General features: G+C 41.5%; 2 pseudogenes and 2 gene segments (V, D, J or C); all 4 read left to right on the top strand.

Annotated features, from left to right (window-relative positions):
• Nucleotides 1–25,279: 25,279 nt before the first annotated feature.
• On the top strand, nucleotides 25,280–25,828 carry LOC104668380 (annotated as a pseudogene). Its single transcript, XR_004057229.1, has 2 exons — nucleotides 25,280–25,325; nucleotides 25,410–25,828. The product of XR_004057229.1 is annotated as an immunoglobulin heavy variable 3-43D-like (transcript).
• A 9,853-nt stretch (nucleotides 25,829–35,681) lies between these two features.
• On the top strand, nucleotides 35,682–40,402 carry LOC104668356. The segment is given in 3 exon segments: nucleotides 35,682–35,976; nucleotides 39,638–39,836; nucleotides 39,922–40,402. Coding segments are annotated over 2 exon segments (390 nt in total).
• An 8,775-nt stretch (nucleotides 40,403–49,177) lies between these two features.
• Nucleotides 49,178–49,691, top strand: LOC104668347. The segment is given in 2 exon segments: nucleotides 49,178–49,274; nucleotides 49,360–49,691. Coding segments are annotated over 2 exon segments (363 nt in total).
• An 18,647-nt stretch (nucleotides 49,692–68,338) lies between these two features.
• On the top strand, nucleotides 68,339–68,791 carry LOC104674689 (annotated as a pseudogene).
• The last annotated feature ends 3,298 nt before the right edge of the window (nucleotides 68,792–72,089 follow it).

Below are 72,089 nucleotides of genomic sequence, written 5' to 3'. Positions count from 1 at the left end.
CTTTTTTAGCCGCAGCTAGAGCTGGAGCAGCTGGGACACAGGGCACCAAGTCCCACGGCTCCACAGAGCAGCTGGGCCCTGCACCCAGCCCATGAAACCATGTTTCCCTGATAGGCCTCCAGGCCTGTGATTGGAAGGGCTGCTGCAAAGATCTCTGACATGCCCTGGAAACATTTTCCCCATTGTCTTGGTTATTAATATTCATCTCCTCATTACTTAGGCAAATTTCTGCAGCCAACTTGAATTTCTCCCTAGAAAATGCATTTTTCTTTTCTATCACATGGCCAGGCTGCAAATTTTCCAAACTTTCATGCTCTGTTTCCCTTTTAAACATAAGTTCCTATTTCAGATCATCTCTCTCAAGTGCAAAGTTCCACAGATTTCTATGGCAGGGACAAAATTCCAGCAAGCTTGGTTTTATACAGTTTAGAGAGGCATGAGACATCAATCAAATACATTTAAGAGATACATTGGTTTGGTCCAGAAAGGTGGAGCAACTCAAAGCTGGGGCTTCCAGGCTATCGGTGAATTTAATTTTCTGGTTGACAATTGGCTGAGTTTGTCTAAAGCCCTGGAATAGACAGAAAGGTAATGTTCAGGTTAAGATAAAGATTGTAGAGTCCAAAGTTCTTTTGAAGTCTTATAGTGGCTGCCCTTAGAGACAATAGGTGACAAATGTTTCCTATTCAGATCTTAGTTCATCTCTTTAGGATTGGGAGGTTCTAGAAGAAAAAGATTTAGCTATGTTGATAGAGATTCTTTACAAATTTTCCCCCACAAAGAACGGCTTTGCAGGGCCATTTCTTTCTTTCATTTTTTTTTTTTTTTTTAGATGGAGTTTTGCTCTTGTTGCCCAGTCTGGAGCACAATGGCATGATCTTGGCTCACCACAACCTCTACCTCCTGGATTCAAGCAATTCTCCTGCCTCAGCCTCCTGAGTAACTAGGATTACAGGCATGCACCACCATACCCGGCTAATTTTGTACTTTTAGTAGACACAGGGTTTCTCCATGTTGGTCAGGTTGGTTTCAAACTCCCGACCTCAGGTGATCCACCCACCTCAGCCTCCCAAAGTGCTGGGATTATAGGCATGAGCCACCACACCTGGCCTGCAGGGCCATCTCAGAGTAGGGCAAAGAAACATGTTTTGGGGTAAAATATTTTGATTTTCTTATTTGTGTCATAATGTTATGCCAGAGTCAGTTTGGAAAGTAAATCATATACAGGTTTAAGTAAAACCCATCTGATGAGAATTTATGATTTGTAGAGCATGACTCCCCAGACTCCTTAGGGAGGAATTTGGGCAAGATAAAAAAAAAAAAATCAGAGTTTAGTCCTCACCACCTAAGACCATGTCAGCTTGGACTACACTGTTCATGTCACTATCAGCATTTTGGTCAAAACCACTCAACAAGTCTCTAGGAAGTTCCAAACTTTCCCACATCTTCCTGTCTTCTTTCAAGTTCTCCAAACTGTTCCAACTTCTGCCAGGAGGAACCCAGCTCCACAGATGCTTCCAGATTTTGAGTCATCTTTATATTAGTTCTCCACTCCTGGTACCAATTTACTATATTAGTTTGTTTTCACACTGCTATAAAGAGCTGCCCGAAAGTGGGTAATTTGTAAAGAAAAGAGGTTTAATTGACTCACAGTTCTGTGTGGTTAGGGTCAGGGACTCAAGAAACTTGCAATCATGGTGGAAGTGGAAGCAGGCATGTGACACATGGCAGCAGATGAGAGACAGAGAGAGAGAGAATGAAGGAGGAACCACCACACATTGATAAAACCATCAGATCTCATGAGCACTCACTCACTGTCATGAGAACATGAGGATAGCATGGGGGAAACCACCCCCATGACCTGGTCACCTCCCATCAGGTCCATCCCTTGACACATGAGGATTACTATTTGAGATGAGATTTGGTTGATGACACAGAGCCAAACCATATTAGCATGTGACAAAGGTCTAATATCAAGAATCTACAAGGAACTTAAACAAATCAGCAATCAAAAACCAAACAACCTTATTAAAAAATGGGCAAAGGACATGAACAGACACTTCTCAAGTGAAGACATACATGTGACCAACAAGCATATGAAGAAATTATGCTTAACATCGCTAACCATTAGAGAAGTGTAAATCAAAACCACAGGGAGATACCATCTCACACCAGTCAGAATGGCTATCCTTAAAAAGTCAAAAACAACAGATATTGGTGAGGCTGCAGAAAAAGCAGAAGACTTATGTACTGTTAGTAGTGTGAAAGGAAAATAAATCTTGGAATGCCAAGATCATGAAGCTAGAGGGAAAAGTCAGGCTGGGAACGGCTTAGGACAAACCTGCCTCCCATTCTATCAAAGGCATCCCTGAGGCTCACATGAGACAAATCAATGTCTGATTGCTTCCTCTTTTCTAATGTTTAAGTAAATATGAAGATTCGCCGAGCCAGACTAAATTGTATATTCAGTGGAAGGCTTATCAAGGACTCAAAAGAATGAACAATTTTGTCCCTTATCTACTTTTAACCTAGTGGAAGCCCCCACTTCGAGTTGTCCTGCCTTACCAGACTGAACCAATGTACATCTTTCACAAATCGATGTCTCACGTCTCCCTAAAATGTATAAAAGCAAACTGTATCCATAACTGCCTTGGACACATGTCATCAGGACTTCCTGGGGCTGTGTCACAGGTGCATCCTTAACTTTCCAGATTGACTGAGACCTGTCTTAGATATTTGGGGCTCACAATAGAAATGTAATGTAGTTTAGCCACTATGGAAAGCAATTTGGAGATTTCTCAAAGAACTTGAAATAGAACTACCACTTGATACAGGAATCCCAGTACTGGATATCTCCCCAAAGGAATATAAATTGTTCTACCAAAAGACACATGCCCTCATATGTTCACTACAGCACTATTCACAATAGCAAAGGCATGGATCCAACCTTGATACTCATTAACAAAGGAGTGGATAAAGAAAACGTGGTACATATACACCATGGAACATTACACAATCATGAAAAAGAATGAAATCATGTCCTTCGTAGCAACATGGATGCAGCTGGAGTCCATTATCCTAAGTGAATTAATGCAAAAACAGAAAATGAAATACCACATGTTCTCATTTATAAGTGGGAACTTGACCTCAAGTACCTATGGACACAGTGCAGGAAACAACAGACATCAGGGCCTACTAGAAGATGAAGGGTGTGAGGAAGGTGAAGACTGAAAAACTAGCTATTGGATACTATGCTTATTACCTCAGTATGAAATAATTTGTAATTGTGACATGTAATTTACACGTGTGACAAACCTAAACATGTTCAATCTGAACCTAAAAAAAAGTTGGAAATGGAAAACAAAAAAAGAATTCAAACAGGGAGAATTAGAGTCTTTCTTATTTAAATACCACATTTTTAAAAAAGGGATAGAGTCTCACTTTGTCACCCAGTCTAGAGTGCAGTGCTACAATCATAGCTCCCTGCAGCCTCAAATTCCTGGGCTCAAGTGATTCTCCTGCCTCAGACTCCCAAGAAGCTGAGACTACAGGCTTTGTGCTACCATGTCCAGCTAATTGTTGTGATTTGTTGTAGAGACAGGGTCTAACTGTGTTGCTCAGGCTGGTTTCAAACTCCTGGGCTCAAGCAATCCTCCTGCCTGTAGGTGTGAGCCACCTCACCTGGCCTCAAAATACCAGATTTGTTATGGGTAATCCTTGCTCAGACATGGGAAGAATTAAGTCAGCACTTACCTCCATGTAAACATAGATAACTTTAAACCTCTACCAAACATTAAGCAATATTTCCTTAGACCTGGAGTCTTACTAGGAATTAAACCAGTCTTTCAGGACTATTTAGACAAAGAACTCCTAACACCTTCCACTAATCCTTGCAATACACCAATCCTCCCAGTATAAAAAGCTAAACAGAAAAGGCTGGAGAATTGTTCAAGACCTAAGAGCACAAGTACAATAATAATTCTTAGACATCCTGCTGTTCCTAACCCCCATACCTTGCTGTCTGATATTCCCATCACTGTCATTGACTTACACAGTGCTTTCTCCAGCATACCTGTAGAAGAAACAGTCAATATTGTTTAGCCTTCATTTGTCAAATTGCCAATATACATGGACAGTCTGGCCCCTGGGCTACTCAGAGAGCTCTGCTCAATTTTCTTATATATTATGGGCAGATTTAGGCAACAGTGAATTTCCCAGTGGATCTATCACAATTCCATATATGGACTATGTGCTCCACACATGGACTACGTATTCAACCTTCCTGCCAAAATGCAGACAGGATGCTGTCCACCTGTTATAACAGCTTGCTTTGAAGGGACACAGAGTGTCCAGAGATAAACTGGAGTTTTGCCTCCTTCAAGTTAAGTACTTAGGACATATGATTTCCCTGAGAGGGCTACTAATAAATCCTGAGAGAATCTCTACCATCATGACATTTACCCTGCCCAAATAAAAAGACAAGAGTGTTCTCAGGGTTAACAGGCTACTGTAGAAGTTGGAATCCAAATTACTTATTAGTGGCTCAGCCTTTAAATAAAAAACTAACCAGCAGGTCAAATCTGCCGGGAAGAAAGGAAAAAGCAACGCATAGAAGATTTAGAACAGACTCCCACCTGAGAGACTGCCTTAGCCATCCCAACCACAGCCTTTTCTATATCCTTTTCAAACAAAAAATAAATAGAAATGCTCTAGGAATATTGACTCAAAAACACAGTGATGACCACAGGCCAATTGTTTATTTCAGTCAACAATTAGTCCGGTGGCAAGAGGGCACCTCCTTGCATAGCAGCTGCAGCCATCTTATGTAAGAATGTTGAAGAATTTGTCCTACGGTCTCTGTTCACCATCCATGTCTCCCACTCTGTGGACTCTCTCCTAAGCTCTCACCACACTCAACACTGTTCTGCCAGCCACCTCGCTTCTTATGAAGTGCTCCTGCTTTCTGTCCCTAACATGACTTGGAAGCACTGTAACACTCTGACCCTGCCCCCTGCTTCCTCTTCCAGATAAGCAGTGAGAGAAGGAACATGACTGCACTCAGCTAAGGGATATCTTACTCTCCCCTAGGGAGGATTTACAGGAACCCTGCATGGAAAATGTTGAGTTAATTTGACTCACAGGGGGTTCTCATTTGGGGGATAGTGCAGGTGCAATACCAGGCAGAATATGCCACCACTTCCAAGGTAGACACCATCAAAACGCCCAACTGCTAAGAAGTGCAATCAGCCCAGATGGCTGAGTTAGTAGTGTTAACTGAGCTTGACAATTGGCTGAAGAAAAGGTGGCAGATATACACACCGAGAGCCAATGCGCCTTTGGAGTAGACCATCGTTTTCATGCTGTGGAAACAGAAGGACTTTCTCACCTCATCTGGGCAACTTATAGGCAGCAAGCGCCAAGTTTCTTGGAGCTCTTAGAAGCAATTCACATGCCAAAGTAGCTGACAATCATCAAGATCCCTGGACATCCAAAAGATAACACAGAAGAAGCAGAAGGAAATAACTGAGCAGATGCTACAGCAAACAATGCCACCCTAGGAAAGATGGCCTGTGCACTCGAGCATGCTCCCTCCTTCATGTCATTGCCCTCACCAACATTCTTTTACAATACCAGGTATCAACCCCTCAAGAGAAACAAATCTGATAGCAAAAGGGATCTCCCTTTTGACCCAAGTAGAGAATTGTGGGTAGACTGTAATAACAACAAAACCATAGTTCCCAGAGGTGCACAGTTACCCCTCCTTCAATTTATTCATGAAATGACTCCTTGGGCAGTTGAAAAAATTGTAGCATGGGGAAGTCAATATTTCTGGACACCGTCTCCCACTAGAGCCCAAATGGTGTGCTCTTGGTGTAGTATATGCCCAAAGCATAGCCCTGGCAAGCCTTTACATGGCTCCCAAGATCCCTGTGCTTTGCCAACAGGACCCTCTTAAGCATGGAAACTGAATTTTATCAAGATGCTGCCTTCTGACAATAATAAATATGTATTGATCTTGATTTCTGTGTTTTCTCATTGAGAGGAAGCATTGATCTGTTATAGGGATGTCTTAATGCTTGGCAAAGTTTTGTTAGAATCACTCCAGTTTGGGGAATCCTCTGTCTGAGCTACACAGTGACTGTGGGACTCATTTGACTGGACACCTTGTTGAACCCATTTGCAAAGTCTGGCTGATAATACAACATTAACATTGTCTCGATCACCCCTAAACCTCCTAAACCACGGCAGAAGGCAAAAGGCACATCTTAAATAGCAGCAGACAAAAGAGAAAATGAGAGTCAAGTGAAAGGGAAAACCCCTTATAACATCATCATATATTTTGAGATGTGTTTTCACTGCCACGAGAACCGTATGGGGGAAACCATTCCCATGATTCAATTATCTCCCACCAGGTCCCTCCCACAACAAGTAGGAATTATGGGAGCTAAATTCAATATGAGATTCGGGTGGGAACACGGCCAATCTATCTAGTTCCACCCCTGGCCCCTCCCAAATCTCATGTCCTCAGATTTCAAAACCAATCACGTTGGTAGTAGGGACAAATGGTACAATAAAAATTCAAATAGCTAAGTTAACAGAGACTTTGAACCTCCCTTAGCCAAAAGCCCTCCCATTGGTCCTACTTAATCCTAGGCCCACTACTTTTGGAAAACATTGTTTTCCAATGAAATAATAACAGGAAGACCTATGAGGCTAGACAAGGGCTCACACGAGCTAGTCTTACTCAAGAGGTAAATACTGCATTATTGCCAAAGATGTCTTAAAACTTTAATAAATAGTTAAAAAAAAAAAAAAAACTGGTAACAGAATCTTTCCCCAGTGAGTTTGTGGGGGCCGAAGACTCCCAGGATCACAGATCACAGCCAGAGGACTTTGTGTAATGGAAAAGACACCAACTGAAAGACCCTCTACAGCCCCGCTGGAAAGGACCGCAACAGGTCCTTGTAACCAACTCTCATGCTGCAAAATTAAATGGAGTCACTCCTTGTTTTCACATCTCACACCTAAAACAGGTGCACAACCACATTCCTGACCACACCTAGAGTTTCAATCCAGTCTCTGACACCCACTTGCAATTTCAGAAAACAGCCAAGAATCAGCTGGTCAACAATGCAACAACCAAAGCAGACATTCTTCCAGAGACATCTGACCAGGCCAGTCCTCATGACCCCTGAATAACTCTCAGTCTTACTTTTCTTGTGATCAACTACATGGCTGAAATCCCTCAATGTTTTAACCAAGACTCTCAAGAGGCTGTTTGGAATCTGTGGAAGGAACCTCTCTTGTGTGTCTTTCTGTATTAGTCCATTTTCATACTGCTGATAAAGACATACCTGGGACTGGGTGATTTATAAAGAAAAAGAGGTTTAACCGACTCACAGTTCCACATGGCTGGGGAGGACTCACAATCATGGTGGAAGGTGAAAGGCACATCTTAAACAGCAGCAGACAAGAGAGAAAGTGAGAGCCAAGTGAAAGGGAAAACACCTTATAAAATCATCAGATCTCGTAAGATGTATTCACCGACATGAGAACAATACGGGGTAAACTGCCACCATGATTCAATTATCTCCCACCAGGTACCTCCCACAAGTGAGAATTATGGGAACTACAGTTCAAGATAAGATTTGGGTGAGGACACAGCCAAGCCATATCATTCCACCCCTGGCCCCTCCCAAATCTCATGCCCTCAGATTTCAAAACCAATCTTACCTTCCCAACAGTCCCCCAAAACCTTAAGTTATATCAGCATTAACTCATAAGTCCACAGTCCAACGTCTCATCTAAGACAAGGCAAATCCCTTCTGCCTATGAGCCTGTAAAATAAAAAAGCAAGTTAATTACTTCCTAGATACAGTGGGGATACAGGAATTGGATAAATACACCTATTTCAAATAGGAGAAATTGGCCAAAACCAAGGGGCTAAAGGCCCCATGCAAGTCTGAAATCTAGCAAGGCAGGCAAATCTTAAAACTCCAACATGATAGCCTTTGACTCCATGTCTCACATCCACATCACGCTGATGCAAAAGGAGGGTTCCCAGGGTCTTGGGCAGCTCTGCCCCTGTGCCTTTGCAGGGTACAGCCCCCTCTCCTGGCTACTTTCATGGGCTTATGTTGAGTGTCTGCGGCTTTTCCAAGTGCATGGTTCAAGCTGTTGGTGGATCTACCATTCTGGGTCTGGAGGATGGTGGCCATCTTCTCACAGCTACACTAGGCAGTGCCCCAGTGGGAACTCTGTGCGGGAGCTCCAACCTCACATTTCCCTTCTGCACTGCCCTAGAAGAGGTTCTCCAAAGGGCCTCAGTCCCTGTAGCAAGCTCCTGTCTGGACATCCAGGTACTTCCATACATCCTCTGAAATCTATGTGGAGGTTCCCAAAGCTCAATTCTTGACTTCTGTGCACCTGCAGGCTCAACACCACAAGGGTACTGACAAGCCTTGGGGCTTGCACCCTCTGAAGCCACGGCTCAACCTGTACGTTGGCTGCACAGAACAGCCAGGCCCTGGGCCTGCCCCAGAAACCATTTCTTCCTCCCAGGCCTCCAGGTCTGTGAAGGGAGGGGCTGCTGCAAAGGTCTCTGACATGGCCCGGAGACATTTTCCCCATTGTCCTGGCAATTAACATCTGGCTCCTTGTTTCTTATGCAAATTTCTGCAGCCAGCTTGAGTTTCTCCTCAGAAAATGAGATTATCTTCTATATGGCATCTTCAGGCTGCAGATTTTCTGAACCTTTACGCTCTTTCTCCCTTTTAGAACTGAATGCTTTTAACAACACCCAAGTTACCTCTCGAATGCTTTGCTGCTTAGAAATTTCTTCCACCAGATACTCAAAATCATTTCCCTCAAGTTCAAAGTTCCACAAATCTCTAGGGTAGGGGCAAAATGCTGCCAGTCTCTTTGCTAAATCATAGCAAGAGTCACCTTTACTCCAGTTCCCAAGAAGTTCCTCATCTCCATCTGAGAGCACCTCAGCCTGGATTTCATTGCCCATATCACTATCAGCATTTTGGACAAAGCCATTCAACAAGTCTTCAGGAAACTCTAAACTTTCCCACATTTTCCTGTTCTTCTGAGTCCACCAAACTGTTCCAATCTCTGCCTGTTTCCCAGTTCCAAAGTCGCTTCCACATTTTCAGGTATCTTTACAGCAATGCCCCACTCTGCCAGTACCAATTTACTGTATTAGTCCATTTTCCTGCTGCTGATAAAGACATAGCTAAGACTGGGTGATTTATAAAGGAAAGGAGGTTTAATGGACTCACAGTTCCAGGTGGCTGGGGATGCCTCACAATCATGGTGGAAGACAAAAGTCACTTCTTAAATGGCAGCAGAAAAGAGAGAAAATGAGAGCCAAGCGAAAGGGAAAAGCCTTTATAAAATCATCAGATCTCATGAAACTTACTCACTACCACAAGAACAGTATGGGAAAAACTGCCCATATAATTCAATTATCTCCCACTGGGTCCCTCCCACAACATGTGGGAATTGTGAGAGCTACAATTCAAGATGAGATTTGGGTGAAAACAGCCAAGCATATCACTCAGTCTCCTCTACCTGCCTGCCCCACACTCCCTTCCTCTTCAAACCTGAAAACTTCGCATGGTTCCCCCAAAACCTCACTGACTTGACTGCAGATAGAGCCCACACAATTTACTGGGCATAGATCAGGATAATTGAAGGCTACTAAATGGGACAGTTCCACCCTAAACATTCCCCAGTGTGCCCCTTTTCAGGGTTTCTCTATGATAAGGCTCTCACTAATTATGACACCCTGCAAGAATATTGGCCTAACAATGCCTTGGGACAATTACTGAGGAGGGTTAGTCAGAGGACATTGTCTAACAATAGATGGAAGAAATCTAGGTGTCTCCTGTGTAAACTGCTGCAGCAAACTCTACCCAAATGACTACAGTTTTGTGCTTGGGATGGATGCCTTTATCCTGCACCAACAACACTGACACTGCCCTCAGGGAATCACTGCTTATGGGAGTCAGCTGATGGACAGAGGACCCTGACAGCACAAATTCCAACCTAAGGCCAGGACACCTCTGGGAAGCCTTATGGAGTACCCACAGAAGGGCATACATAGACATAACCTCTGCTTACCTGACAATCACTTGGGATACTCAACAGTTCTAGGTTAACTCCACTTATTCAAATTATACTGATGCCATTAGCCTATGATGGCAACTGCAATTCTGGTGGATGGAACAAAATAGGCCACCCAAAAGGCTAAAACGCAAACTCATTGGAGGGATTAAAACTGGGCTGCATGTGTTGGGGAAAGCTGAGTTCACAGATATTGAAGAAAGGCATTCCTTAGAGAAAAATCCCCTGCCCAAAATAGTTCACACAGAAGGAATGCTACTCCAGGAAGAGTGAGAGGGATGAGAAGCTGCCCTAAAATATGATGCAGCTCTCGTCTAACGGATATAAGCCAGACAAACCATGAAAACAACTCCCAAACTCAATGGTGGGAACAGGCATGTGCTCTCACCTAAGAAGGGCTCATGTCCATGTTATTAATATTACAAATAGAATCCGAGGTGGCTGTGAAGCAATGACCTGCCATCCTCAGTGCCAAGGCACAGTCCAAACATCTGTGGAAGGTGTAGGGTCCTCCAAATTTATGGAAAATTTTCAATGGCAAATGGGACCTCAGACTCTATATTCTTAAAGCACAGGCACAAACGTTGAATGAGGCTCAAATGAATTCTGCTGTTCAACTAGTAGGCATTGGGAGTTTGGGAAATGATATGAGGATACTCCCCCGGGGAAGCCAGGGGGCTATTTTAGCTAGGAATAGATACATGGCATCCCATTCCTCTCTCAGATTGAAAAAATAGAAAAGGAGAATGGTTATGCTCACAAACCACTTGGAACCCTGATTTCTCTCTAATTTGTTCCCTAATGTTCACCACTATGGGACATAACATTCGGTATATGGGAAAGAGGCATTTTATTGGAGGGAACAACAAAATGACACAATGAAATTACATGACTTCTCCTGTAGTAAAACCTTTTTCTGTCCTAAATATCAGTGTATGGTGCAATACAAAAGCAGTGGGAAAAATAGATTTGTCAACTGTAAGCAAGTCCTGTGACAATTTAGACATGGAGGACCAGATTTGCTCAAACTAGATTCACACTCTCCTTGGGATGCTTTACCTATGGAGACCAACTGGCCAGAATGAAACTTAAATTTATTGGATTCTGATTTGGTGTTGGTCCTACAACCCTCAGGTAAGATTTACCATAGGCTCAAATGCCCATTGATAAGAAAGATAAACAGCCTGTAGATCTGATTAAAGAATCTGATGCTGACGATGATGCAGGCAGGGACTTTTTGGTTAGGAGGTTGTTTACTGCCCCTGATTCTACCTTTAAACTTCTTAGACACCTAACGTTCACTGTTTTTATGGCGAGTCTTGCTATTTTATCATTCAATGTCTCTTGTAAATGTTATGCCAGGTTCAGAAAAAGAAAAAAGACACAATCAAAGATCCACATCATAGTGGCCTCAGAGTAGATCTGATCCAGAATGTTTTGTTCAGACTGAATCCTAGGCCTGACTCTCTCGCCTCTTAAACAATCAGCTATTAAATCAGGCCAGGTCATGTCCTTTCCTCATGACCTGACATCACTGATATAAAAACTACCATTACCAATGACCAATAAACAACCCTAGGAATGGGCTTTTCTAGCACCACAGGACCTCCTGCTTGGTGTTGGCCTGCACGTGCATTCCATGGAATGATCTTTGGTCAAGACTGGAGACTGAGGACTAAACTCTTACCTTTGTTTCATCTTGCCCAAATTCCTATTTGAGAGGTCTGAGAAGCCATGACCTACAAGCCATAACATCTCATTAGATGGGTTTTTATTAACCTGATATAATGTGGCTTACTTTCCAACCTGACTCTGGTATAGCATCGCATGACAGATGGCAGACCCTGATGTAAATCAAAATATTTTTACCCCAATATATATTTCTTTGACGTATTTTGAGATGGCTGCCACAGGACCCACAGATTAAAATGGCCCTGCAAAGCTGTCTTTTGTGCAGGAAATTTACATCTCGAGAGAATGCCCAATAATGCAGGCAGGGCTTCCTTTTCTGGGCTAATCCAGGAAGTAGGATAGCTTAACCGGGAGCCTGACATCTTTTAGAGCCTGAAAAGATAATTTGTCATCTATTTTCTCTGAGGGCTACTACCTAGGAGACTTCATCTACATAACAGGAACCCATGCCTCCACAACCCCCTTATCTTAACTCAGACATTTCTTTCTACTAACATCAAGTCTTTACACAATAGCTTAATTCTCTCAACCAAAGGTCAACTAAAGAATCTCTGAAACCCACTTATGACTTGTAAGCCTCCACTTTGAGATGGCCCAGCTTTCCAGGATGAAAAAATGTGCACCTTCCACATATTGATTTATGATTTTACCTGCAATTTCTGTCTTCCTGAAATGTATAAAACCCAACTGAAACCCAACCGTCTCAGGTGCACTTCCTCAGGACCTCTTGAGACTGTGTAACCTTACGCCCTGGTCAATCATATTGGCTCAAAATAAGCCTCTTTAACAACATATTTGGCAGAAATCAGTTTTTCCCCAATCTACCACCTACAAATGAGATTTAAAGCATCTCATGAATTTACACACAGCGCCATACTCACACATACAGGTACACGAAGACCAGGTTAGGAGATTTAAGGAGAAAGTGAGAGGTCCACTCAGATGTCTTCTTCAACAATATACCCAAAATACGTCTCTCATATTAATACCCCTTATTGGAAAAGAATTACAAACATGTTACTCTCAGCTTTCTGAATGAAATAACATTCACCCCTTCAGCAAAATGGTAAGAGAAAAGGAAGAGAGAAAACAGCTAAGGAAGCACATGAGCACCAGAATTTTGTTTCAGTTTCCTCCCGTGTGTTTCATGAGTATGGCTGTTTGTGGAAAGAGATGGAGGCTGTGGCTGAGATCAGCTTGTGGTAAGGCTGTGACCATTTGACTAGATTCTTTCACTGGAAGTGGTTATTTCTTTCGATGTCATATCACGAGTTTGTGGTTTTTGAAATCTCCCTAAATTCAACTGGATCCACAATTTAGTATGTGAAATGGGTAATTAGGCTAATGGGTAATTAGGTAAGTAAGCTAATGGGTAATTAGGTAATTCGGTACTTTCAGTCCAAATTAAACTGACACTGCTTTGCTAAGAAACTGGCAAACTTGCAGGAAGTAAACAGAGAACAAAAACAAGTTCAAAGAGTTTCCAAATGATTTGCCTCATAGTCGGGTAATTAGAATGGCAGGATTCTCAGACTGGCTGCTCCCAACACAGAGTCATTTGGATAATTTATGTCTCCTGACCTCAGGAGATACACCCGCATTGACCTCCCAAAGTGCTGGGATTACAGGTGTGAGCCCAAAAAATTAGCCAGGTATGGTGGTGGGCACCTGTAATCCCAGCTACTTGGGAGGCTGAGGCAGGACAATCAGTTGAACCCAAGAGACAGAGGTTGCAGTGAGTTGAGATCGTGCCATTGCACTCCTGAGCAACAGAGCAAAACTCTCTCTCTCAAAAAAAAAAGGATAATTTATGTCTCATGTCTTCCAGTGTCCCTTCCATGCTAAACACTTGTGAACATAATCACACCTCAAACAAGCAAAATAATGTCTACACACCGCAGTGGCTAGGAATAGCATTGTACTGTGTTTGATAGCTGGTCTCAAGACTCTCCTTGACCAAACTCTAGTCAGATTCACCTGAGCCCTCTTCTCAATGAGGCCTATGACTTTGGACTTCTGTTTCTGTCCTTAGAGTGGGTGCAAGAGTTAGCAAGAAACGTACTAATTCAGTTTGGAGAGAATGACCCACATTGACATCTGATCACCCTCCATATCTTATCAAATTCCTTGTCCTCTACACTTCATATCTGATCACAATGGCCTGCCTTCAGCAAGAATCTCATTAAGTGGGTTTAGCAGAAGCCACCCACCCTTGATGGTTCTCTGAGTAATTTTCCATCCACTGACCCCCTCATTCTGCTCTTTACTCTAAATCCCCATCTAATTTGCTATTTCCTGGGTTGAGCCTGGTCACCAAGAGGACCATTATGTTTAAAAAATAATTGAGTGCACATATACGTATACACATAAACACATGCCAACATAAATGCATACAAGCACACATACATATATATAACACATAAGTGTACAACAGGTACATAAACATGCATGTACATAAACTAACATCCGAAAGCCATGACAGTGAGGGGATATTTTATTAATCAAATCTCACATTTAAGTGTCTAGTTTATATTTTCTCAGAAAATAATGGAATATACTGAGAGAGGTACATGGATGGACTACAAGTATCTTAAATGTGGACTGAATGATGTAAATCTCGAAGAAGACTCAAAGGCAGGATACCAAGATGTCTTTGGAGAAGGAGATGAGTTTTGTAAACAATGTATGTAGAAGCAGAGCCTTTTATTTTTAATGCATAAACACATCTTTAATGTTTGAATGCTTCTAAGGATGGAGAATTATTACTTTAGTGCTTTGTTAAATGATTCACATATTAATGTCCAAATACATCAAATGATTGACATTCCATTAATGCGAAATGTTTGATATTTCTCTGCATGCTCACACAATATGTACACGGTTGTAAATCAAACTTTACTGACTTAAATTCAATTTCCCCAATTAATGACTCATTGAGTGAAGATTACTTAATCTTCTGCACGTTGACTGAAGATTATTTAATCTTCTTTACATTATAAAATTACAAATACATTATGCCAGATTTTCTTAAATGCTTCAAATACTTGAAGAAACAAAACTCCCCAAATATCACAGTAATTAGCAACCTAATTATTGAACACACTAAAACTCTTTCTGAAAGTCTTAGTACCTGGATTTATTTGTTATACCTATTTTTAATTGACACATAATAATTTTACATATTTATGGTGTACAGGCTGATATTTCGAGAAACGTAAACAAAGTGTAGTGATCAAATCACAGTTATTAGCATATTCATAACCTTACACATTTATCATTTTTCTGTATTGAAATAATTCAAAATCCTCTCTTCACTCTATTGGAAATATTCAGTAAAGTATTGTTAACTATAGTGAGCCTACAGTGCCATAGAATGTTAGAACTATTCCTCCTACCTACCTGTAATATTATAACTGTTAACCAACCCCTCCTCAAAGTTGACATGGAGTCCAGTCACCATCAGCAGCACAGCCAGAAGGCCAGAGGGCTTAAAATCCCACTTAGGTCCCTCCCCCAGGTTCAGGCCTCCTCACCAGGGAGCTGGTAGAAGGTGTCCTGGCTTCCTGGATGCATCTGTCTGCAGTGGAGTTTACGTCATGCTGAGCTGGGATGTGGAAGGAAGGAAGAGCATCTTAGATCAAATACGATGACCGGCCTTACTGAGTTTTCTAGATTTTCTTGAATAAATGTTTCTTCACTTACTTTATGCTGATAGAGCCTTTCCAAACCCTGTAATTTTTCAAAATAATTTTCACTGGTGCCATGAAGGCATGGATTCATTGAGCCCCTCATGCTGTCGAAGAGAAATAGAACTGTTTTGTCTTCACTTTTTAGGGAACACACCCGTGGGTTATAAAATAATGAGCTGACTTTTCTTCCAACACTTTACAGATGCCGTGAATTCTCCTGTTGCCTGTCAGGTTTTAACCAGAAGAAAGCTGTCATCATCTTTTCTGTTCTTTTGGAAGGAATGCGCGCTCTGCTGACCTCCACGTGTCTGCGTGTGTTTCTATCTGTCTTTGCTTTTCAGCAGTTTTAACGAGATTTACCCAAATGTGTGTGTGTGTGTCTGTGTGTGTGTGTGTGTGTGTGTGTGTGTGTGTGTAGGGGTTGGGGGTGTCATTCTCCTCTTCTGTATTCTCTGAGATGCATGGATTCATGGTTTACTCTGTCTCCATTTTTGGGAACACAGAAAAAAGTCAGTGTGAGCCCAGAAACAAGCCTCACTGAAGGGGGAACAGGACCACCTGGGGGCGCTCAGGACCCACTGAGCACCAGAGCCAGCCTCAGGGCAGGTGCAGATGGCGGTTAAGGTCTGGTTTCCTGTCAGCCCTGCGGCTTCCTCTCCATAAAACAGTTTCCTCTGGGGCATTTCTCTGGATTCCTTATCCTGTTCTTCCTGTGAAGTCTCTGAAGAAGAAACATTTGTTGTAACAAGAGAAAAACTTTCTCACAGGCACCAAAGGCAGAGTCACCCACAGTCACTTACTCCTGTTTCTCAGTATCAATAAGTTATCAACGCTTCTGAATTAAATCAGCTAAATCTATAAAAGATGCTGTGTTTAACTCAACACTGCAGCCCAGCTCAACAGAACTCCAAGGGTCAGCGAGCAGCAGGCAGGATAACGTGCAAGTCGGCATGGGGGCAGAGGGAGTTCCCATCCAGTGCAAGAGAAGAAAGGCCCCATGGTGGTCACTGTCAGGACTCCAAGCCCACAGTTCCAATTACAGATGATCCCATGCAAAGGAAGAGAGACCCCACCAATGTTCAGTGTGGATGTCGAGAATGACGGCTCCACACTCACACCCCAAGCGAATACGAAAAGATTTACCTACTCTATTATTGAGGTGTCTGCTGAGGGCAGCACAGGCAGTTCCGAACTGGAATTTCCTCAGTAGGGCAGGAAAGGAGGCTGTCTCAGGGCTTTATAATAATTTGGTGGTGGGGTCGGGGAGGATGTTTGTACTCAGGAGAAGGAGCTTGTGTGATTTAAATCTCACGCTGGCATCAGATAAGGCAGCTTTCATGATTTCTTACTAGATTTCCTATGTGTGGGGGAAAAGGAGAAGAAAGAATAAACCTTAATTCATCAGCAGCGAGGCACCAAAAGTAAGACCTGACACTTTATTCTCCCTAGCAGCTTAAGAAAATGAGAGAAAAGAGAAACAAGGGTCCGTTGTGTATGAAAAGCAAACAGATCTAAATAACATAAAAATATTTATTACTATAAGCACATAATAAAAAGAAACAGAATGAGGAATCAGACAGGCAGGGGTGCTGAATCAATGTCCTGGGCGGCCTTTTCATTACCCACAGTCATCAGTTCGTTCTGAAGGTCTCAGGTCAGTTTCCTGCTTCAAAATGTCACAGACCCTTATAGGGTACATGAGAATCCTTACAGGGTATCCTCAGTTTGTCGTCCTTTACTAAAGTAGCCTAATAATTAGATAAAGTTTTGAATTTAATCTTCAGTTGTGTTAAATAAAAAAAAAAAATACAATCTTCAAATTAGGAAGGTGAGACTTTATTTTTATCAAGGGCTACAGCCATCCCATATGCTGGAAAGCATAGCTTTTGGTAAACACAAGAGACAGGCACTCCCAACAAGGGGTTGGGCATAAGCTTTTAAGCTGAACAGTTTGGTTAAACAGACATAATCCACAGGTTACAGGAGGGGCTACTGATGTTCATGGAGGTGGTGCTGACACATGCACACTGAACAAACATGCATGTAGCATATGATCCTGTTCACTTACCAGTGGTGACTGAGCATTTAAATTCATTGCAGTCAGGCCCTATGTGCAAATATCAGAAGCAGAGACACAAAGGCACTCAGTGTGCAGCCTCTGTAAACGGCCAGAGCCAGGCCACGGTCAGTGGTCTCTGATCAGGAGAAAGTTCCTGATAGCAAATGTTCTATCAAAGCTGGGATTACGGCTTGTGGAACAGGGCTCAGTTCATCAGGGGATGGGCTGTAATTGTCCTCACAGTGCTTGTCTCAGTGCCCGTGCTTACTGAGCCACTAGAGAAAAAGAATCACCTATTGGCAGTTAAAACACAGTTAATCTTTTAAGTGTAGGAGTGAGTGGCAAAACCCTTGCCTGGCAAGGCCTTAGGTCTTGTTTATAATTTGACATCTTATTGCCACAGGGAGTCTGGTCTGTCAGTCTTATGATCTCTATTTTAACACGAGTGTTGGTCATTGTTGTGTCTAAATTGCAAAGGGGAGTGCGTATAACCAGGCGTGTCTGATCTCTTGTTTTGTCATGACTGAAAACTTAGTTTTTAGGGTGTTTTTGGTCCCCTAGGCCAACCGATGGACTATTTAGTCAGTTGGGGGCTTAGAATTTTATTTTTAGTTTACAGTTCATAAATATGCACCCAATTATTGATATTCTGCAATTTCACTGCTGTGCTGTGGTTAAAAGTACCTGGTAAGATGTCTTCCAAAGGGCTTCAAGAGCAATATCCTTCCCTGATGTTTTTTCCAATAGATATAATTCCCTGTTTTAATGTCATTAGAGGCTATTGAAAAAATACAGGAAGATAGTAGCTTTAATCTGTTAATGAATGGAGTGGGTAAAATACACTCATCACTTTCAATACTTTGCCAGGCATACACGTAATAGGACAGAGGTGAGCACTGGGGGTAAATCTCGAAATGTATGGGCCTTACAGCCACCAAACCATAGGCTAACAGCTGATGCCAAACCATAGGCTAATACCTGATGCCAAACCATAGGCTAATAACTGATGCCAAACCATAGGCTAATAACTGATGCCAAATCATAGGCTAATAACTGATGCCAAACCATAGGCTAATAACTGATGTCAAATCATAGGCCAATAACTGATGCCAAACCATAGGCTAATACCTGATGCCAAACCATAGGCCAATAACTGATGCCAAACCATAGGCTAATAACTGATGCCAAACCATAGGCCAATAACTGATGCCAAACCACAGGCTAATAACTGACGCCAAATCGTAGGCCAATAACTGATGCCAAATCATAGGCCAATAACTGATGCCAAATCATAGGCCAATAACTGATGCCAAATCATAGGCCAATAACTGATGCCAAACCGTAGGCCAATAACTGATGCCAAACCACAGGCTAATAACTGATGCCAAATCGTAGGCCAATAACTGATGCCAAACCACAGGCTAATAACTGATGCCAAACCGTAGGCCAATAACTGATGCCAAACCATAGGCCAATAACTGATGCCAAATCGTAGGCCAATAACTGATGCCAAATCATAGGCCAATAACTGATGCCAAACCGTAGGCCAATAACTGATGCCAAGTCATAGGCCAATAACTGATGCCAAATCATAGGCCAATAACTGATGCCAAACCGTAGGCCAATAACTGATGCCAAGTCATAGGCCAATAACTGATGCCAAATCGTAGGCTAATAACTGATGCCAAACCGTAGGCCAATAACTGATGCCAAACCATAGGCTAATAACTGATGCCAAACCATAGGCTAATAACTGATGCCAAATCGTAGGCCAATAACTGATGCCAAACCGTAGGCCAATAACTGATGCCAAACCATAGGCTAATAACTGATGCCAAACCATAGGCTAACTGATGCCAAATCATAGGCCAATAACTGATGCCAAATCATAGGCCAATAACTGATGCCAAACCATAGGCTAATAACTGATGCCAAATCGTAGGCCAATAACTGATGCCAAACCATAGGCTAATAACTGATGCCAAACCGTAGGCCAATAACTGATGCCAAACCATAGGCTAATAACTGATGCCAAATCGTAGGCCAATAACTGATGCCAAACCGTAGGCCAATAACTGATGCCAAACCATAGGCTAATAACTGATGCCAAACCATAGGCTAATAACTGATGCCAAATCGTAGGCCAATAACTGATGCCAAACCGTAGGCCAATAACTGATGCCAAACCATAGGCTAATAACTGATGCCAAACCATAGGCTAATAACTGATGCCAAATCATAGGCCAATAACTGATGCCAAATCATAGGCCAATAACTGATGCCAAACCATAGGCTAATAACTGATGCCAAACCGTAGGCCAATAACTGATGCCAAACCGTAGGCTAATAACTGATGCCAAACCGTAGGCCAATAACTGATGCCAAACCATAGGCTAATAACTGATGCCAAACCATAGGCTAATAACTGATGCCAAACCATAGGCCAATAACTGATGCCAAATCATAGGCCAATAACTGATGCCAAGTCATAGGCCAATAACTGATGCCAAACCATAGGCTAATAACTGATGCCAAACCATAGGCTAATAACTGATGCCAAATCATAGGCCAATAACTGATGCCAAGTCATAGGCCAATAACTGATGCCAAACCATAGGCCAATAACTGATGCCAAACCATAGGCCAATAACTGATGCCAAACCACAGGCTAATAACTGATGCCAAACCACAGGCTAATAACTGATGCCAAACCATAGGCTAATAACTGATGTCTCCCTGAAGGAGTTGACTATAATGCTCTAGTGCTAGGGAGGAAACATTTGGCCAAGGAAGTTCAAGACTTTCTTAAGATTTGGACAATTTTAGTTGAAGGATGACAATTTTCTTCAGTATTTTCAGAAGATTGTGGATGGGACGGATGCTGTGTTGTACATGTAATGCTAATGCCTTCCGTGTTTAGATAATATTATAAACAATTATAAGACTGCTTGCCTGGTGTGGTGATCCACTACAGTATCTATACTTTTACTTGTTATGCCATTTCATTTTCCTTTAGGTTTTTGCTTTCTAAGTTATATTAGTTCTCTAAAATGTAGGAGTGCATCTAAAATTTATTATTTTGTTGTGCATTTTTATGTGTTCCATAAGCTGTGAGAAGTTTGTGTGAAGAGCATCCTGCATCCCAAAGTCAGGCACTCCTCTGGAACATGTGTTTACTCCTTGTCTTTGGCTTATTGACAAGCTCTGTTGTCTGCAATAACTTCTACTATCCGGGCTGACTTTACATCAGGTAGAGGAACAAATTCTGAATGAAAATTTGCACTACTCAATTGAGAGCATGGCCTCCAGTCTCATTATGGACATATGATTCATCTCAGATGATATTAGATCAGTGATTTCAATGGGAATCTAATCTAAAAGATGTAAACAAATTTTCATAATTTAGATAAAATTACTTTGAGAACACTGCTAGTATTCAGACATGTCTCCTGTCTATCACACTGAATCCACACTAACTTTTACCTAAAAGTTAGCTCTTGTTCTAATGTTCAAATATGTTATTTTTATTGTAATGTCTCTGGATGATTATGTGTGGCTATTGTAGCCAAGGAAAGCAATTTGAACTGACTAAAAATGAGAAAAATCATAACCTAATGAAATGGAAGTCAGGACATGAGTGGCTCCAGGCTTATCTATTTCAAGAGTTCATTTACCTAGGGAATTTCTTTTCTCAATTTTACAAAGACAAACACCCAAAATGTTCATTTCATCTCCCATTGACTCTTATCATCTGTTTCTATGTCAGTTTGCTTCGAATTTTAGCCTCCAGCTGCATCCAAGTTGCTGAAAAAAAACAAACAAACATGATTTCATTCTTTTTTATAGCTGCATAGTATTCCACTGTGTATAAGTACCATGCTTTTTATCCAGTCTATAACTGATGAGCATTTAGGTTGATTCCGTGTCTTTGGTACTGTGAATTGCACAGTGATGCACACATGAGTGGATGTGTCTTTTTGTTACAATGATTTGTTTTCTCTTAGGCATATACCCAGTAATGAGATTGCTGAGTGGAATGGGAGCTCTGTTTTAAGTGCTTTGGGAAATCTCCAGACTGATTTCCACAGAGCTTGGACCAAGTTACATTTTCACCAAAAAATGTGTAAGTGCTCCCTTTTCTCTTTCCTGCATCTGTTAATTTTTGATCTTTTAGTAATAGCAATTGTGACATGTGTGAGATGGTATCTCACTCGGTTTTGATTTGCACTTATCTGATTATTGATGATGCTGAGCATTTTTATATATTAGTTGGCCACTTCTATATCTGTGTTTGAAAAGTTTCTGTTCATGTCCTTTCCCCATTTTTAATGGGATTATTTAGTTTATGCTGTTGATTTAAGTTCTCTATGGATTACCACATTATACACACTAAGATAACCAGTATTCAATAAAGAAAAATGAATAGAAAAACATAATCACTTGTAGGTAAAGTCATACTGAATTTGGAATGGCCGTGGATTGCAGGTTGGTATTGAAATGGTACCAACTTTGGAAAATGGTCTTCAAGGAAAACCTCATACACAAATGTACCTAGTGTCACCAATCACAGTAGTCAAATGCAGAATACAACTCAAGTGCCCAAAAACTGCCACAGGGATGGAGACGCTGCAGTGTGTCTGAGTGTCTGTAACCCACAGGGATGAAAATGTCATGGTGTGCCTGTGTGTCTGTAACCCACAGGGATGAAGGTGCTGTGGTGTGTCTGTGTGTCTGTAACCCACAGGGATGAAGTCGCTGCCGTGTGTCTGAGTGTCTGTAATCCACAGGGATGAAGTCGCTGCAGTGTGTCTGTGTGTCTGTAACCCACAGGGATGAAGGCGCTGTGGTGTGTCTGTGTGTCTGTAACCCACAGGGATGAAGTCGCTGCCATGTGTCTGAGTGTCTGTAATCCACAGGGATGAAGTCGCTGCAGTGTGTCTGTGTGTCTGTAACCCACAGGGATGAAGGCGCTGTGGTGCGTCTGTGTGTCTCTAACCCAGCTTTAAAGAGGAGTGAAGCACTGACATAGGCTGCAACTTGGATGAGCCTTGAAAACACTGGGTGAGTGAACAGAGGTAGACACACAAGTCCACACCCTGAATTGTCCATTGACACGAAGCATGCAGAGCAGGAAAACCCCTAGAGACTGCTCTCAGGAGGTCAGCAGAGGGGAAACGGAGAGTGACTGCTCTGTGGAGGTGAGGTGTCCTCTGAGGTGATGAAAATGTTCCCAAACCAAATAGTGGAAATGGTTGCACCACATTGCAAATGTGTATTATCAATGACCCATACACTTAATGGTGGCTAAATTGGTAAATTTTATGTCATGTGTATGTCAACACAATGAAAATGAGTACCACATTTTGTTCAGTGAATCAACAACAATCACATTTCGGTTTAGATGTTGAATTTTCCCATCACAACCAGTGCTTCCTGCTGGAGCTGGATCCATCGGCCTCCAGGTCAGGGACATGAGTGGGTCAGGTGCACAGGCCATGAAGGGAGCACAAATTCCAACCCGCTCCTCAAGAGTCCAGTCACCACCTCCAGACCTATGTCCAAAAACAGTTCTTCCTATGGCTGAGCTACGGGAGCGACAAGCACACAACCACTTATTTTTAAGCAGAAGACACGGTGAGGGGACATCAGTGTGAGCCCAGACACAAACCTCCCTGTGGGAGTTCACAGGACAGCAGGGGGTGCTGAGGACAGAAGCAGGCACTCAGGAACCATCAGGGAAATCCAGGGGACACTTGGCACCTCATGGGGGCTCAGTGGTCAGGCAGGCTCAAGGCTCAGCATAAGGGCTGGTGCAGCAGGTGGGGAAAGGCCCTGAAGACGGGGTTAGTGTCAGCTTCTCATTCCACCACTAGACATCCTCCACTACATCTACTCTAATGTGTATGAGTGTCTATGTGTTTAGAGAACAATATTGATATTATAAATCTATAGCCATGTGTGGGTGCATCAAGTTACCTGCTTCAACCTACATGGACCATGTTCATTAGGAGTAAGTCCCTGTATTTGAGGACTTCACAAATTAATAATTATGTAGAATCACTTTCTTTTCCAGCCTCCTTTCCTCCCTCCCTCCCTCCCTCTCTCTCTCTCTCTCTCTCTCTTCTCTCTCTCTCTCTCTCTCTCTTTCTTTCTCACACACTGACAAACACACAGGGTGCTATAACTTTAATGACCTCATGTATTTAAAAAATTGAATTGATTCCTTTGCAACTTGACCAGTTTAGCTGTTGTTCATGTTTTTGTAAGATTAGGAACGTGTTTCTCGGCTGTGTACTTCTCTTACCTGAGCATCAGCTTGATTTGAGATACACAGAAACTCACTGGGCACGGTGTCTTATGCCTGGAATCCCAGCACTCTGGGAGGCTGAGGAGGGTGAATCACGAGGTCTAGAGATCGAGAACATCCTGGCCAACATGGGGAAACCCCATCTCCACTAAAAATACAAAAATTAGCCTGGTGTGGTGGCACGCACCTGTAATCCCCGCTACTTGGGAGGCTGAGGCAGGAGAATCACTTGAACCCGGGAGGCAGAGGCTGCAGTGAGCCAAGATTGCACCACTGCACACCAGCCTGGCAACAGAGGGAGACTTCATCTAAAAAAAATAAAAAGAAAGAAAAGAAATACGTAGAAATTGAAAACAATACAAATATTAACCAGTAGCTTTATTAGTAAACAAATTGTGGAAAAGTCACTTATTGGTATATCACCCACCACTACAATCAATTAATGTTAGATACTTCAACAGTATGGTTCAATCCACAGGTACTTTTGATGAGTGTAATGAACCAAAGCACACACACCTGATTCCATTTTATAAACTGCACAAAGTGAATACTCATTGCAGGTTACATAACAAAGATCCATAACCGACTTCTCTATGGTAAGAGGAGGGAAGGTGTAGGAAAGGGAAATTGCAGGAGAAAAAGAGAAAGTGGTGAGGTTAATCGATATGTTTTCTCTGTGAATGATGATGATTATGTCAATATTTGTCAAAGTGTGAACATTCTGTATGAAGATTATTTGCAAACATTACATCATTAAAAATATTACATATAAAAGTGTATCGTTCGATAGCAGAAGACTAAGAGAAATATAAAAATAATAAAAGAAAACTCCTGAATACACCCACAAATTAACCCTCAGTTATTCTATATTATTTAGAAAAACACTAAGATACAGCCAAATAATATCATGATATCATTATAAGAAGAGGGATTTGTAAATCTCACTAAGAATTTCTAGCTCTGTCCTAGAGTTAATTTAGGGAGCAGTCGGATCCAGTCCTGAGAAACACAGGCCAGACACCGAGACTGGCTCTTACCAGATGTGAGCTCTTAGACATGTCCCACGGCCCCTCCATGCTTGGGGGTTTATGTTCACATCTGTAAATGAAGGAAACATTGACTCCCATGGAACATACTTAATATGCCTCTATAAGTAGAAATGCTGATGAGAATTAATTATTTATGAAGTGTTATCACTCACATACACTCTGGGACACAGCCCACTATGAGGCATCCCGTCCAGAACTTATTAATAGTAGGAGACATGCAAATAACACCCTCTCTCTGCTGATGAAAACCAGCCCAGTCCTGAACCTGCAACTCTGGGAGAGGAGCCCCAGTCCTGAGATTCCCAGGTGTTTCCGTTCAGTGATCAGCACTGAACACAGAGGACTCACCATGGAGTTTGGACTGAGCTGGGTTTTCCTTGTGGCTATTTTAAAACGTGATTCATGGAGAACTAGAGAGATTGAGTGTGAGTGGACATGAGCGAGAGAAACAGTGACTATCTGTGACAGTTTCTGACCAGGGTGTATCTCTGTGTTTGCAATTATCCAGTGTGAGGTGCAGCTGGTGGAGTCTGGGGGAGGCGTGGTACAGCCTGAGGGGTCCCTCAGACTCTCCTGTGCAGCCTCTGGATTCACCTTTGATGATTATGGCATGGACTGGGTCCGCGAAGCTCCAGGGAAGGGCCTGGGTCTCATTTATTAATCGGGATGGTAGTAGCGCGTACTATTCAGATTCTGTGAAGGCCAATTCACCATCTTCAGAAACAGTTCCAAGAACTCCCTGCATCTGCAAATGAACAGTCTGAGAGCTGAGGACACAGCCTTGTATTACTGTGCAGGAGATACACTGAGAGAGGAAGTCAGTGAGAGCCCAGACACAAACCTCCCTGCAGGAAGACAGGAGGGGTCTTGGCAGCAGGGGGCGCTCAGGACTCACTGAGAACAGGGTTGACTCTGGGACAAGTTGCTCAGGGAGGTTAAGGGCTGGTTTCCTTTCAGACTTAGCTTTCTCTTTCTCCATGTAACAGCTTCCCCAGGAACCTTTCTATATTTGTGATCTGGATCTGCTCAAACTCTCTGTGTCATTTTCCTCACCTGTGACCTTGAGGGAGCTGATCGTGGGCACTCTACTGTGTGAGATCTCTTGGTGACAGCAATTGTGTGGTCAGTCTAGGTGTGTCTAGGGCTGACCATCAGGAAGGACAGGCTGGAATTCTTGGAAAGAGCTCCACCTGCCACTCACCAGGGAATTTTGTTATCTTCTGTTCTGCTAGAAATAAATCAGGCACACCCAGGTTAACTAGTACTATCTTCCTAGCTTAAGAAAATTGATGGCGGGCTTCAGTAACACCTATATTAAACCATCAGAGCAACACCTAGATTAGTGTATGATTTAATAATTGAGACTATGGTCTAGCCAAGGAGACACATAAAACTGATGATTGCCATGCTTCGTTCATATTTTATATTTGTCAGTAGAATCTGGCTAGCATTACAAACAGGTTTGCCAACATAAGTGCGTTAGTGTTGGTCTTCAGAGAAGCACATTCTATGACTGGATTAGGTTTGTGTACAGTTTCCTAAGGAACCCGTCCACGCTTTTGAGAGGAAATGCAGAGGGGGTGGAAGGAGGCTGGGGAAGCTGAAGGCATGTGAGGGAAGTCGGTCCCTGAGTGACAGAGAGAGGGAGGAGGACTGGGAGGAACTTTCTTAAACTTCTGTGCTGTTCTAGAAGGTCCAGCAAGTCACTGAGTCAGAGTCGTGCCAAAGTTTCCCATCGGGGACGCAGTGACTCCCAGCAGTGGCTCTGCTCAGATCAGTGCAGAGCTCGTTCTTCTCCTGAGAGTGGAGCCCAGAACAGGGCTCCAGCACCAGCCGTGGCAGGGACGTCAGAGAACAGCCCCGGGCGCCCAGGGCAGGTGCACTGTGCCCCTTGAAGGTGGAGGGAGGGAGGTGCTGACTCAGAGCCCACACGGTGTGGGTTCTATGCAGAACACACGCTTTTAATTCATTTCTGTGGGTGACATAGAAACAAACATGCAGTCTGTAAACAATGGTGATTCCTACCTTTGCCCCAATTGCTTTTTTCCTTGATTCCGCAGAATGTCCTGGCACGGAGTTGCCTTTCTCATGTGGAATTGTGACGTGTTGAGGATGTGTGATCCCCCCTTTCATTGTTTTCCTCCATGTACAGAGATCCTGAGTAGAGTACAGCTGGCCCTCCTGCCACACTGTTCCTCTCCCCTCCACAGGAAGAGCAGATAATTACCTGAGGCTGACTCTGAGGTGGGATCTGTCCTGTGCACCTCAGAGCCTGCAGAGACCTCAGCTGCAGATTCATGGAGTCAGGTGTTTGTGCCTGTGGGAACCTCGAGCTGGTCTTCTGTCAGCGAATGCTGCTTAGAACTAATTGTGGGGTTCAGAATTAGGAGACCCCTGATCTATCACACCTCAGCTCACTCTGCCACTCACTGTCTTCAGAAATTCAGGAAATAATTCAGTTTACATTTTTGCCACACATTGTTCTCGTTTCATTTAGTTGTGAGTGTGAGGAGCCGAAAGAGCTACCATTGATGGGTGGCAACCTGATGAAGTCCATTTGCTTCACCAGAAGTTAGGAGGCTCCTGAAACTTCCCATAAGCCCCTCTCTCTGCACTTTCTGGTGAAATTTGGTTTTACCTGGAATTTTGGTATGTTGGTTTAGCCTGATTTCCCCATACTCCATGTCTCATCTTCCTGGATGTCTGATCCGGTTTCTTGTCCTTCACTATAACCTGGGGGACATCTGATCACCCTACGTCAACAAGAATCCCAGCAGGTTGCTTTAATCAGGATCCACCTCCCTCCTGACGTTTCTTCTTAGTGATTTTTCCATCCTCTGCTCCTACCCTGCTGCTGGGCTGTAAATCCCCACGTTCCCATTCTGTATTTGGAGTCCTACCCTTCACTGCAGGACCATTTTGTTGGGCTGCTGGGAAATATAACAGCTTTTGGTTTAACTCACAGCTCAAGTATACTCCTGGGCCCCTCCAGAGGCTCTCAGTTTCGCTCCTACCGTCCCTCAGGCTCCTCCTTGGGGTCCTCACTTGGCTATCTCTACCTCTCTGCTGAGCCTGGACATCTATTGAACACGCCTGCTGCCTTCTGATCTGGATTTGTGTAGAGGAGAGGGTTAACTCAGCAGGCAGTGGATTGTTCAAACCCTGAACAACCCTGATTAAAAAACAAACAAAACACAACAACAACAAAACCTGTGTTCATTTATGGCTCTCAGTTACCTCCTGGATGAGAGCACTGAGCCCTTAAGACGTTATGCCTGATACCCATGTCTGCAGATGTCTGCAGCCTTGGGACTTGCAGTATGAGTTTAATCACAGTGATTTATAGTGAATGCCTGCTTTTGTTTTCCTGGGGAGAGCTGTTGTCTGAGTACTGTGGTCAGTTACCCAGGTGCTCCGTACTTTGAGATTCATTCCCAAAACACAGCCCTGAATGAGAAAGTTCAGGATCATTACCCTGGTTTTCAACCCTTCACACATGTCGTCTTACCTCATAGCTGGAGAATTACAAATGTGCAGGAGGGTCCACTGTGGGAAGACACCTAAGAGCTTGTGCCTGGATTTTCCGGGTCTTCACTCCTTGTGCCTTTTTGTTTTTATGTATTTTAAATTGTATCATTTTACTATGATAAACTGTTCCTCTGAATATGACAGTTTTCATGAGTCCTGTGTTTTTACAGAGTTTTGATTGTGAGGGTGGCAGATGCAACCTCTCAATGCAGTTGTATCAGAAGACAGATTTCCTAGACAGATCCTGACTCAGTGACGCATGGCTGAAGCACTGTTGGAAAAAATAAGTATTCAGGTGTGGAATGACAAAATCTGATACCTGGGTGGCAACAGAATTACCTGGTCTGAGACAGCAGCTGAACTGAAGTAGATGGGTGGCAGTAAATGGAATTTAGAAGTGATAAATAAAATTCCCAAAGAACTGGCATAATCAGTGCATAAGAAAACATAAAACGATAAGAAATCACCAAAATACGCAATTACTATCTTTGAGAAGTAAGAGAACATTCAGGAGACGGATTGCAGGGAAAGTGGCATTGCACGCACCTCAGATTTTGGCCGATCTCATTTCTGGCTGACGGGCTCCAGATGACTCCCTAAGGGAGCAGTTACTCTGGGATGACAGACAGAAGCTCCACAAACTCTATCCACCCAGAAGGTGGTTCAGGTGGTGACGTGGGGAGAGTGACCCTAAAACAACAGAAATGAGGGGGGATAGTGAGAAACGGTCTCTGTTTGTGAGCTTTATCTTTAGTTTACTAATATTTTTTGTTAATCTGGACTTGGACAATGACTAATGTAGAAGTGGACTCCGTTTTGAGTCCCTCAGAATGGAGGAGAATGCAGGGGTCAGTGTTGCGCCCAGAGATTACTATAGAGCAACAGTAGATGGTTGAACATGCCCTAAACACAGAGCCTCTTGTTGCTGATGGGACAGCTGCCCTTGTCTACTGGACAACAGCGTCTCCAAAGTGTGTTTGCCCTAAGAATGGAGATTGCCTTTCTCTTTTTAGTAAAACAATAGAACACTCCAAATAAAGAAGTGGTAACACTGTATGTATAAGACATTCTAATTTGGATTCCTGATGATTGTGATACATAGACACTTATCTTTTAAATTGTATAAATTCATGGGTGAAAGTGCAGTTTTGTTATGTGGGTATACTGTTTAGTGATGAAGTCGGGGCTTTGAGGGGAGTCATCATTTGGATAGTGTATATTGTACCCATTAAGTAATTTCTCATCCCACAACCACTGCCACCCTTCCAACCTAATAAATCTCCAATATTTATTATTCCACAGTCTACATTCATGTGTATATATTGTTTAGCGCTCATTTATATATGTGAGAACGTGGTATTCAACTTGATTCTTGTGAGTTATTTAACTCAAGATAGTTTCACCCATGCTACTGCAAAATACATAATTTTGTTGAGTAGTAATTAAATGTATATACATATTCACACACATATATGTAGTGTATTTGTGAGGATGTTTGTATATGTACATATGCATATACAACACAAGTTTTTTTTTCTAATCGTTCATTAATAGACACTTAACTTGGTACCACACATGTGCTACTGTGAATAAGGCAGCAATAAACATAAATGCAGGCATCTATCTAATATAATAATTTATTTTCCTTTGACTCAGTACCCAGTAGTGGGATTGCCAAATCAAATATTAGTTCTATTATCAGTTCTTTGAGAAATGTCCATACTGTTTTCCACATAGCTTTTACTAATTTACACTTTCTTCAACACTGTATAAGCTTGAGAGTCTTTTGAAAAATAAATATCTGTTATTAGCTCACTTTTTAAGGTGGTTGTGGGTTTTTTGTTGTTTTTGTTTCTCGTAGATTCTAAATATTAGCTTTTTGTAAGATGCAGAGTTTAAAAATATTTTCCTTCATTCTGTAGGTCTTCTCTTAACTTTGTTGATTATTTATTTTGCTGTTCAGATGCTTTGCTTCTTATTTGTATTAAGTCAAAATTGTCTATTTTGGTTTAGTTCTGTTTACTTTTGAGGTCTTAGTCATGAATTCTCTGCCTAGGACAATCTCCAGAAAAGCATTTCTTAGAATTTCATCTACGGCTTTCAGACTCTCAGGTCTCCCAGTTAAGTCTTTTATCCATATTGGGCTTATTTTTTGTATACAGTGAGAGAGATGGGTCCCGCTGAATTCTTCTGCAATTAGTTGTTCAGTTTTTCCTGCACAATTTATTGAACAAAGTGACGTTTTTTTCCCAGTGCATGCTTTTAATCCAGTTTGCCAGTCAGTTGGCTGCAAGCATGTGGCTTTATTTCTGGAATGTCTATTCTGTTCCACTCATCTATATGTCTATTTTAACAACAGCACCATGTTGTATTTGTTACAGGACTGTAGTACAATTAGAAGTCAGGCAATGCATTTGTACCACCTTTGTTCTTTTTGATTTGGATTTTTATGACTATCGAGGCTCTTTTAAGTTTTCATATGAATTTTACGTTTTTCTAATTCTATTGAAAACATTTCTCAAAAGAAGATATTCATACAGCCAACAGACACATGAAAAAATGCTCATCATCACTGGCCATCAGAGAAATGCAAATCAAAACCACAATGAGATACCATCTCACACCAGTTAGAATGGCAATCATTAAGAAGTCAGGAAACAACAGGTGTTGGAGAGGATGTGGAGAAATAGGAACACTTTTACACTGTTGGTGGGATTGTAAACTAGTTCAACCATTATGGAAAACAGTATGGCAATTCCTCAAGGATCTAGAACTAGATGTACCATATGACCCAGCCATCCCACTACTGGGTATATACCCAAAGGATTATAAATTAGTCTACTACAAAGACACATGTACACGTATGTTTATTGCGGCACTATTCACAATAGCAAAGACTTGGAATCAACCCAAATGTCCATCTGTGACAGACTGGATTAAGAAAATGTGGCACATATACACCATGGAATACTATGCAGCCATAAAAAAGGATGAGTTTGCGTCCTTTGTAGGGACATGGATGCAGCTGGAAACCATCATTCTTAGCAAACTATCACAAGAAGAGAAAACCAAACACCGCATGTTCTCACTCATAGGTGGGAACTGAACAATGAGATCACTTGGACTCGGGAAGGGGAACATCACGCACTGGGGTCTATCATGGGGAGGGGGGAGGGGGGAGGAGGGAGGGATTGCATTGGGGAGTTATACATGATATAAATGATGAATTGATGGGTGCTGACGAGTTGATGGGTGCAGCACACCAACATGGCATAAGTATACATATGTAACAAACCTGCACGTTATGCACATGTACCCTAGAACTTAAAGTATAATAAAAAAAAAAAAAAAAAAAAAAAAAAAAAGAAAATGATGTTAGTATTTTGATACGAATTACTTGGATGCTGTAACTTGCTCTGGGCAATATGATCATTTTAACCTTTCAATCTATGGCCATTAATTATTTCCATTTATGATAATGGGATGTTTTTCAATATTTTGTGTCATCAAAAATTCGCATTATAAGTGTTTTGTAGTTTTTCTTGTGGAAAGATCTTTCACCACCTTGGTTAAATTAATGCCCAAATATTTTCTTTTTTATGGCCATAGTAAATAGTAGTGTTTTTAATATGGTTCTTTGCTTGATTGCTACTTGTGTATAAAAATACTACTAGCATTTTTATGTTTTTTTTTCCTTCATTCTAAAATTTTACTGAATGAACTTATCAATTCTAGGAGAATTTTGAAAGGATATTAGTTTTCTAAGTACAAAATCATATTATCAGCAAACACAGAACATTTTACTTCCTCTTTTCCAATTTGGGTGCCTTTATTTCTTTCTCTTGCCTAATTTCTCTCACTGGGATTTCAAGTTCTATATTGATTAAGAGTGGTGAAAGTGGGCATTCCTTGACATGATCTGAGTCTTAGGAGGAATACTTTCAACATATTCCTATTCAGTATAATGCTATGTGTGAGTTTGTCATATATGATTTTTATTAATTTGAGGTATGTTTTCCTTCTATTCTAATTTTTGGAGGGTTTTTATCATAAAGAAATGTTAAATGTTATCAGACTTTTTTCCTGCACCCATTGACATGATTATATGGTTTTTTTGTCTTGAATTCTATTCATGTGATGAATCACAGTTATTGCTTTGTGCATGTTAAATAATCATTGCATCCCTGAAATAAAACTTAGTAGATTGTGGCATATTATCTTTTTGATATGTGGTTGCAATCAATTTTCTGTGCCTTTGTGAGGGTTTTTCCATCTATAGTCAGCAGTGATATTGATCTGTAGTATTCTTTTTTTGTGTCCTTGCATGGATGTGGTATCGGGTTGTTGGTGGCTTTGTGGAATGAGTTAGGGAGAAACACCCTCTCCTCAGTGCTTTGAAACAGGTTTAATAGAATTGCTGTTCTTTTTATATACTGGGCAGAATTCAGCTTTTAAATCCATCCATTTTAGGGCATTTTTGTTGAGATTTTCTTTTTAATTACTGCTTCAATATCACTATTTTTTGACCATCTCCTTAGGATTTTTATTTCTTCCTGTTTCAATCTTGGGTGATTTCATGTTTCCAGACATTTATCTGTTTACTCTAAATTAGTTTGTGAGCCTGGAGATGTTCATAGAAGTCTATGTTGATCGTTTATATTTCTGTGGCATCAGTTGTCATGTTTTAGTTTCATTTCTCATTCTGCTTACTTAGATTGCCACTCTACTTTACTTGCCGGATCTAGCTAGTGGTCTGTAAGTTTTATTTGTCGTCTCAAAAACTCAATCATTTATTTTGTTGGTTCTTTGTATTTCCTGGTTCTTCACTTTATTTCGTTCTGCTCTGGTCTTTGTTATTTGTTTTCTTCAGCTGTGTGTTTGGTTTGTTGTTGTTTTTCCAGTTCTTTGATATGTAATGTTAGGTTTTTAATTTGTGATCTTTCTGTCTTTTTGATGTAGGCATTTAACACTATAATCTTCCCCCTTAGCACAGCTTTTGCTGTAATCTGGAGGTTTTGGTATGCTGTTTCTCTCTTTTTAATCATTTCAAACATGTTACAATATCCTTCTTAATTTTGTCATTGACCCAAAGTTTACTCAGTAGCAAGTTGTGGAATTTTCATGTGTGTGTAGTTTTGAGTATTCTTCTAGGGTTTAATTTCTAGCTTTACATTACTGTGGTCTGAGAATATATTTCATTTTCAAGAAGTTATTGAGACTCTTATTTCTGTCATAGTATATAATTTATCTTAGAAAATATTCTGTGCTAATGGGAGTAATGTATATTCTGCAGTTCTTAGGTAGAATGTTCTGTTAATATCTGCTAGGTTCATTTGGTCTAAAGTCCAATTTAAGTCTTATGCTTCTTTGTTGATTTTCTATCTCAGTGATTTGCCTAGTATTGTCAGGTGGGCATTGAAGTCCATCACAATTGTACTGCCATCCACGTTTTTCCTTAGGTCTAATACCATTTGTTTTATGAACATGGGTTTTCTGGTGTAGAGTGCATATAGATTTAGAATTGTTGTTTTTACTCAATCATTTTATCATTACATAATGAGTTTCTTTGTCTTTACTTACTGGTGTTTATTTAAAGTTTGTTTTATATGACATAAGCATAGATACTCTTGCTTGCTTTTGGTGTCCATTTGCATGAAATATCTTTTTCCACCCCTTGAACTTGAATCTATATGTTTTTACCAATTAAGTGAGTTTCCTGTCAGTGGCATAAATTAGGAACCTCTTTTTAATTCATTCCACCAATCTATATTTTTTAAAATGAAGAATTGAACTCATTTATATTCAAACAATACTGATATGTGAGGTTTTGCCACCAATCTGTATTTTTTAAGTGAAGAAGTTAACTCATTTATATTCAAACAATACTGATATGTGAGGTTTTGCTGCTGTTGTCATGTTAATTATTAACTAGCGGCTTTGTGGTCATTATTGTGCAGTAGTGTTAACAGTGAGTTTTATAATTTCGTGTGTTTTATGACGGTATTGTCCTATTGCTTCTATGTTTATGTCTGCCTCGAGTATTTCTTGTAGGTCCAGTCTAGTGTACATAAATGTCCTTAGCATTTGCTTACCTTAGAAATACTTTATTTATCCTTCATTTATGAAACAGTTTAGCAGGATACAAAATTAATTATTGACATATACTTTTTTCTTTTTCCTTTAAGAAGTCTAAAATTGGGAGTCCAATCACTTCTATCTTATAAGTTTATGCTGAGAAGTACACTGTTGGTACAATAGAATTTCTTATAGATTGTTGAACACTTTTCTATTGTGAATTTTAGAATTTTTTTTCTTCCCATTTACTTTAGATAGTCTGAGGACTGTAGATCTTGGTAATGTCTGTCTTCCAGTGTCTTGTCGTGGAGTTTTCTGTGCCTCTTTTATCTGCATGTACAAATCTGTAGCAAGACTAGAGATATTTTCTTCAATTATTTCATCAAATTGTTCTTCTAAGCCTTTTTACTAGTTTTCTCCCCCAGGGATATCCATGGTTCATTGGTTCAGTTGTTTTACATAATCCTATACTTCCCAATGAGTTCGTTCGTTTTTTTTTCTTATTTTTATCGTACTGGGTTAATTTGAAATATCTGTCTCTTAGGTTGGATGTTCTTTCTTCTTTTTAGTGTATTTTATTGTTAAATTTTAAACCGTATTTTGTAATTAATTCAATCAAGTTTTTATTCCCTGAAGATTATTTTTTAAAAATAAATCTCTTAGGTCAATCTTGAGTTGTTCTGATTTATTCGTGTTGGTTCTCAATTTTCTTTTGGATTTAATTGAGTTTCTTTAAAATCAACATTTTGAATTATTTATCTGACATTATAAACATATGTTGTTTAGATTCTATGGCTGGAGAGCTAAGGTGATATGTGAGGTGTTGTAACTGTATTTTTTCATACTCCTAGAATTGCTTGTCTGTCTGTTTTTCATTGGCTAAACTATCTCTTCTTATTATTTCTGAATTTGTTTTGATTTTGATGAAAACTCCATTCTGCTGAGTATGTGAATATAATGCATATTGTGTGGGTCTTTTGATTTGGTTCTTGGTTTACTTAGTGACAAAGACTCTGTAAGAGTTCCTTGTCTATAGATGACCATTATTTAATGGCTTTCAGAAATGATGGCTGTAGTAACAATGTTCTGGGCCCACAAGCAGGCTCATTAGCTCCTGCAGGTCCTAGATATCGGAGGCCTCAGAAACTATTTCTCATTTGGGATGCATTTGTTTCAGCAGATATTGTACTGGCTTGTTAAATTCACCCTTTACATTAGTAGATGGCCTTACAGGTTTGAGCCGACTGTGGCGGAAGCAGCTGAGTGCATGCTTGATATCTGTGCACAGGGAGAAGCTCTCCGTTGCCTTAGGCAATGGACTGGTCTATGAAATGCACAGTGACCTGAGTTCTCTGTTCAGCCCTTGAGAGGGGGACAAAGCTGGGCAGAGATGAACCTCTGAGCCTGACAAGAAAAAGCACCAGCCTTGATGGGAATAACCAGGTGAGGAGCATATACCCTGTATGGTTTCTTCTGTTATTAATAGCTTTAGCATGGTGGCTTTTTCGAATTCTAGTTGCAGTAGTAGCATAGTGGGTGTGTTAGTTACCCTATGGTCTTTTCCGGAGCTGGAATTACAGAAATATTGAGAATCTAATCTCATTTTCAAGTGCTGTACACCTGTCTCAGTGACTTTGTATTAGGTCATGCAGTTCAAACACGAGGCCAGGAGGTGGTGCTCGCAGATAAGAGCCGACTAAGGTGGCAGCAGCATGGTTTATGCTTTAATCATGGTTAAAGTGGGAATATTTGTCATGTTCCAGATATTAGAGAACATACTTTTAGTTTTTTTCTTATTCAATATGATATCAGAGGAAAGTCTCTGGAATACAACTTTTTTTTTTTTTTTTTTTTTTTGGAATCTCGCTCTGTTGGCAGGCTGGAGTAAAGTGGCACCATCTCGACTCACTGCAAGCTCCACCTCCCAGGTTCAACTGATTCTCCTGCCTCAGCCTCCCGAGTAGCTGGGATTCTAGGTGCCGCCACCACGCCCGGCTAGTGTTTGTAGTTTTAACAGAGACGGGGTTTCACTATGTTGGCCAGGCTGGTCTTGAACTCCTGACCTCGTGATCCGCCCATCTCGGCCTCCCAAAGTGCTGGGATTACAGGCGTGAGCCACCGTGCCCGGCCAAATATAAGTTTTCTTATGTCGAAATGTGTTCCTTTTATACCCAGTTTGTAAAGATTTCTTTTTTTTTCATGAAAGAATGTTGAGTTTCATCAAATGCTTTTTCAGTATCAATTGAAAAAATATATATTTGGATTAAAGATCTAAATGTAAAACCTAAGACTATAAAATCTCTGGATAATAACCTAGGAAATACAATTCAGGACATTAGAACAGGTAAAGACTTTATGAGGAAAATGCTAGAAACAGTTGCAACAAAATCAAAAAGTGACAAATGGGACCTAAGTAAACTAAAGAGCTTCTGCATAGCAAGATATACTATCAACAGAGTAAACAAGCAGGCAATCCACAGATTGAGAAAAAATATTTGCAACCTCTACATCTGACAGAAGTCTAACGTTTAGAATCTAGATGGAACTTAAACAAACATACAAGAAAAAAATGACAAAGGACGTGAAAAGACACTTAAGAAAAAAAAGACCTTCATGTGGCCAACAAGCACAGAAAAACGTGCTGAATATCACTATCATTAGAGAAATACATATCAAAACCACAATGAGGTACCATCTCACACCAGTCAGAATGGCTAATCTTAAAAAAAAAATAACAGATGCTGCTAAAGTTGCAGGAAAAAAGGGAACACTTACACACTTCTGGTGGAAATATTAATTAGTTCAAACATTGTAGAAAGCAGTGTGGTGATCCCTTAAATAACCTAAAACAGAACTTTCATTTGACCCAACAATCTCCCAACTGGACATATACCAAAAGGAATATAAACATGAAGGTTCATTGCAGCACTATTCACAATAGCATAGACATGAATTTACCTAAATTCCACTGGCAGAATGGATAGAGACAAATGTGGTACATATAACCATGGAACACTATGCAGCTAAGAAAAGAATGAAATTATCTCCTTTGTAGGAACATGATGGAACTGGAGCTCATTACTCTCAGCAAACTAAATCAGGAACAGAAAACTATATAATCTCACTTATTTGTGGGAGATAAATAATGAGAATTATTCTCTCAGGGTCTGACGCTTCCTTATTCAAAAAATCATTCTAAAATAAGTGTTCAACAAGTTGCTGATATGCCTTTAAATAGCCTATTTCATCTGGACCACTTATGTCACTCAATAAAGCAATGAGAACTATATTTAAAAGTGGAATTCTAGGATAATAAATATCTTAACAGTGAGACTATGAAGGATACAGATGGCTTTACTAATTCAATTGGTACATAACTGTGGGAGACACTATATTCCCATCAATAAGATATTCAGAATTCAGAGCTAAGTAATGTTTCCTACATTGTGTGTGTGACTTGGCACTAGTGGATTTGAGAGTGTGACAGGTGCACAGATCAAGTGGATCAAAATCAATCAATATGGAAATACGACAATCTATGGATATAAACTAAAACTTATGTAAATACTTTATTGTGATAGTTTGCTAAGAATGATGGTTTCCAGCTGCATCCATGTCCCTACAAAGGACGCAAACTCATCCTTTTTTATGGCTGCATAGTATTCCATGGTGTATATGTGCCACATTTTCTTAATCCAGTCTGTCACAGATGGACATTTGGGTTGATTCCAAGTCTTTGCTATTGTGAATAGTGCCGCAATAAACATACGTGTACATGTGTCTTTGTAGTAGACTAATTTATAATCCTTTGGGTATATACCCAGTAGTGGGATGGCTGGGTCATATGGTACATCTAGTTCTAGATCCTTGAGGAATTGCCATACTCTTTTCCATAATGGTTGAACTAGTTTACAATCCCACCAACAGTGTAAAAGTGTTCCTATTTCTCCACATCCTCTCCAACACCTGTTGTTTCCTGACTTCTTAATGATTGCCATTCTAACTGGTGTGAGATGGTATCTGATTGTGGTTTTGATTTGCATTTCTCTGATGGCCAGTGATGATGAGCATTTTTTCATGTGTCTGTTGGCTGTATGAATATCTTCTTTTGAGAAATGTCTGTTCATATCCTTTCCCCACTTTTTGATGGGGTTGTTTGTTTTTTTCTCGTATATTTGTTTGAGTTCTTGTAGATTCTGGATATTAGCCCTTTGTCAGATGAGTAGGTTGCAAAAATTTTCTCCCATTCTGTAGGTTGCCTGTTCACTCTGATGGTAGTTTCTTTTGCTGTGCAAAAGCTCTTAAGTTTAATTAGATCCCATTTGTCAATTTTGGCTTTTGCTGCTGTTGCTTTTGGTGTTTTAGACATGAAGTCCTTGCCCATGCCTATGTCGTGAATGGTACTACCTAGATTTTCTTCTAGGGTTTTTATGGTATTAGGTCTAACATTTAAGTCTCTAATCCATCTTGAATTCTATTTAATGGAGTATGAAATAAAAGCCAAACTTATTCAAAACACAAATTACTTGGTAATTATTTTGGGGTGTATGAATTTATCAAGAAATTCACATTCCTTTTCTTATTTCAACCCCTGATTACTACTGTCAGTGGGAGGGAAAACTCAGAACCAATCATCACAGGGCAAATGTGCAAAGCAAGAGTCTTCCCATTGAAAGGGCTGGGAGCTGAGGAGTCTCAGTCAGGTGCTGGGGATTCTGTCTTGGAAGTGCCCGGCAGATCTCAGAACTGTCCATGGGGCCTGCTGGACCCTCATGTGGGATAACTAGTGGCCACTTATTCAGAGTTACCAGTGAGCTCTGACTGTTCTAATGGGACCGGGATGGAGTCACGGTCCCTCCTCAATGTCAGAGAGAATAATGGTCCCAGAAACAATCCAGGTAATCCCTATGCCAATAAAATGTGGGTTCACTGTGAGGAGCAAATCCTGGGATTGGGCTTGTTCTTCAGTGGGAAGAGTGCTGCCCACTGAAAGCTTAGAAATGGGGCAGGGGATGAATTTCCTAAAGCAGGATTAGGGCTTGGTCTCTCAGTATCCCACTCTTGTATGGCCGATGTGGCATCTATGTCCTCTTTCTCGTCCTAGATGAGACTTTGAGCTTTAAAATACCCTGCCTCATGAATATGCAAAACATCCGAGCTCCTCTGATGTAAACATAAGTATGTCGGTGCCCTGAGAACATCACCCAACAACCACATCCATCATCTAAGGATGCCCCTGGGAGCACAGCTTATCACCATGGACTGGACCTGGAGGATCCTATTCTTGGTGGCAGCAGCTACAGGTAAGGGGTTTTCTAGTCCCATAGCTGAGGAGTGGACCTAGTTCAGTCAAAGAGAATTTTGTTCACTCCTGTGTCCTCTCCATAGGTGCCCAGTCCCAGGTCCAGCTGGTGCAGTCTGGGGCTGAGGTGAGGAAGCCTGGAGACTCAGTAAAGGTCTCCTGCAAGGCTTCTGGATACACCTTCACCAACCACAACGTGGACTGGGTGCGACAGGCCCCTGGACAAGGGCTTGTGTGGATAGGAGGGATCAACACTAATACTGGTGGCACAAGCTGTGCACAGACTTTCCAGGGCAGAGTCACCATGACGAGGGACACGTCCACAAGCACAGCCTTCATGGAGCTGAGCTGCCTGAGATCTGAGGACACAGCCGTGTATTACTGTGCAAGAGACACAGTGTGAACACCGACATCCTGAGAGGGTCAGAAACTCCAGGGAGGAAGCAGATGTGCTGGGCTGAAGAGAAGACAGGGGTTATTAGATTGAAGACTTTCTTAGAAAGAGAGGTCAAGTCATTGAAGAAAAAGAACAATAAAATTTGTATGCACTCCTAATTATTTGGGAAATTTTTCATACGACATTTATTTTGTAGGCAAAATTCAGGGAGTGGAGAATAAATCAAATTAATAAAACTGATATAAGAGTTCCTCTGAAGATATTAGTGTGAACAACAGTTTTTGAATTGGTGTTGTAAATATTTTAAGTGCGGCTGCTAGATCACATTTTAAGTCTACTTTTATCTTCATTATATGAAGTATCAAAATATTTTAACATTTTTTCATTGTGTGCTGTGATGATTTTAAGTTTATGTTAGAAATACATGAGAGATCATGTTCTTCCACATCCTCATTGCCATTTGGCATTATGAGAATAGTGGATTTTAACCATTCTAATAGATGAGTAGTGGTATCTCATTCTTGTTTAAATACACATGTCCCTGATTGAAAATTTATATTTAATTATTTTTAAATAATTTGGATGAAGTGTCTGTTCTGATATTTGGCTCATTTTGTTACATTGTTTTCTTTTGATCAGTTGTAAGTTTCCTTACACACTCATAATAAAAGTCATTTACCAAGGTAACAAAAAGTCGTTTAATAAATATATGACCTGCAAGTGTATTCTCCAAGTCTGTATTGTCTTTCTGCTCCTTTATCAATGCTTCTGGCAGAAAGATATTTATATAAATACATACGTGTGTGTGTGTGTGTGTGTGTAAACTTGTGGCAAATAATTTTCGTTTTTCATAGATCATGTTTTTGGCATTATATCTAAAAACTCATTATGAAACTCACTAACATAATTTTTTCCTTGTCTCTAATCTCAGGACACAATCACAGCATCAGTGTTTAAATTTCACCTACTTGGCAGGAGGATAATTAACTTAAGATACTTGAAATTCTTATGCATGGGAGGTGTATTTTTTCCAATTTTCTTTATTTAATAAAATATTAATATTAGTATTAGTTCATGGATGTTTACTTTATACTCTGGAAAATACACAATGCTACATTATTCCTTGTATTTCTCAAATCTCCACTGCTTTTTTAAGTGCTGTGAGCTCTTTTATTTTGGATTCGGTTTCCTTGGAGCACACCGTATCCTGTTGTTTTTGAGCAATTCTCTATTTCCTGTTATTACAAAAAATTCTAAGCTTATTTTCTCTATTATCTTTTGATACATAGTCAGTTCTTTCTGCAAGGATTACTGGGTTCCTAGTACTAAATAATTATGTTAAAATACATAATTGAGGTATTGGCTGTGTGTGTTGTTAATGTTTTATCAGTGTTTCTAGGATCTCTAAGCCAACAGACCTAGCAAATGTGCACAGGTATATTAACCCATCTTACAGACATATCTAAATGATTTCAGTACCTAATATTCTGTTCCTTTATTACATCAAACCTCAGAAAACACTGGTGCTGCACTCTACTCTGACACCATGTGGATTTTTCTAGCCTTCCTTCCTTGACTGTCTATGACCACCAACTGCAAAGGCAGGAACCCTTAAAACCATATGCCATACATTGCATTCTTTATACATTTCATTATGCATGCACAGTGCCATCAGAATTGTTAAATAGTACCACTTGAAGAAGAATGTTTATCTACTAGGATACAGTGTTTAAGTTCAGTTTCTTTATATTTTACTCTTACAGAATCCCCTCATTTCCAAAGTTATTTAGGTGAGAGACTTTATGTGCCACCGGCTTCAATGAGGTTATTTCAAATATGCTGTATAATTGTTATTTGGCAGCCTGTAAAAGACAGAAGTGTAGATCATGGAAATATATGAGGATTTTCTACAAATATATAGAGAGAGTATAAATTAGGAGAAGCAGGCACTGTTTACCAACAGAGAAAATTTCTTTATTATATGCATTAGTGGACACGTGACACAATTTGTCAAACCTCATAATTTTATGATACAAAATGTTAAACTAAATATATGCAACTTACAAAATTGTTCCACACCTCATGAACCCCAAGATAAAATGCAGATTCTATAAAAATATCTCGGCCGGGCGTGGTGGCTCGTGCCTGTAATCCAAGCACTTTAAGAGGCTGAGGTGGGTGAAACACTTGAGTCTAGGAGTTCGAGAGCACCTGGGCAACATGGTGAATCCCCGTCTCTACTAAAAGTACAAAAAATTAGCAGAGGCATGAGAGGATCCCTGAGGGAAATCCTCTGAGGAGGCTGAGGCTCAGGAATCACTTTAACTCAAAAGGCAGAGTTTGCAGTGAGCTGAGATCATGCCACTGCACTCCAGCCTGGGCTACAGAACGAGACTCTGTTTCAAAAAGTAAAAAGACAAAATCTAATGACTTTATACAATGTGGGCATAAGACTCAGGCAACATGGAATGAAGTAACTTTCCCCTTCGGCATATAGGATATATCCACTCACAAGAGACTTTCCTTTGATCAGATTCATGTGGAACCAAGATTCCTTCCTGAGAAGCAAATAATCCAGAGGGTTCTTATCTACCCTTGACTGAGAAAGATTTCCCTCTAACTCCAGTTCAGTATAGAAACACACTGCCTCTCAGTGGGCATTCACCATCAGACAATACACACACCTGTCCCCACGTGAACCTTTCCCTCAGACAAACACATACATCACCATGTTGACTCTTCCCTCAGACAAGCACACCTGTCCTCACGTGAAATCTTCCCTCAGATAAGTACACATGTCCCCGCCTTGACTTTTCTCTCAGACAAGCACGTATGTCTGATATGCCTGACACTGATGAGTTGTGTGGCAAAATGAGCTCAGGATAGAGGTAATTATAGACTCCAACTCTGACAATTGTAGATGTGCATTTTTTAAAATTCTAACTGAAGACTTTGCAGTGTTGTCAAGGACAGTGGTTTGTAGCTCTAAATGCACAGACTACAGGTAGTTGTCTGTTTCCTCTGGGAAAGATTTATTTTCCTTTGTTTAATGTATTTACATGTTAATAAACATTGATATTGTAAAGGTACCCAAACAGAGTCCACCTTAGAGAAAAAGAAACATGATGGGCAAATTAAGTCTGAATATCCAGTCCCAGGAATCCTTTGGCCCTGCCCTCCCTGGAATCCAGAGGCAGAGATGAGAAGATCCCTGCTGAGCAGTACAAACAATGAGAAAGACATGGAAATGAGGCCCCTCCACTGCTAATGAAAAGCAGCTCACCCCATGTCCCTGCAGGTCCTGGTGAAAAGTCATCCCAAATTCGTGCCCTTCCTCAACGTCCACACCATGGAGTCAGGGCTGATCTGGACTTCCCTTCTCATCACTCTCAACATCCAGGTTCCCTGTGGTGTAGGCTCAGTGGTGGCTGCTCCACATGAAGCTATTCTCATTCTCTTCCTTCTGTGTTTGCAGAAGTCTGTGTGAAGTTGTCTAAAGAAGGCAGGAGGAGAAATGCTACAGCCCTGGGGTTCTCAGATTTTTCTCCAAAGCCTCTGGATTCACTTTCATAGAAAACAGCATAAGTTTTGTCCAGCAGGCTTCATGACAGGCTTCATGGTGTGGTGGTAACAAAGTAATTCGAGTGGAAGTTCTCCCTGGTACCCTGCTTGAGTAAAAAGAAGATTAGCAGTCCTTAAAGACACTCTTTCCAGAAGATTCTCCCTTAAGATGACCAACCTGAGAGCCAAGGACAAGGACGCATATTACTGTGAGCAAGGCAGGGTCAAACGGTGTGAGCCCAGACACAAACCTCCATGTAGGGAGGTGGGAGGAAATTGCATTGTAAATGCAGCTGAGAACCACCAGGGGGTGCTTGGGGCACCATGGGGCACTCAAGACACCAGGGGGTGTTCAGAACCGCCAGGAGGCACTTAGAATTACCAAGGGGCACTGAGGACACCATGGGAGCTCAGAACACCAGGGGGCACTCAGGACATGACAAGGTGCCTAGGACAACATGGGGGGCTAAGAACCACCAGGGGGTGCTCAGAACCACCAGGAGGCACACAGGAAACCAGAGGGTTCTCAGAATTCAGGGGGTGCTCAGGACAGCAGAGGATGCTCAGAACACCAGGGGCGCTCAGAGTAGAAGGTGGTGCTCAGATCACCAAGGGGGAGCTCAAGACACCAGGGACCACTGAGGACATCAGGGTGTGCTCAAGACACCAGGGGGTCTCAGAATACAAGGAGTGCTCAGATCACCAGGAGGCGCTCAGGAAATCAGGGGGAACTCAGAACACCAGGGGGCGCTCAGGACAATAGGGAGTGCTCAGAACCACCAGGGGGCGCTGAGGAAACCCTGGGGCACCCAGGACACCAGGGGGCGCTCAGAACCACCAGGGGGCGCTCAGGACAATAGGGAGTGCTCAGAACCACCAGGGGGTGCTGAGGAAACCATGGGGCACTCAGCACACCAAGGTGCGCTCAGAACCACCACAGGGGTCTCAGGACAGCAGGGGTCTGCTCAGATGACAGGGGGCACTCAGGACACCAGGGGGCGCTCAGAACCACCAAGGGGTGCTCAGGATACCAGAGGGCACTCAGGACACCAGGGGCTGCTCAGGACAATAGGGAGTGCTCAGAACCACCAGGGGGCGCTGAGGAAACCCTGGGGCACCCAGGACACCAGGGGGCGCTCAGAACCACCAGGGGGCGCTCAGGACAATAGGGAGTGCTCAGAACTGCCAGGGGGTGCTGAGGAAACCATGGGGCACTCAGCACACCAAGGTGCGCTCAGAACCACCACAGGGGTCTCAGGACAGCAGGGGTCTGCTCAGATGACAGGGGGCACTCAGGACACCAGGGGGCGCTCAGAACCACCAAGGGGTGCTCAGGATACCAGAGGGCACTCAGGACACCAGGGGCTGCTCAGGACAATAGGGAGTGCTCAGAACCACCAGGGGGCGCTGAGGAAACCCTGGGGCACTCAGGACACCAGGGGGCGCTCAGAACCACCAGGGGGCGCTCAGGACAATGGGGAGTGCTCAGAACCACCAGGGGGTGCTGAGGAACCCTGGGGCACTCAGGACACCAGGGGGCGCTCAGAACCACCAGGGGGCGCTCAGGACAATGGGGAGTGCTCAGAACCACCAGGGGGCGCTGAGGAAACCCTGGGGCACTCAGGACACCAGGGGGCGCTCAGAACCACCAGGGGGCGCTCAGGACAATAGGGAGTGCTCAGAACCACCAGGGGGCGCTGAGGAAACCCTGGGGCACTCAGGACACCAGGGGGCGCTCAGAACCACCAGGGGGTGCTGAGGAAACCATGGGGCACTCAGGACACCAGGAGGCGCTCAGCACACCAGGGGGTGCTCAGAATCACCACAGGGGTCTCAGGACAGCAGGGGTCTGCTCAGATGACAGGGGGCACTCAGGACACCAGGGGGCGCTCAGCACACCAGGGGCTGCTCAGGACAATAGGGAGTGCTCAGAACCACCAGGGGGCGCTGACTAAACCCTGGGGCACTCAGGACACCAGGGGGCGCTCAGAACCACCAGGGGGTGCTGAGGAAACCCTGGGGCACTCAGGACACCAGGGGGCGCTCAGAACCACCAGGGGGCGCTCAGGACAATAGGGAGTGCTCAGAATCACCAGGGAGCTCAGAACTACCCAGGACTGTTGTGGGGAGCTCAGGACAGCAAGGGGCCTGCTCAGATCAGCAGGGGGAACTCAGGACACCAGGGGGCACTCAGAACCACCGGGGGTGCTCAGGACAATAGGGAGTGCTCAGAACCACCAGGGAGCACTCAGTACAGCAGGGGGCACTCAGACACAAGGGCTCCCTTAGGAGGCAGCTCCACATTAGGTCGCTGGGGAGGGTGGGGTTTCATGTTTGAACTTGCTATTTTTTGACCTTGTAAAGAAAAGGTCTACCCCAGGATCTCTTAACACTTCTTCCTTGTAACTCATGTTTTGTCTTGTTTTGTTTTACTTTTTGGTTTTGGTCACCTACAAAAACTTAACCTTAGAACAGAGATTCAATTCAATTTATAATCCTACATATTATCACAGTAATACTAGCGATGACTGATCAGTATAATTTTAATAATAAGGATTGTGTATCCTCAATCCAAACTGTATTTTTATGCAAAGGTTTTTGTTTTCTTAGTTGTGTCAGCCACACAACTATAAATGCTTTTCTATCAATAACTCAGCATATGCATGGTGTTGACTTTCTTTTACTTTCCTCAGCTGCTTGTGGAGCTGAAACACCACTTTAAGACTGGTTTTATCTCTTTTGGTTGTTCCTGGTGATCTGCTCCTCAGACTATTCACCCTCCTTCTCTTCTTCTGTCAAAGCCTTTTATTTTCTTCAGTCTTTGTGTAAGGAAGTAGTAAGTGCCTTTCCTTTATCTCTTCTATGTCTGGGGTATCAGTTCGCTTCTGATGGTCAGTGCAACCAATCATGTTTACAATGTTAATAGTTCTTTTTAGAAGATACTTATTCAACTTCAGTCTCTCTTCCTTCCTCACTGTTTTCTAGGGTCCTGCAGACATCACCCATATCCCACTTTGTTTTAATCTGTTTCTGTTGACCCCAACAGTACCCATAGAACACACGTTTAAGTAGATTTGACTCCTGAAAATAGTGGAGGAGGATTCAATAATTCAGCAGTGCCTCCTGTTCTTCTCTTCAAGTAAACACAAAAGGACAGCAGTGGGGAAATTGGGAATTTTCCCAAATTCTGTGGAAACAGCCAACAAGCACTAGGAGCTTCACATTCTAACACCATTAGCACATAAATCCTCAAGCAACTTATTAAAATTTCCAGGTTAGTCTTTTTCTATCAGAAATGCCATCCAGTGGCAACAACCCATAATATATGGGTCTGGGTTAAAGATGAAAGTGTGACAATGTGCAGACTCTGTCTGAGGAGGAGAACATAAGGAAACTGAAAGTCAGTGGCAGAGAATAAGACAAGGACAGTGGGGAAATTTGAAGCCTCTGACATACGTTTTTTGAACAAAAGGTCTTGGCAAATCTATTGACCTTAGATTCTTTTATCATGGGGCATTTTCAGGGTTCCTAGCTGAGAAAAAAAATGCATAAAACAAAGTGGGATGGGGTGATGTCTGCAGGACCCTAGAAAACAGTGAGGAAGGAAGAGAGACTGAAGTTGAATAAGTATCTTCTAAAAAGAACTATTAACATTGTAAACATGATTGCATGCACTTCCCAAGTCTCCACCTGTGTTCTGTTTGCCTCAGATTTCTAAGAGAAAAAAGCCATAAACCTAGGCCTTGTGTCTGTGTAGGAGGCTCATTTTATAGGCTAGAAATTAGAAGGAAAGGAAAATATGTGTTATTGGTACAGTAGATACAAAGTTGGCTTTATTCTGAATGTATCTGCACCCGCGGATATTCTCAGATGCAACATTCAACTGCAAGAGCCCAACGAAGAAACAAGGCACTCCCCAAATCCTACAAGTTTTTGTATTCACTGTGTGTCCACTGACTCAGCAAATGTGAAACTTCATAGAAGGGCTCCCTTCTGTGTCATAGAATCTTTGCTTCGGGTCTCCCTGTAGAGTTCAATAGGTTTGTTAAGGCTAACCTTAAAAGACATGCTGTCAGCAGTATATGGTGTCACTGAAGGAGTGACACACCAGGACACAGACACTTTTGGTGGGCTGGAGACTGTGGGGGAAAATGTCTGTGAGCCACCACGGCAACCTCACTGCAAGGCAAGGGCTTGGCCGGAGGGGGCACTCGGGAGCCGCCAAGGACAGGTTCCAGCCCCAGAGCAGGGGCACAGGAAGTTGGAGAGAAGGCTCAGGCCCTGGGTCTTCCTTTGTCAGAAAAAAAAATCTAAAATAACTCTTCAATAGGTCACTGACATGCCTTTAAATGTCCTGCTACATCCAAAACATTCATATAACTTAAGGAAATGAGAACTATTTTTAAAGTGGGTTTCTAGGACTATACTATCATAATAGTGAGAATATAAAGGAAGGGCATGTTATTACTAATTCAAAGGGTACAGACTAGTTGAAGAAACTATATTCCAATGAATAAGAAATTCATAGGAATTTCAGACTTCAGTTTTAAGTAATGTTGCCTGTGTTGTGTGAGTGACAGGGCAGTGATGGATCTGAGAATGTGGCAGATGCACAGACCTAGTGAGTCAGAAATCAATATATAAAGATGAGGATCTGTGGATATGAACTGGAAATATTTAAATACTTCATGAAAATCTAATAAATAGAGTTCAAAAAAAGTAAGCCAAAATTATGGAAAACACAAATTAGAGAGTTCATAAAGAACTTCAAACTCCTGTTACATCTTCTGATTCCCATGGTCCACAAAATGAGAAAATCAGCTCTAATTATGCATCACAGGGCCAATCTGTAAATCAAGAGTATTTCTCTTGAAGAGCCTGGGGGATCAGACACCAGGCAGGTGCTGGAGACACTGTTTCCAGAGCACACAGTGGATCTCAGGGCCTGCTGGACACTCATGTGGGACATCAGCAGTAACTTTCTGAGAGTCACCAGTGAGCTGTGCTGGTACCTGACGGGTCCAGGAAAAGACCAAGGCACCTTCTCAGTGTCATGGAGAATGATGGTCCCAGAAATGATCCAGGTGGTCTCTATGCTAATCAAATGCAGGTTCGCAATGAGGAGCCTGTTCTATATGGGCTTATTCTTCAGTGAAAGGACCTCTGTCCACAAATGTTTGTAAATGGAGCAGGGGGTGCATTTCCTCCAGCAGAATTAGGGCTTGGACCATCAGCATCTCACTCTTGTGTGGCTGATGTGTCACTTATCTTCCCTTTCTTATCATGGATCAGGCTTTGAGCTATGAAATGCTCTGTCTTATGAATATGCAAATATGCTGATATCCACTGCGGTAAATATGTTCTGTGCTCTAAGAACATCACCCAACAACTACATCCAACCTCAAGAGAAGCCCCTGAGAGCACAGCTTCTCACCATGGACTTGACTTGGAAGGTCCTCCTCTTGGTGGCAGCAGCCACAGGTAAGGGGCTCCCAGGTCCCATTCTTGAGAAGGGAATTGAGTCCAGTCAAGGGGACGTTCATCCACTCCTGTCTCCTCTCCACAGGTGCCCACTCCCAGGTGCAGCTGGTGCAGTCTGGGGCTGAGATTAAGCAGCCTGGAGCCTCAGTGAAGGTCTCCTGCAAGGCTTCTGGATATACCTTCACTAGCTACTACATGCACTGGGTGAGACAGGCCCCTGGACAAGGCCTTGAGTGGATAGGACTGATCTCCCCTTACAATGGTAACACAGGCTACGCACAGAACTTCCAGGGCAGAGTCACCATGACCACAGACACGTCCACGAGCACAGGCTACATGGAGCTGAGCAGCCTGAGATCTGAGGACACAGCCGTGTATTACTGTACGAGAGACACAGTGTGAAAACCCACATCCTGAGAGTGTCAGAAACTCCAGGAAGGAGGCAGCTGTGCTGGCATGGAGGAGGCGACAAAGATTATTAGATTGAAGACTTTCTTAGAAAATGACATTAAGACATTAAAGAAAATGACCAATATCAATGTGTATTTGAGAAATTTCGGTTATTTGAGGTATTTATCATACAAAATTTATTCTGTAAGTAAATTTCAGGGATTGGAGAATGAATGAAATTAACAAATCTGATACAGAACTTCCTCTGAATCAATCTTTGCAAACATCAATTTCTGAATCAACATTGGAAATATTTTGAAACACAAACGCCAAGTTCACATTTTAACTCTTTTATCTCTAGTTAAGAAATGCCAAAAAATCTCATGTTGTGTATGTAACATTTTGAATTCCCACTGACAGTGCATGAAATTTCTTGGTTTTCCACATTCATATTGCCATTTATCATCATGAGAATCGTGAGTTTTAACCATGTTAATGGGTGAGTAGTGATACCTAATTTTTATTTAAATGCACATGTCCCTAATAAAAAATTATATTTAACAATTTTTATATAATTTTTGGTGAGATGGCTCTCCTGATAGGTGGTTCATTTTTGACTGCATTATTTTCTTTTGATTAGTTGTAAGTTTACTTGCATGTTGATTATAAAATTCATTTAACAAATTAAAATACTTCATTTAACAAATATGTGACTTGGAAGTATTTTCTCCAAGTCTGTGGTTGCTTTTTACTCCCTTATCAGTGGGTATTGCAGAAAAATGTGTCTGTGTGTGTGTTTGCACAAATTTAGATAAAAAACATAGAAAAATTATTCATTCATAGATCATGTATTTGGCATTATATCTGGGGTCTCATTATAAAATACACTGACTATTTTTTACCATGTCTCTCTTTTTTTTTTTTTTGAGGCGGAGTCTCGCTCTGTCGCCCGGACTGGAGTGCAGTGGCCAGATCTCAGCTCACTGCAAGCTCCGCCTCCCGGGTTCACGCCATTCTCCTGCCTCAGCCTCCCGAGTAGCTGAGACTACAGGCACCCGCCACCTCGCCCAGCTAGTTTTTGTATTTTTAGTAGAGACGGGGTTTCACCGTGTTAGCCAGGATGGTCTCGATCTCCTGACCTCGTGATTCGCCCGTCTCGGCCTCCCAAAGTGCTGGGATTACAGGCTTGAGCCACCGCGCCCGGCCATCCATGTCTCTTATCTCAATCATGAGTGTTTAAACTTCACCTACTTGATTGGAGGACTATCCACCGGAGATATTTGGAACACTTCTGTAAGGAGATGTGTTCTTCCCATTATTTCTTTACTTAATCATCTATTAATATCCTTATTGGTTTATGGATGTCTATTTCATAATCTGAAGAAGATCCATGCTGCATTATTCATTTTATTGTTCAAATCACCACAGCTTTGTTAGGTGCTGGGAGCTCATTTAGTTTGGATCCTGCATCCTTACAGCACAGCTCATCCTTTTGTTTTTGAACACTTCCCTGTTTCCTGGTATTACAATAGATTCTAATCTTGTTTTCTATGTTACCTTTTTCATACATAGAATCAGCCATTTTTCCAAAGCTTGCTTGTTTCTGATTTTAAAGAATAGTATTAAAATAAAATATTGTGATACCGGGCATGTTAGTGTGGTATAAGTACTTCTAGGACCTCTCAACCAATTGGCCTAGTAAATGTGCATGTTTATATGAAACTGTGTTTATGGACATATCGAAATTATTTATGTATCTAATCTTCTGTAACTTTATTACATTAGAAATGAGAACACAATGGTCTCTCCACCTAACTGTGCTGCCACACGGACCTTTCTAGTCCTCCTTTTTTGACTGTCCATAACCACCCACTGCAAAGTGAGGATCCCCATCCCACCATATGCCTTTTTATTAATTAGCTGTACAATTTCAGTACACATGCACAACAGCATCAGAAATGTAAAGCTGTACCCTTGTAGGAAACAGGTTTATCTACTAGATAGAGTGCTTATGTGTGATTTCTTTACAATTTAAGCTTACAGAACCTACTCATTTCTCAAAGTTGCTTATGTCAGCAACTTCATTTTCCACTTTCTTAGGTGAAGTCATTTCAATTACACAGTATAGTTTCATTTCTTTAAATTCTGTAAAAGCCAAAACTATAGTCAAGTAAACAGACAGGATATTCCAGGAATTTAGAGAGTGGGCATAAAATAAGTAAAACAGGCACTGTTTAAGAAGAGTTAAGACTATTCTGGTGATATGCAATGGTAGAGACATGACACAAATAATTTGTCCAAGCTCATATTTTTGTTATGGAAAATATAAACCTAAATATATACAATTAAAATACATTTAGCAGTTCATTAACTTTGGGATTAAATACACACTGTATAAAATTGCCTAATAATGTATTTGGGAGTGAGGGGATGTTATGAGATGCAACAAAGAATAAAGTAAATTTCCTCATTTGCATATATGATGCTTCCATTCACTAAAGACCTTTAATAAAAAAAAAACAATTTTCTATGTGACCCAGGTTTTTTCTTCCTGACAAGCAAACAACCCAGAGCATTATTTTCTTTTCTTGTTTGAGAAAGAATTTCCCCAAACTTCAGCTCAGTTCAGGCATACACTGTCTCTGAAAGGAGATGGGTACACACACCTGTCAACATGTGGATTCTTCTGTCAGACAAACACACCTTTACTCATGAGGATTCTTCCCTCAGACAAACACACATGTCCCCACATGGACTCTTTCCTCAGTCCACCACGTATGTCCTTACATTTACTCTGTCCTCAGGAAATAACATTTCCTCATGTGGACTCTTGTCTCAGACAAGCAAATATGTCTCCATGTGAACTCTTTACTTAGATAAATACGCGTGTTTCCACATTGACTCTTTTGCGACAAAATAATCTCAAGATAATGATAATTATTAACCCCAGCCCGGACAAAGTATAGATCTGCATTTTCTTCATTGTAACTAAACTTTGCCTCATTGTCAGGAACAGTGGTTGGCAGCTCTAAATGCACTGATCACAGACAGATGTCCATTTCCTCTGGGAATGTTTTTCTTATGTTCTTACTGGACTTATTTGTCGATAATGTTTGCTGCTATGAAGATACCTGGACAGTATCCAATTTATAGAAGAAAAAAGAGTAATTGGCAGATTAACCCTGTGCATCCAGACCCAGGAATCCTTTGACCCTTCCCTCCCTGAAATGCAGACACAGAGGACGGATGAGCAATGCTAAGCAGTGCGCCCATGACCACAAAAAGAAAGACATGGAAATGTGTCCCTTCCCCTCTTCGTGAAAGGCAACTCATCCCCTGTTCCTTCAGGCCCTGGTGAGGAACCACCCCATGTCTGTGCCCTTCCTCAGTGTCCACACCGTAGGGTCTGCACTGATCTAGGCTTCTCTCTAATCACCCTCAATCTTAGTGTCCCTTATGAATCAGGTCCAGCTGTGGCTGCTCCACACGTAGCTGTTCTGTCTGTTCTCTCTGTGTTTGCAGAAGACCTGTGTGAAGTTCACTGGTGGAGTCTCAGGGGAAAAATTGTACAGCCCAGCAGTTCTCTGAGCCTCTCCTGCACAGCCTCTGGATTCACCTTCACTGACTGCAGCATCAGCTTGGTCCAGCAGACTCCAGGATCAGGATTGGTGTGGGCGGCAACAGGGAGAAATTCAAGAGGAATTCCGTTCTCAGTGGTGCCCTCCATGAATACAAAGAAGGTTCATAGTCCCCAGGACACCCTTACGTGCATGGTTTCACTGACATCTTTACTCCGTTTATCATGTTTGTTTTGTAAATCACAACAAATGGTGCATTCTTCATCTATTATATGTTTGTTAAGTCTTTTTTGTGTCTTTTAAAAAAACTGGTCACTTTGTTCTATGTAATATCCCTGTTAAGTCCTAAAAGTGTTTTTTGATGTCCACTTTGTCTGCAATTTACATGGCTACTATAGCTTTCTTTTGGTTCGTGTTTTCATAATCCATGTTTTCCCATCTCTATCTTTTCTATTTGTGAATATATAGGATAACTTTCTTGTACAAAGCTAACAGTTAGGTCTTGTTTTTTTTAAATCAGCTATAATAAATTCTATTTTAAAAGTAATATTAATTTTTCTGTTATTTTTTGTTTAAATTAGCATTTTATAATGATGTTTATTTCTCTATTAACAGATTATTTAATTCATTTTTTATAAATATGGTATTGGTTACCATAAGGTTTACAGTAAGAATTGTAAAAAATTAGATTCTAATGCAGACACTGTGATGACCTTGATATGAAGTACAGAGATAGTGTAACTATAGTGCTTTGAATTCCTCCTTCTCACCACACTTTCTTGTTTATCCTCAGTTTGCAATTACATATAAAATATAACATATGTTTTTATCGCTTTGTATAGTTATATGTTATAGCAATTACAAAGATAATAACTGCACTTCCTCTTGATTTTCCCTTTTTTTACAATCTTAATTTCTTTGTATAGATCTATGTTTCGAGTGCATATCCCATGGCTACTCGAAGAGAAACTTTGCTAACATGTGCCCTGAAACACGAATCTGCTGACAAATTGTCTCAGGATCTTTTTTAATAACATAGTTTTATTTGCTTTCACATTTATATAAAAATGAAATGCATGTATAATTTCAGTTTGTATTTCACTCGTAATTTATTTTCTTGCATTTATTTTTTTCTTCCAGGAGATGATCACATATTACATTCTGCTAGGGCTTTATTAACCACGTTTCTGTGAGTCTACTCAGGGTTGGATTTCAAGTGTATGGTTGCAATGGCTATCACAGTTGAAGTCAGCTTCTCCTGTTCACAAGAGCTTCAAGTTCCTCCAGTGATACCTGCCTTTGTGTCCCTGTTTGGCTTTGGGTTTTCACATTTCACTCTCCCCAGAGAGCCTCTTTCAGCTGTGGCAGGTGCATCCTGCTGACACTTTTACTTGGTGATTGTTTGTGTGGTGAAGGGGCTTGGACACAGGGGCACGTTCTCCAACCTTCTGACTAAGCCGCCATCTTAGCTATGGGTGGTGTGACTGGCTCTGAAGCATGGCCTTACAAGTGTTTCTGTTCCTTCCCTTCCCCAGTGTCAGAGTGTCTCTTCCCAGTCACAGTGGATTTTCATCAGCGTCCTCAGCTTCTGACCCACTGTCCTTACATGACAGATTCAAGGATTTCATTCCTCAGGAAAGAGATGGGAGGTGTTTCTGGGTAGAGTTTCCTTGGTGTCCTCTGTTTCCTTGTGTTCTAGTTGATTCTACCAGTGCCTGAAGGACACAAGATTTAATAAATGTCTCCCACATACAGTGAAGGGGGACTCAGCATTGAACGGAGCTGCTGTTCTTCCTTCCCAGTCAACACCACAGGACAGCAGGTGGGTGAGTTGTCTGGGGATTTCCCCAATTCTGTAGGAAAAGCCTGCAACTGCCGGGAGTTTCACACCCTCACCATGAGCACACACGTCCTCAACAACTCATGAAACTTTTCCAAGTTAGCTTTTTCCTTCTTCAATACCATGCCGTGAGCGACACCTGCCCCAGTTACTCTAATAAATGAACCTTAGTTCTCTCTGCAGGCCCCTATTTTCTCAGAATACAGGGATTTTTTTCCTCTGTGACATCAACTCAGATATGTTGAAGGGTTTATTTTTGTAGTTATTCGTGGTTTTTGTTAAAGAGGTCAGAATAAGATTAATTTCTCAGTTTTTACATTATAATCCTTAGTATCTAATTTCTAAATAAAATTCAGAAACTGAGTCAACATATCAAGTATCCATTATTTGGTGCATTGTTAAATAATTTGAGAAATATTAATGTAGCAAAATACGATGAACCGTTGAAATCAAGGCATGCCTCATTCACATAAGAACATGAGGATATTATAAAATAATTGTGGTGAGTGAAGGAAGCTGAAGAATTCACAGTAAATCTCAAGTGATTTTTTTTTTCTGTTTTTTTGTTTTTTTGTTTTTTTTTGAGACGGATTCTCGTTCTGTCACCCAGGCTGGAGTATAGTAGCCCAATCTCAGCTCACTGCAAGTTCCGTCTCCCAGGTTCACGCCATTCTCCTGCCTCAGCCTCCCGTATAGCTGGGACTACAGGCGCCCGCCACCTCGCCCGGCTAGTTTTTTGTAATTTTAGTAGAGACGGGGTTTCACCATGTTAGCCAGGATGGTCTCGATCTCCTGACCTCGTGATCCACCCGTTTCGGCCTCCCAAAGTCCTGGGATTCTCAAGTGATTTTATTTGTATGAATTGTAGAAGATGCGACTATTGTAAATTAACATGAAGAAGATCTGAATTTTCTGAGAAAAGGGTGGTAAGAGTAACAAGGTGGTGAAATGAAATTACACAGAAAGAGAGAAAGAAAATAGAAGTTAATTGAATTGCTAACAGCATGATTGAAGTGCTGACTCAATGACTGCACACATACATCCACATTTCCCAAATGCTGCACTGTCAATTTGTTTTCATTATTAATTGACTGTTAATAAAGCAGTAACAAAAATGAATATATTGGCTGAGAAAAAACAAGAAAGAGATAAATATTGACACTTGAATAATCACGGACTCCTGACAATACACACATGTGAACACTGATTGTATATTTCAGGTAAACACTAGAAACGGCAAAATTCCATAAAGTTGTTATGACAGGTGGGACATCCTGAAAACCCCTCTAGGCATGTCACACACCACCCTGGAGCGGTCTCAGGGGAGCCGACTTCTCCAGTGTTTAGCGTCACAGGCACAAATAATAGGGCTAACCCTGTCCAGATGTGTGATATTGGACACATTGCACAGCTGCTCCGTTCTGCAGGTAATTATCTTCTCTAAAAATGTGACATTCACACTTGCGTTAAGTACATTCTACAAGTATGTAAAAATTAAATAAGATGATGAATACTAAATGATTATCAAGGCACAATCACATAATCTGAAGTTATATTTCCTGAGAGATAGAATTGACTCCAGTGTTTTCCGGGACACTCTCATCCGCTCTGAGCACTGCCTTCTCCTCAGCCGTCCCACCCCAGAGCTTGCTATATAGCAAGAGACATGCAAATAGGTCCCTCCCTCTGCTGATGAAAAGCAGCCCAGCCCTGACCCTGCAGCTCTGGGAGAGGAGCCCAGCCCCAGAATTCCCAGGTGTTTCTGTTCGGCCATCAGCACTAAACACACAGAACACACCATGGAGTTTGTGCTGAGCTGGGTTTTCCTTGTTGCTCTTTTGAAAGGTAATTGAGAGTGAAGTAGAAATTCTGTGTGTGAGGGGACATGAGTGAGAGGAACAGTGGATATTTGTGGCGGTTTCTGACCTCGGTGTCTTTTTGTTTGCAGGTGTCCAGGGTGAGGTGCAGCTGGTGGAGTCTGGGGGAGGCTTGGCAAAGCCTGAGGGGTCCCTGAGACTCTCCTGCGCAGCCTCCGGATTCACCTTCAGTAGCTATGGCATGAGCTGGGTCCGCCAGGCTCCGGGGAAGGGGCTGGAGTGGGTCTCAGCTATTAATAGTGGTGGGGGTAGCACATACTATGCAGACTCCGTGAAGGGCAGATTCACCATCTCCAGAGACAATTCCAAGAACATGCTATATCTTCAAATGAACAACCTGAGAGCCGAGGACACGGCCGTGTATTACTGTGCGAAAGACACAGTGAGGGGAAGTCGGTGTGAGCCCAGACACAAACCTCCCTGCAGGGACGCGCCGGGCCACCAGGGGGCGCTCGGGACCCACCGATCAGAGTCAACCCAGAGGCCGGTGCACACGGAGCCTGATTTCCTGTCAGGATGTGGGACGTCATCTTCTGACAGTTCCTCTAGTGAACCTCTCTGAGTTCAGAACTCTGTGCTTAGTAATGTCATCTCTACATATTTTTCAATGACTATATATTATGATAACCTATTTTCATATGCACAAAATGCAGATTGTTGCTTACAGAGATGAAAAGTCCTCACCAGGATCAGAGTCCTGAGGAAGCTCAGGGGTGCCTGGTGAGTTTTCTCCAATCAGACCCAGGACAGAAACCTCAGGGAGATTCCTGGACTAGAACAGTCTTTGGGATTCTGATCGCAGGCAATAGAGAGGCTGGGCCAGGGTCAGTGTCATGTAGAAGCTCACAGGTTTCTCGTCTGACCCTTCTCCTGACACTAAAGCCCATCTGCATCAGCACTGACCTGGTGCTCCTTTTGCTCGCAGACTTCGTTCTTTCTTTGTAGTGTTCGTTCTTCCTTTAAAATTTTAGTTTTCTGCTTCCTGAAAAAGAAAAAGATGGTCTTCATGGTCTACATTCTAGAGGTAAAGGCATTTTCTTGGAGCTCAGGTGGGGCTCAGGCTGTGGCTCCTGCAGCCACGTGGGAGAGGCCAATGGAACTTCCTTCCCTCCTAATTTTCTCAGGACCCTCCACTGTGTTGTGTGTAGGCTCCTCTGGGAATGCAATTGGCCATTAGCAGTGACTGGGATACGCTTATGTGATCAAAATGGGATGTGAATGTGGGATTAACCCTGTCCTATGCAAACTGTCAGAGTCATCTGCTTCAGAAGTAGTTTTAGAAAGAGTTTGTGAAATTTATCAGAATCAAAATGGAGCCCTTGTGTTAAAACCCTAATGAATGAATCTGGGGAAGGCCATGAAGGAGAGTTCTAACACACATATTCCTGATAACAAGAACTACCATCAACAGACTCTGCACAACCACAACTTTGCACAGAGGCCACTACAACCTTAAGAATTTTTTCTCCAAGAATAACTGCCCCGCAACTGCCTGTTCAACATTACACTGATGTCAACCCTATTATTGATCCTTCTAGCCCAGGATAATTGTCTTATGTAACCCTCCTCTTTTTTTTTTTTTTTTTTTAGATGGAGTCTCACTCTGTCACCCAGGCTGGAGTGCAGTGGCCGGATCTCAGCTCACTGCAAGCCTGCAAGCTCCGCCTCCCAGGTTTATGCCATTCTCCTGCCTCAGCCTCCCGAGTAGCTGGGACTACAGGCGCCCGCCACCATGCCTGGCTAGCTTTTTGTTTTGTTTTGTTTTTTTGTTTTGTATTTTTTAGTAGAGACGGGGTTTCACCATGTTAGTCAGGATGGTCTCGATCTCCTGACCTCGTGATCCGCCCGTCTTGGCCTCCCAAAGTGCTGGGATTATAGGCTTGAGCCACCACGCCTGGCCTATTCCTTAATTCATTATCTTCCTTTACTCATCTGAATGCACTCATACATATTTCAATTGCAATACATATCCCAGAGTAAATATTATTATATTTTAGAGTCTCTTTCTTTCTGTTATTCAGGGCTGACAAGCTACAAATGGACACGCCACTTTTCTGGGAGGCGTAGAGGATGACAGTTTTGGTGATGGCTGGGAATATCCGGTGTACCTAAGATCATCCATCAATCAGTGTAGGTTGGAGGTCCCAGAGAGAGGCGAGGCTGCTCAGTCACCGTGGAATTTCACTTTCTCCAGTTCTGCTCTGATGGAATCAGAGCCACCCGTTTTACTTGTCCTAAGTAAATTCACAGCACCACATGTATTAGTGTTGGAGTGAGTATCTACAGTCTACTGTAACCAAGTGTACCATGGAACTTACCATTACCCAGAGGGAAGAATCTTTAACATGAGATCTATGTTCTTAAATTTTTTAAGGTGAAAAACTGATCACTATCCAATCAGGCAAATATGATTTTGCTAATGAGTTGCGGATGTTGCATGTATATTTTGGTTATCAACCCTTTTTCAGATGCGTGGCTTGCAATTATATTTTCCCATGCTGTAGGTTGGAATTTTTTCCATGCCTTGCAGAATCTTTTTGTTTTGATGTAGTTCCACCTGTTTAATTCTGCTTTTGTTTCATGTGTCTTTAATGTGAAATACAGGAAATCATTGTTAATATTATTTTCTGGGTGGGGGAAATTTTACAATTGCAGGCCAGATGTTTAAATATTTAGAGTGATTTTTGTGTATATTCTAACCTAAAGTTCTTAATTCTTTGCATGTGTAGATCCAGTTTTTCTAACACATTCTTAGGGAGAGACTTGGTTTATCCGTTGTATACTGTTGGTTCTCATGCTGAAAATCAGTTTGCCATTGATGTATCGGTTTATTTCCGAACTCTTTCTACATATTTATGCCAATGCCATCCTGTTTTCATTATTCTACTTTTGTTATTACTTTTGAAATCTTGAAGTAAGATGTCATCACATTTATTTTGCCTTTTTACAAAGGTTTATTTTTACCTTTGTTAAAAAAAAAGGTTTATTTTTACAAAGTTTATTTTAACCTTTCACTCTTCTGTATCATAAAAATATGGCTTTACATATGACTTTTATTAAGTAGAGGTTATATGCTTGTTTTCTTACTTTTTAGAGGTTTTATTATGAAATCTTGAATGTTTTAAATGTTGTTTTCTGTTTCTGGTGAGAAGGTGATTCTTTTCCTTTATCCTCTTAATTTAGCACATCAAATTTATTGATTTGAAGATGTTGAATGATCAGTGCATCTCAAGAATAACTTTGAGCTTGTCATAGTGCATAATCCTTTTAAAGTCTTATAGAACTTAGTTGACTATGATTTTGGAGTACTTTATTTATATATACTAAGAACATTTGTCAAAAGTTTGATTTTCTTCTTTTGCCTTTGTCTATTACTGGTAATACACTGATTGGAGACTCTTAGAAAGAGTTTAGAAGGTGGGCACCTCATGAATTTTTTTTAAAGTTAGAGAATCATTGGCATTACACTTTTAAATGCTGAGAGTCATTTTATCTAATGTATAACGCATCATGAAGAATATTTATACGTGCTTGGGAAGCATGCATATCACACAGCTGTTGGTTGGAATGTTCTGTAGATCTCTGTTAGGTCAGTTTGTTCAACAGTGCTTGAGTCCACGGGCTTCCTAAGAATGTTTCTCTGGATGTTCTATACATTATTGAGGGTGAAGTGTTGAAGTCTCCTCAGTTTTTTATTGTTTTCTATTTCTCCTCTTATATGTCTTCAAGTTTCATAAGTGTAGTTATATTTCTATTTTTTCAAATATGTAAAAGAGAAATAAAATAATAATTGTTAGTAACTTTAATGAGAAAATCACATAACAAGAAATTATATTTTCCAAATGCTGCCATCAACACTAAACCCCTCCAGGAGTCTCACATCTGCCCTGGGCTCTGCTCTCTCCTCAGGCGTCCCACCTCAGCGTTTGCTACAGAGGAGGGGAAGTGAAAATAGGGCCCTCCCTCTCCTGATGAAAACCAGTAGAGCCCTGACCCTGCAGCTCTGGGAGAAGAGCCCCAGTCCAGCATTACCTGGAGTTTCGATTTGATGATCATCTCTGAATACACGTGGCTCACCATAGAGTTAGGGTTGAGCTGGGTTTTCTTGTTCCTATTTTAAAAGGCAAAAAATGGAGAACTAGAGATATTGAGTGTGAGTGCATGTGAGTGAAAAAACAGTGATTATAGGTGGCAGTTTCTGACCAAAATGTCCCCATATTTGTAGGTGTCTAGTGTGAGGTGCAGGTGGTGGAGGCTGGGGGAGAGACAAGTGGCAGAAAAGTGCTCAGGAGGCCAGTTGAGGCTGTAGACACTGTCAGCCCACTATGCCAATCTCAACGAGTGCTGGAGAAGGTGGGAGTCTGATGGAGCTTCCCAACAACGGTGTGGTCCAAGCTAATTCCATCAAGGCCATTGGTTCCTCCCGGAGTGTAGTTTCCCATCAGGAATCCCCCATGTGCCCAGCAACAGCCACACCTTCACATCTTCACTGTGCACAGTCATTGTTTGGGAGGAGCTCCAGGATGTGTCTCTTTGTCAAAAACTGGGTGATAGATGTCAGAGAGCTGTGCTGGGTTCCTGGTCCAGGTGCTCCCTGATGCTGGAGGTATCGGAGGTGTGTTCTTAGGGTGGAAACACCGTTTATGGAAATGTACATAAGAAAACATGATTTTCCTTGGTTCTCTTAGATGACATGGAGAAGCAAGCGTGCAGCCTGCAAACAATTGTAATTTCCTAGTTTACCCCAAGTTCATAATTTCTTGTAAACTTTGGTTTCTGTCCAAGTGCAGAGATATTGATTAGAGTGAGTTTGCTTCTTTCCACACACTCACCTTCACCTCCCCCAGGTAAAGAGCACATTGTCCTCACTCTGAGTCTGAGGGAGGAGCTGTTCCTGTACAACTAAGGGCCTGCAGAGACCCCCGTGAGCAGCTTTGCAGAGTCAGATCTTTCCTCATGTGAGGCGACCTCCACTGCCTGTGATTGCTGCTCAGGTCTAATTGTGAATTCAGGATTATGACACGCTTTAGGCTATCACAGGACAATCTGATTCTGAACATCACCATTATCATAGATAGAGGTAATAATCCAATGCCCATTCTTCTGTCAGCAGTTTGTCTTTCTTATTTGGTTGAAAGTTTGAAGAAAAAATGTGACCATATATTTGTCTAATTCTAACTTCTGAATCTACTATTTGCTCTCGGAGATGCACAAGTTGCAACATAGGGAGTTCCTCCTTCTCATCCACACAGGGAGTTCCTCATTCTCATCAAAAGGTGAATGTTTGCGAATTTCAACGTGTTGCTCAGAACCTGTGCATGCCGACAGCTATGATTCCCGGTGCACTCCCGGCCTGGTGAAGCCCTCACAGACCCTCTCCCTCACCTGTGCCATCTCTGCTTCTCCATCACTACCAGCGCTCTCTGCTGTAGCTGGATCATCAGCCCCCCAGGGAAGGGACTGGAGTGAATCAGGTGCACAGGTCATGAGGGAGTGCACAATCCAACCCAGTCCTCAGGAGTCCAGTCACCATCTCCAGATCCACATCCAAAAAACAGTTTATCCTATAGCTGAGCTAACGGAGCAACGACTACACAACCATGGATTTTTATACAAAAGACACAGCGAGGGAAAGACATTGTGAGCCCAGACACAAACCTCCCTGCTGGGAAGCTCAGGAGCAGCAGGAGGCGCTGAGGACACCGGGGGGCGCCCAGGACACATCAAGGCAGGTGGAAGAGGGAAAAGGTGCTGCGGGTGGGGTCTGGCATCACCAGCATATTTCACCACTGGACACCCGCCACTGTGTTTACTCTCATGTACGTGATTCTCCGTATTATTAGAAAATGGCATTTATATAAATGTATAACCATCTGTAGGTGCATCAAGTCGTCCTCTCCATCTTATATGCACCTTTTCCATTAAGACTCTGAGTCCCTGTATTTATTTGAACTCCTCATAAATTCCGGTCAATTATGTAGGATCTGTTTCTCTTCTTTCTCCCTTTTCCCCTCCTTCTCTCTCACTCACAAACTCATGCACACACACAGAATTCTATAACTTCAATTACCTGATGTGTTGAAGACAATTGATAAAAGTGCAGCTTTTCCAGTTTAGCTGCTGCTCATATTGCTGTAAGAATAAGAACGTTGTGTTTCTCAGCTGTGTACTTCTCTAAAATGAGTAGCAGCTTTTAAAATAATACCCAGACAATGAAAGCAATCCAAATATCAATCAGCAGTTTAATCAATAAACAAATTGTGGTAAATTCATTCACTGGAAAAACACCCACTGTCACAATCAGGTACAGCTGGATACGCTCAACAGCGAGGGTGAGTTCACAAGTACGTATGATGAGTGAAAAAGGACAAACAAATACAAGTCCATATATACTATTCCACTTTTATAAATTCTATAAAATGAATACTAATCTAATGTTACATAAAGAAAACCAGCATTTGACTCTGGATGTGGTGTGAGAAGGGAAGGTGGAAGAAGCGGGAGTTATAGGAAAACAGGAAGAAATTTTGAGAGTGGTTGATTTTTTTTTCTATATTGAGAAAAGTAATGGTTATGTCACTATTTGTCAAACCGTACACGATACTGGATGGCTACTATTTGCTAATGTCACCTCATTAAAATATTACAAATTTAAACACATATAATTTGGTAGAAAATGGATTAGACAGAGATGAATAAAACATAAGAGAAATAAAAAGGAAAATCACAGAACAATGGCATAAGGACTTCACTCACCAAACTGAAGAAATTTTAAATTTCTCAACACAGAATTAAAGATTTAATTAAATATATATATATGAAATCAAAGAACCCGGAATATACGTGTGAATCAACCCTATGCCTACCTATATTTTTAGGGAAATGCTAGAATACAATGATTTCATGATTTCATTACGTAACAGGTTAATCAACCACTCCAAGCCTGTCCAGTTCTGTCCTGGGGTTGGTTCAGGGAACAGGGGCATCCTGTGGTGAGGAATCATGGCACCAAGCTCAGAGCATCCGTTCTAGTTCAAACAATGCAAAGGCCAAGAGATCTCAACTAAAATGCCGTGTGGATGTCACATCTGTGGGTGCCGCACACTCCCCCTTATGAATATGGAAAGGTTAATGACCTCAGGAGTTGTCTGCAGAGATTAGTGCTCATCTGTTAGGAATGTCCAAAATGGCTCAACAGAGCAAGAAAGGAGACTGACTTAGGGTTTCTATAGTGGTTTGGTGGTGGAGGCAGCATGAGGGTTCTCACTCAGGAAAGGAGTGTGTGAGGCTTGAACCTCCAAATGGCGTCAAATGGGGGAGTTCCTGTGATTCCTAACTAGATTATTCACCTCATGGGAAAGAAAGGAGAAGATGGAGGAAGCAGCCATAAGTTTTCAGCAGTCAGACTCAAAACAATAGTCTGATGACTTATTCTATACAGCAACTATAAAAATCATGAATAAAGAAAGACCAGTGTCTAATATGGGTGGACTACAACAGGTCTACAAAAAGTGAGAAGACTGCTTATAAGAATAAGCAATTAATAATGAAACGGATGAGGAAAATCAAGAGAAAGAGGTGAAAGGTACAGGCAGGGGATTACACAAGGGTCCTGTCCCAATGTCTTGTGTGGAGACTTTTCACTGTCTAAAATCATCCACTTATTCTGAATGTCTTAGGTGAGCTGTCTGCTCCAAAACATCAGAAGCCCAGAGGATTCCTGAGAATATTTAGTTTAATATTTTCTATTTGAGGTGCCTTACAAGTGTGTAAAATTCTTAGTTAATATTATTACAATTAGAGATAGGCTCTCTGTTGCACAGGTTGGAGTGCAGTGGCACAATCATAGGTCAATATAACCTTGAACTCCTGGCTCACAAAATCCTTCTGTCTCAGCTTCCTGCGTAGCGAGGACTAGAGGGGTGTACCACCACACCCAGCTGATTTTAAAAAGTTATTTCATAGAAATGAGGTCTCTCTATGTTGTCAGGCTGGTCTCGATCTCCTGGTCTCATGTGATTCCCCTGATTTTGCTTCTCAAAGTGGTGGAATTATAGGCATGAGCCACCATATCTGGTCTGATCTGATTCTTTAGTTGCGAAATATCACACAAGAATCAATTCCCTGAATTTTTTTTCTGCAGTGTTTTGGTCAATAGTGCCTGATAAGATTTATTCCAATATGTTTCAACAGCAGAATTTTTTCCTGTTTCTTCTAGCATATATAGTGCCATGATTGAAGATTATAAAACATTGGTAAAAGATGACATAAAAAGGCAACCTTAAACTTTTGGTGATTGGAGTGAGTGTAATACAAAAATTGCTTTCAATATTGTGTAACACATACATGGAATAGGACAGAGGTGAACAATGAGGGTAATATTTTTCAACGTATGAATCCTACAGATTCCCAGTCATAGGATAGTAACTGATGTGTCCGGAGGGAGGCACCACAGGACCACGGTCCCATAGTGCTATTGGGATAACTCTTGGCCAAGAGAGTCTCCATATTTTATTAGAAGTTTTATATTTTATATTTAAAGATGCCATTTTTCAACATATCCATTTTGCTAGTCTAGATAAAATAGGTGTGAACACACTCTTAGTATCCAGCCAGGTCTCCTGTCTACCACATTATTAACCACGCAAGTAACTGACATCACTTGGGGCTCGTTCTAGTTATCCAATTACTTACTGATTTATCTCAATGCCTCTGGATTATGATGTGTGGCTATTTTAGTGGAGAGTGAAGAAAGACAACCTAGACTGACCAAACAATGAGGAAAATCACAACCTGATGAAACAAGCAGCCTGGATGTGAGCTGCTCCAGGATTGAATAATTTGACAGCTCATGTGCCCAGGCAGTTTCTTTCTCAGTTTTCCACACTGATGGAAATCCACAAAGTCAGCTTCACCCCCAGGTGACTCCCATCATGCAGTGACATGGTGACAATATTCCCAAGGGTCACACACATATATTATATATTGGTGGGAAAAGGGGCAGAGACATTTCTGCAATTCTCCTCTGCAGGACCAGGAACACCTCAACAGACCATCTCCCCTGCCCCCATGACTAGAACTGCACCACGTGCCCACATGGACCCTCATCCCTGATAGGGAAAATAAGACGCCATTGATGAGGCCAACCATTTTATCATACGAATTACTAAAGGCTGATATAAAGGTTTCAAAAACTAATTGAAGTCTGTCCCTCTACGCCCACCAGAGACTGCAGATCCTCCAATGGTACCTTCTTCGTCTTTTCTGCTTGACTTTGTCTCTTCACCTTATTCCGTCCTCCAGAGAATCTCCTTCAGCTCCCTCGGTGCATTCCAGTGTTTTATTTACTGACAATTTCTCAATTAGACTAAAGGGTCCATATTCCTAGAACCACATTCCTTGGTCCATATTCCTAGGAAGGCATTGTGACCTGGAGTCTGGGCGTGAACTTCTAAGTGTTTCTGACCCTCCTCCAGATGAGATGCTGGTCTGTGTGTTCTTGCCCCTTTCCCTGGAGTAGAGTTCTCCTGTTTTCCCTGGGTGTTCTCTCCCGCAGCTCCAGTGTTCACCATCGGTGTCATCACCTTCCAGACATGCTGCCCGGCCCTGCAGACTAAGGCTCTGATTCCATAAGAAAAAGAGGGGAGCTGCTTCTCAATAGACCTTTGGTGGGGACGTCTGTTCCCATCTCAATTCCTGTGGGGTTGAACTAGTGCCCCTAGGATTCTTGTTTCAGTGGCTTGCTTTTGCAGAATAAATTCTTAGTTCTGTAGTGGAAATAAGAGAGTTGGGTCTGAATACATTTTAGAATTGTGGGCTCTTCTTTTTTCCCAAACAGACATTTTGAGAAAGGAAGGTTTTTGTGACTGTCCCTTTCTTGTTGAAAGGATTTCAAGAGGATAGGTTAGCTTTTCAGTAGGTGGTCCCTTAAAATTTTACACTACAAAACACTTACCACACTATATTTCAAGCAATCCAACATATATTGGTATTTTTTCTTGGAATAGCCTATATTCCAGACTCTGCCTTAGATAATTTCATACCCTAGCTTTATTACTTTCTACAAGAACTTGCTTCTTCCTAAATTTCAGACTTATTGTTTGTTTTGAAACTTATCAGAATATTACTTCTGTTTAATACTTATCAGTAGTATTAAAGAACATTTGCAAAATTTAATCTTCCATGTTTATCTGTTATTGTTGATGCAGTTTTTTAAAAAATATGAAAAATATATTCATTTTGTAAGTACGTTTCCAAGCTTAACAGCAGATTTTTAAGACCTAGAATAATAAAAAATTCAAATGTTGTTCAGCTTCTTAATAAAAAACAAATTATGATAAATTTTGTTTGCTAGAATACTACCCAGCATTTGTAATAAGTGCCTGATATACACAACTACAAGGCAAAATATCTAATTATTTATGCAAACTAAAATAAGCCAAATAAGAATATATACTATGTTAGTTCATTTTTATAAAGTATGATAAATTAAAATGAATCTGCAGCAATATAAAGATCAGCAATTGCCAGGGAAATGGTAGAAGAAAGAAAGGGAAAGGAGGAAGAATATAGAAGAAAACAAGGAAATGCTGAGAATTCTCTTGTCCACCTTGATAATGATGAAGGTTACATCATGTTTATCAACTGTAGACTTTAAATATGTGAAAGTTTATTATCTCCAAATGGAAACATAAAATTTATTACAAGCAACAAATGGAAACTTAGATAAAGAAGGAGTGACAGAAATATAGAAAAAAATGTATATTAAATTTCAGAAATACTTAAGAATTTATCTACCTGAACCGTACTTCTCACCATATTTTAAGTGAACACTAGAATGCAGCAAAATCACACATGTTTCCAATATAGGAAATGGGTTCCACAAACCACACTAGGCACGTCCACCTCTGTCCTGGAGCTGGTTCAGGGAGTAATTGGGGCCAGTGATGAGGAGCACAGGCTCAGGTATCGGGGCTGACTCATCCCAGACATGAGCTCTTAGACACATACTTAGCATTTGTACATGAAGAAACCATTGGCTCTGACAAAACATAATTTACACAAGTATGTACAAATAAAATAGGGTGATCATTGCATAGTGTTTATCACAGCATAATTTGATAATAAGACAGCATATTTTCGAAATACCATCATTGTCACCAAACTCCTGCAAGGCACAGTCATCTCATCTGGGGACCGTCTTCTCCTCAGGCGTCCCACCCCAGTGCTTGCCATATAGTAGGAGACATGCAAATACCGCCCTCCCTCTGCTGATAAATCCAGCCCAGCCCTGACCCTGCAGCTCTGGGAGAGGAGCCCCCGCCTGGGATTCCCAGGAGTTTCCACTTGGTGACCAGCACTGAACACAGACCACCAGCCATGGAGTTTGGGTTGAGCTGGGTTTTCCTTGTTGCTATTTTAAAAGGTAATTCATGGTGAACTAGAGACACTGAGTGTGAGGGTTCATGAGTGAGAGAAACAGTGGATATGTGTGGCAATTTCTGATGCAGGTGTCTCTGTGTTTGCAGGTGTCCAGTGTGAGGTGCAGCTGGTGAAGTCTGGAGGAGGCTTGGTCCAGCCTGGGGGGTCCCTGAGACTCTCCTGTGCAACCTCCGGATTCACCTTCAGTGACCACTACGTGGAGTGGGTCCGCCAGGTTCCAGGGAAGGGGCTGCAGTGGGTTGGACAAGTTAATCCTAATGGGGGTACCACATTCCTCATGGATCCCGTGAAGGGCCGATTCACCATCTCCAGAGACAACGCCAAGAACACGCTTTATCTGCAAATTAACAGCCTGAAAACGGAGGACACGGCCGTGTATTACTGTGCTAGAGACACAGTGAGGCGAGGTCAGTGTGAGCCCAGACGCAAACCTCCCTGCAGGGGCGCGCGGGGCCACCAGGCGGCGCTCGGAACCCACTGAGGACGGGACAGGTCCCAGGAGCAGGTGCAGGGGGAGGTTTCCTTTCTCATTAGCTGGAGATGTCAGGTTTGTGTTTGCAGGACTCTGGAGAATTCTAGGCTGTGACGTTTTATTACTTGTATTTATTATGAATTTATTATTGTTAGTGTTTAAATTTTAGTAATTTAAAAATTATATATGTACGAATACACTCTAATGAAGTAAACATTCTTAATTATTTGCACGGATTCTTCCACAGTTTTATTAACATTTGTTGACATCAGCAGCTACAAAGCTATAGGGACACAAATTTATAACCATAGAAAGATGTATAGTCCAGGCGCGGTGGCTCACGCGTGTAATCCCAGCACCTTGGAAGCCCAGCGGTGAGGAGGCGGATCACTTGAGGCCCGGAGTTCGAGACCAGCCTGGGCAACATAGTGAAACTCCGTCTCTACTAAAAATGCAAAACTTATCTGGGCGTATTGGCGCGCGCCTTTAATCCCAGCTAATCGGTAGGCTGAAGCACGAGAATCACTTGAACACCGAAGGCAGAGATTGCAGTGAGCTAAGATGACACCACTGCACTCCAGCCTGGGCGGCAAAGCAAGATTCGATCTCAAAAAAAAAAAACAACAACACAAAGAAAGAAAGAAAAATGTATAAATACACAGACATATGCATATATGTGTAGGAATTCATAATATACATTACAATAAATTAATTCTAAAAATATGGCCTAAAGAATCAAACTTAATGATGAGCTAAATGTAAATTATTTGAGTATTTCATAATTGATTTTGGTTATTTTTAATTACATCAATTGATTTATATTTGTTCATTTAACTACTGTTAAATGATGGTCATTTCAAATGTGGTTGTCACAATAAATGATAAGAATTTGAGGTGATGAATGATAATTATCTTAATCATTTCTTAATTGTCTTGGTTATTCCATATTGTATTCACAAATCATAACATTGCTTCTTACCTTGTAAATATAAACAACCATAATTTGTGAATTTAAATTTTTTTATTTTAATATTTAAAATTTATCCCAAATCATTATCTTTTTCTTCAGTTCCAGATCTCCTTTGATCATCTCAAGGGCCCATTCACACCGCTGTCTCCTGAAGGCTTCTGGGAGTGGCTACAGGATGGGCAGAAGCAGATACCGCATGTGAGTTCACACGACCTGGAGCCTCCCTCTCCTTGGATTAGGCCATCTCCTCAGGACCACAGGCTAGTACTGGAGGTAAAACCTCTAAATGTATTTTTTCCAGCTACCAAGTCATAGAACAATAACAGAAACATCCTTGGGGCAGAGGACCATAATGCCACAGTGCTAGTAGGAGTACATTTGTCCAAGGGAGTTCCAGGGTTTATCAAAATTATGATAATTTTAATGTAAGAATATCATTCTTCTAAACTTATGTGGAAGATTATGGGAGGTTATAACAATGTTGTGCTTTAGCATCAGCCGTGCATCAGAGAATCACTTTATAATAGTTCCTTTCATGGGTGTGCTTCACTCAGTTCATGCAAAACCTGGCAGGTTAGAGGCTAAAAACACAAAATACAAAAGTTTTTAATCATCTGAAAGGGCTGTAGCCTTTTCTCAAGGAATTATTTCAAGACACGGAGAACAGATTGATGATAAATAAAATACATTCACATCCCGGTAAGGTAGAAATTGAGGAAAGTTGACCTAACTGTGCCCAAAGGGCCCTGTGGCTTGGTTTCTGTCTGGGTCCCTATGTTAGGGTTCTCCCAGGAATTTGTGGCTAGCTGGTCACACCTCATCAAGGATTAACCTCTGCTATTTCCTCAGTTTTTTTATTTAACCTGACAACCAGTTTGTCTATAAACTGTAGAGCTGAAATGCAACACATATTCATTTGAAATAATCTGGCACAAATTAAGCAAAGTTGATAATGATGTTTTTTCATTCAGTCGTGCTCAAGATCAGAGGCTAAGCATTGATATTTTTGATAACATTTGTGGCTCTCTCAGCAGTTTTCTCTTCTGAGGATATGATATGGTGTGGCAGTTTTCTTAGCTTTAGTGTTATCTCTTTTTGCATTGACTTCCACCTTTATACTTGCCCGGAATCTGAGATATAGGAGTGCCTCTGAGAGCTCCCTAACTTGTCCATTTTCCTGGGTTTTCCAGAACATATGAGATGCTCTTTTGTTTACAAAGCACCCCAAAGCCATGCACCGTGTCCAAAGGTGTTTCTTTCCTAATTTGACAAATTAGAAAGTTCTAATAAATACAATCACTTTTGCCATCTGGGATGATTTTATGTAAGATAGAGGACTGTGTTCTAAAGGAAATCTTACATTAGTAACAGCAGTTTTAGTCATTAACCTAAAGTTTTACCATTGAGGTGCGTGTCATAAGAAATAATATTAGGTCGAGGTTCACAGTGGCACTGTCTAAATCTCTTGTGTGTCCAAGGTCTTCCCTATTAACATGAAGCATTTGTGTGCACAGTCATAGTTTCCAGTCATGCTTCTCCCTGTCTCACTATCACCACAAACTGTGACCCCACCTGGAACCTGAGTTAATTTCCAAACAAGTTATTCTTTAATCTTTGTGCCTCTGGATTATTACGTAAGTCCATTTCAGTAGAAAGTTAAAAAGAACATTTGAACCGACTAAACAACACAGAAAATCACTAATGCAATGCAAAGCCTAGATGTTAGAGGCTCCAGGCCTGGATAATACAACAGTTCATGTATGCAGGTATTTTCTTTGTCCAATTCTACACTGATACACCCAGCATATCAGCTTCATGCCCCCTTTGCCTCCTATTATGTCGAGACATGGAAATGACGTTCTCAAGGGCCACACACACATATGAAAATTGGTAGGGCTAAGGGAGGAGACGAGACTGCGCTTCTCCTCTGAAGGACCAGGAAAGCCTGGACAGACCATCTCCCCTGCCTCCATGACTGTATCTCGTGCCCACATGGACGTTCATCCCTGATAGGATAAGAGGACTCCATTGATGAGGCTGAGTATCTTATGATATAAATTACTAGAGAGTGACATTGAGGTTTCAAAAACTAATATTTATAACCTAAATTTAATTACCCCCAAATAGTACCTCTTTCTTCACTGAAAAATTGCTTTCCGTGATTGGGATTTAGGTAGATTCCAAATGTTCACAACTGAGCTTCCAAGAGCATATTGGGAGCAAAAACTGAATAAGGGCAGAGAAAC

This window comes from Rhinopithecus roxellana, chromosome 5 (genome assembly GCF_007565055.1).
Source record: "Rhinopithecus roxellana isolate Shanxi Qingling chromosome 5, ASM756505v1, whole genome shotgun sequence".
NCBI classification, from domain to species: domain Eukaryota; kingdom Metazoa; phylum Chordata; class Mammalia; order Primates; family Cercopithecidae; genus Rhinopithecus; species Rhinopithecus roxellana.
This window is presented reverse-complemented; position numbering and strand designations above follow the sequence as displayed.